The sequence below is a fragment of the Schistocerca serialis genome, chromosome 3, assembly GCF_023864345.2.
Source record: "Schistocerca serialis cubense isolate TAMUIC-IGC-003099 chromosome 3, iqSchSeri2.2, whole genome shotgun sequence".
In the NCBI taxonomy this organism is placed as follows: domain Eukaryota; kingdom Metazoa; phylum Arthropoda; class Insecta; order Orthoptera; family Acrididae; genus Schistocerca; species Schistocerca serialis.
In genome coordinates this window covers 450214118-450286206 of record NC_064640.1, presented here as the reverse complement: position 1 = coordinate 450286206, position 72089 = coordinate 450214118, and the positions used below count along the sequence as shown (strand labels likewise).

The 72089-nt window shown below is 41.6% G+C and overlaps 1 protein-coding gene across 1 annotated transcript; it reads right to left on the bottom strand.

Moving 5' to 3' along the window:
- Positions 1 to 42912: 42912 nt before the first annotated feature.
- On the bottom strand, positions 42913 to 66992 carry LOC126470346 (putative glutathione-specific gamma-glutamylcyclotransferase 2). The gene is made up of 3 exons (XM_050098135.1): positions 66590 to 66992; positions 66466 to 66507; positions 42913 to 44908 (listed from the first exon to the last, which is right to left on the bottom strand). Exons 1-3 carry the CDS (start codon positions 66752 to 66754, stop codon positions 44504 to 44506), a joined length of 612 nt encoding a protein of 203 aa, XP_049954092.1. The 5' UTR covers positions 66755 to 66992; the 3' UTR covers positions 42913 to 44503.
- Positions 66993 to 72089: the final 5097 nt, after the last annotated feature.

The window sequence follows — 72089 nt, the reverse complement described above, 5'->3', positions numbered from 1 at the left end:
CAAACGGTTTATGGAGATCTAGGACTATGGAATCTGCCTGTTGCCCTTCAACCATAGTACACAGCCATATCATGTGGGAAAAGTTTCATGCGAGCGGTGTTTTCTAAAACCATGCTGATTTGTAGACATAAGCTTTTCTCTTTTAAGGAAATTTGCTATATTCGAACTGAGGATATGTTCAGGTATTCCACAGCAAACCGATGTTACCGATATTTGTCTCTAATTTTGCGGGTCCTTCCTTTTACACTTATTATATACAGTAGTTACCTGCGCTTTCTTCTAGTCGTTTGGGACTTTGCCCTGGGCGAGACATTCGCGATAAATGCAGGCTAAGTAAGGGGCCAATGATGTAGAGTACTCTTTGTAAAACCGAACTGGGATTCCATCCGGACCTGGCGACATACAGTCGGACACTGAAGTCTACATACACCCTAAAAATAACACTTGAAGTCAAAATCAGCCAAGAAAATATTATGTATTCATTTTCTGTGACATAAACATACGTGTTAGGAACTGAAAAACAACATATACACTGCATAATTAATAATAATTCCATGTACTGACATCTTGAACATACAAATGAAACAGTGGTCAGGTACAAAAGTAAACATAAACTGTTATGTTCTTCACTTTCAGGCCCAATTTAATATTTTGTATTACCACCTTCTGCTTCGATCACAGCTTACTTCGAGTCATAGATTCAGGAGTAGTTATTCCACTCTTTCACTAAGGCTGTTTTTAAATCATCTTTGCTTTTGATGTTGTATTTTTTTATCCTGCGCTTTAGTTCTCCCCAATGGGTTAATGTCTCGTGACTGGGGAGGGGAATGCAACTATTTTGGTACATTGTAAAGTAGCAATTCTTTCACGACAATGACCATATGCTTGGGGTCATTGTCTTGCTGAAACACCCAGTCTGCTCTTAGTCCCAGTTTCTCGCAGATTGCTTCAGATTCTTCTTTAAGATGGTGAGATACTTCCATTTATCCATAACACCTTCAATAAATACTAAATTCCCAACTCCAGCTCCAGACATGCAACCACACACAAGAATACCACCATACTTCACTGATGGGACAAGTTTTCTCTTCTTCCAACTTTCATTACTTTTTCGCTGCACCTTTTGCTGCCCATCACACTGGAAGATGTTAAACTTACTCTCACCCATGAAAAGTACTGTATTCCAAAATGTGGAATCTTTATTTCGGTGAAGAGTTGCAAATTCTAGGCGCTTCTGTTCATTTACCCTGCTTATGAACGGTTTCTTCCTGTTCTACTTTCAAATCCATGATTATGCAGCAGTGTTCGTACTCTTATGGGATGAACATTATTTCCACTAGTATTTGCGACATGTAATGCAACTCCATAGCTGTAATTCTGGGATCCGCATTCACCTATCTAATGATGTATCGGCGCTCTCTGTTAAATAATTTTGGTGGTTGTCGACATCTAGCTTTGTTTTCTACACTTCCTCGATCCCTGTGATTTCTTATTACGGTTTGGCCACTTGAATGGCTCCTCCTAACAATTTCTCCAATTTTCCGCAGTGAAAAGCCCTTTTTACTGAGCTCAATAATATTTTTCCTCACCTCCACTGGTATTTCGGTTCTTCTTGAATCCATGTTACGCGATGCAATTATGAATTGCAATATTCATCTATTATATCAACAAACCACACCACTTGCACTGTGTTAACTGCAATGTCTCTCTTGCAACTAACGACAGACTCGAAGTGTATATTGACTTCTGTACCGCAGTAAACAAACACTGTTGCATCTATCACGCTTGCAGTGCACGATACCGGTCTTAAGACATTCGTTTATATTATTGTGGACGTGGACACAGTTACATGTCTATCTCTGTGCATCCAGACCGTACGCAACATGCTACAAAATGGGAGTGTCTGTATTTGCTTTCAACTCTTTAGTTTTCTCTACAGCAGGGATGCTTATTACTATGTCCTCTGTATGGGAGTCTGTGCGATGGTCAAACAACGACCATGTTTGTACGATTCTCCTGCATGAACGATTTCTTAAATGCGAAATTTAACTTCGACTTTAATGTTGCTGTCATGTACTGCCACACCGGACTGGTCAACGACTGACTGGATAGTGGATAGAACATAGAAACCTAATGTCCGCTTAGCGATTTTACGTAGGACCAGAATTTTCTCTGGTTCTCGGCAATATCTTTTGCTAAGTATGACGGTTGTAGTTGTTGTAAGCTTCGCGAATCGATCTTTTTACAGACGTATGAATTTCTGTTAACTTTTGCTTGTCGTCATTTGTGCGTTCTCTTTTGAACCGCGAGTGCAACAGTCTTTGCATCCTCAGCATTTTCCAAATTTTGTTGTTATAAATGGTGGGTCTTTTCCGTCCTTAATCCACTCACTTAGCACATACTTCTCCAGAGTATGATTTACAATCCGTTTAAACTTTGCCCGTAATTCCTCTACGTCCATCGTACTGGAAGCAAATGTTGTCAGTTCATTGTCTACGTGGGATGCTAACAACTATCTGCTCTTTCTAGCAGAAATACTTTGTTAGCTTTGTTGATTGATTTATGAACTTTAGTAATCAAAGTCACTGTGGTGACACCATGGTCACTAATCCCTGTCTCCATAATGACGTCGTCGATTAGACCAGGCCTGCGTATACCTACAAGGACTTAAATATTTCCGTTGCATATGGACTGTCAAACTAGTTGCTCAAGACAGTTTTCAGAAAACATGTTCAAAATTTCTTCGCAAGACTGTCTGTAACCCCTGCAAGGAATCCATAGACATTCCAGTCAATACTCTGTAGGTAAAAGCCATCTGCAACTAACATGGCACTACTGACCATAGACTTCAGTGACTCTAAAGCAATCGCAGCAGAATTGGATGCCCGATATAAATATCCAACTATTAACTTTATTTCTCCTGGACTGTTACACCCGGCCAGATAACTTTACTGTCACACTCAAATTCGACTCAATAGAGACAATATTTTTGTCAACTACAACGAACATATCCCATCCTATGGCATCTAATCTGTCTTTTCTATTTATGTTCCATGAATTGCTAAACGTATCAGAGCTATCTACTTTGGGTTTCAGCCAGCTCTCTGTCCCGAAAATAATTTGAGTGCAAGAAGTTTCCTGAAGGGCAGTAAATTCGGGAATTCAGTGAGCAATACTTCGACAATTTATTGATAAAATTTTGACAGTCGAAGCGTCTTTACTCCGAAAGCGGTCTGATTTCGCTATCAGCGAGTCATGTGGCAAGTGTCTATCAGAGAACCTTAGCCTATCACCTAGCCTAAAAAGCCCCCATATGCACTCCACAAGTACTTTGCTACCCAAGTAGTTACTTCCTGTGTGTAATGCACCCATGATCTATCAAGGGGAGTCCTACAATTACCCACCAGATAGCACAGGTCCAGAAATCTGCAGCCAAAACCATCACAGAGTCGAAAAAACCTTGACATCCTCCACTAGGCTTCAAAGCAAAGGATCCTGATCAACTGCAAATTGCGAACTCTGTTTGCAACCCACCTGTGAGGCCAGCAGCCTTCACCACCTCCACCAGCTGCCTCTATGAACTGATGGCCTCAGAACCCAAGGGACAGATGTCGTCAGTGCCGACTTGACCCACAACTTGCAGATGACTGCACCCAGCGCACTCCAATAGCTGCAGGCAAGTTGTCCTCCACACTCCGATGAGGCCCCCAGCAAACATACTGAGTGCACATTGGCTTTCTTTCTGGTCCTGACCGCTATCTGCCTAAGGATCTCCATAACGTGCCTAACGTTGGAGCTCGCCTGGAACAAGGCAAATGCGTTACCATCCGGCACTCATCTTGTGAAGGTGGATCCATCGTGTTGGGTATACTGGGAGGTGCCTCGGCAGCAGAGCATGTGGGCGAAACAAGCGACACCTGAGGTGTCTCATGCAACACACCAGTCTCTCGACCACTGTTATACTCTGAGGCAGCAGTCTGAAGACGACTGACCATAGTCAAAAGCACATTCCACTGTTAACGAACTGTGGCCAGCTCCTCCTGCGTCTTCACACAGCATGTACAAATTCTACCTATCCCAGTATTATTCACTCAAGAAGGAATTGACTATAAAAGCACAGACAAAACCTAAGATACGCAACTTGCTAACCTCCTGACGTGTCACCAACGGAGCTTGATACATTGTGAGCTGTGCAGCAATGCAAACTGTGCTACAGACTGCCTGAAAACAATTTACAGTTACAAAAATGCGAGATTAAACATACAACAGAGAAAAAATACGCAAGAAATATACTACTACAAAAACACAGAAGCTAAATACGTAACTTGCTGCTTTCCAGGTTTGTACCAGACGGCAGTTGGAGTGTGACTGCCTGATTGCTTACTAGGCTCAAGGCCCTTCATACTGATCTCACTGAGAATGGATGATACAAGCGATCAGATTTTTTCTGATCCTGAAAGTATGAGCAGCGATCTAGGACCTTCAGTTCCTGAATTTTGCGTATCTTGATTTGGGTATAACACTTCGAGGAGTAGGGAGTGTGGTTATTTCTGCAATTGGCAGAGTGTTGGTCACCTGGCGTGAAGGGCAGACCTGTTGCCTCGACCCTTCAGATGGTAGAGCGATCCACGTGTGGTCGGAGGGGGGGGGGGGGAGTACCATTGTATGGCTACCTGATACCCCCCTTCCGCTTCCCACATAGTCTGGTTACCATGCTGGGTAGTGGGATACCTTACCCGCACGGCCCTCACAAGCTGTTAAAAGACTGAAAGAAAGTGGATGGCAAACCCAGAGGTAGGGATCGATTATAAATCAATTGAAAGTGGGAGAAGCCAGAATCTATGTCCTACGAGCGAGCTAGATTGGCAGAATGGAATATGTCCTAGAGAATAAGCCGATTTCATAGCTTGTAGATTAAGAAGCTGCCAAAGTTGTGAAAATTTGTCGCTGTTATAGTTCTTTATAAACCGCATTACATGAATATCTCAAATTTCGTGGCGGGAACTTTTCAAATGATGTATTTCCCTGAATTTCAGTTTCTTTCGAGCTATGCCCTCATGATGTTCTAAGCACTGACAGGAACTATTATATCAAAACATTTAGTATACTTTATTATTACTACGATTCTTATTCTAGGCACCCTTTCCACATTAAAACTTGCAGTAATGGTAAGCTCTGTTTGTAAGGAAAGTGGAGTGGGACTGGAATTGTGGACATGGATAATTTATAGTGGAACAAGCCTGTACAGTGCGCTGCAGCCAAAATCTGGAGAGGTGTAGATGTCACTTTCATACCCCCTCCCCTAACACAGACCCCAGGGATGAAACAACTTGTAAGCCACACTAGGACAGAAGCCCGGATCCGCGCATGTAAGTTGTTTGAAGTTAACACTCTAAAACTTTCCATAATATGTAGCTTTCTACAAAAATGGTTCAAATAGCTCTGAGCACTATGGGACTTAACTTCTGAGGTCATCAGTCCCCTATAACTTAGAATTACTTAAACCTAACTAACCTAAGGACATCACACACACCCATGCTCGAGGCAGGATTCGAACCTGCGACCGTAGCGGTCGCATGGTTCCAGACTGTAGCGCCTAGAACCGCTCGTCCACCACGGCCGGCAGCTTTCTACGGATCCAGCTTTTGAATAACAGTTGATATACAGTACCCTAGTTGTTAAATCAAAGTTAAAAACTAAATAAAAATAAAAACACTATTCACCGAATTTACTGAGGTACTACGATGTGCAAAATTATTCGGACAACATGAATTGTGTTCGGCTCGTGTTTTCTATCCACTTGGCGGACGAGTCGCGTGAAAGTATTAGCACAAGAGGCCACCGAGGAATACGTTCTGTATGATCATCGAGTCATATGTAAATTAATACACAATATAGTGAATATCAGTAAACGTGTTATTAAAGATGAGTCAGTGCTTAAGGCTTGCAAACAAATTTCGTACAATAAGTGACATTTCAAACATGTTATCGCTCAGATTAGGATCTACAAGATTATCAAAGACAGCTAATACCTGCAATGCTATCACATAATTCGTTCTTTCTTCTTCTTCTTCTTCTTCTTCTTTCGTTTCACCCTCTTTGGGGTACGCTGGATCAATCATTTCTTTGTGCGTTGTCCTGTTCTTAGGGCCCAGTATTTCTTCATTCTTTCTGAGCTTTTCCTCTCTTCTTCCGAGATGAAGGGTTTGGACTTTTGTGTAGATTTGTCTTGGAACCTTATGTTTTCATCTTTAGTAATTAATTTAGCTGTTCAATCGATAAGCGTTATGCGGTTACGGAAAAAGTCACAGATTTGTTTGGTTAATCTGTTGGAATTCATTCTGAGAAGATGACCAAAAAATTTATCCTCCTTTTCCGCATACCAGGAGTATCTGAAAGTTTTTCAGTTTTCTTGTAGAGAGTTTCATTTTTGATGTATATAATCTCATTGTCTTGAAATTTTGGTCCTATGATTTTTCTTAAAATTTTTCTTTCCTTTAGCTCAAGTTTCTCCATGTGGCCTTTTAAATCCATGTTTAGTGTTTCTGCTGCATACAGTGCTTTTGGCTTAATCACTGTCTTGTAATGAGTAATTTTGGACCCTCATGAAAGGGATTTTTTGTTGTATGTATTTTTTGTTAGTTGGAAGGCCAATTCAAGTTTATTTTTTCTGGATGCCATTGTTTTGCTTTCCCCAGCATTCCAACTAATCCATTCTCCGCGATATTTGAATTCTTTTACTATTTCAATCTATTGTCCTTTAACTTTGAGGTATTTACATGAGGGCTTGATGTTTGTCAATATCTTAGTTTTTTCAAAGGCGGTGTGAAGACCTATTTTAGGCGCTTGTTTCTTTAGTTCAAGGATTTGTTCCCGTGCTTCTTCCATTGTTTCAGCAAACAGGGCCATATCATTTGCAAAAGCAATGCAATTTACTTTAAGGTTCTTCTTTTTGCAACCCAGTCTTATACCACTCTTAATATTTGTGTTCCATTCTCTGATTACTTTCTCAAGCGCACAATTGAACAGCAACGGTGAGAGCCCATCCCCCTGTCGCACTCTCGTTTTTATTTCAAAGGGTTCCGATAATTCGCCCATAAATTTTTACTTTCGAAAACGTATTTGTAAGGGTCGCTTTTATAATACTAGTTGTTTTCTCGTCGAAACTTATTTCTTCCAGGAATGATAATAGAGATTCACTGTCAGTCGAATCACATGCTTTTTTTGAAATCAATGAAGGAGATTACGTATGTCTTTGCCCTTGATTTTTTGTATGCCATGATGTTACTGAGGTTTAGTATTTGTTCCGAAAATTATCTACCCTTTCTAAAACCTCCCTGGTATTCCTCGATTTACAGATCCAATTGCGGCTCTGCCCTGCTCAAAAGGACTTTAGAAAGAATCTTGTGTTTTATATCCAGCTGTGATATTCCTCTGTAATTGTTGGGATCTATCTTCAAACCTTTCTTGTGGATAGGGTGGATGAGAGCTGTTCTCCATTCTGTGGGGATTTCTTCTTCTTTCCAGATTTTTATCGAAAACATACTGAAGGGATGTAATTGCATTTTTGTCAGCTTTTTTTCCGTAGTTCATTAAACGAAGTTAAAACTAATTTTTTTCGTGATTAAGAGATTTTACAAGAATATCGATACACGCAAAGTACTTGGATAATTTAAAAAATTCTTACTGTCTGAAAGATCCAACATCTTGCAGCACCATTTTGGTTACATTATTCTCTCTCTGGGGATAAGAAAAATCTTCAAATGAAAGACACACCTGCTGATTACAATTCGGAACTAATTTTATCACAAAAGGCACATAAGACGAGACAATGTAATGTGAATCTGCTGCTGCCTCAGAGCTCATTTTCAGCACTTAGTAGATGGTTATTTAAACAGCGTAATTTAAGCGGTGCTCTTACAACTAACTAACAAAATCATAAAAAATACGCAAAGTAAAGGGGTAACGTCATATTCATAAATACAAGAAAGATTTAATGAACAAGTTAAAAGTGACTGGTTGAGCTTATTCAGCTGTAACGTGTTCTTAAAGAACCTATGGACTCCTGGTAGTACATGAATCTTCTAACTGTGTAGCATCTTTAGTTTTGGATCATACTTTGCGTACTAACCATTCCAGAGCATAGGCGTCCACAAAGCTGGGGTGAGGGCAAGAGGGGCAGTTGCCACCGCCTCTCCCCCTCACCTGCAGAATCTGGAGTGGGAAGTTTTCATCCCTTTTAAAATTCTCATATGCATTGAGAAGAGACTTCCCGTGATTCCACTAAGTCTCTCGTTTACCCGATTGTAGCATTATGTGGCTGATTGCAGTAAAACAATAGCGATTATAGTTTTAACAATTACTGTAAAACTTTAACATTTATATCAAAAACGGCAGTTTCAGAATTTGCCCCCCCCCCCTTTCCGTGGATAAATTTTTGTGAACATCCGTGGTGGAGGGTTCACTGAGGTCTACATTCAGATAGGAGTTGAATCACATGATCACTTTTACAAAAAAAATGGTTTAAATGGCTCTGAGCACTATGGGACTCAACTGCAGTGATCATAAGTCCCCTAGAACTTAGAACTACTTAAACCTAACTAACCTAAGAACATCACACACATCCATGCCCGAGGCAGGATTCGAACCTGCGACCGTAGCGGTCGTGCGGTTCCAGACCGTAGCGCCTTTAACCGCTCGGCCACTTCGGCCGGCGATCACTTTTACACTACTTCATAATCACCGAAACATCACATCTTAATTTCCCGCCTCTGTATGTCTACCACAGTGAATACGGACCCTTAATATTACACTCCTGGAAATGGAAAAAAGAACACATTGACACCGGTGTGTCAGACTCACCATACTTGCTCCGGACACTGCGAGAGGGCTGTACAAGCAATGATCACACGCACGGCACAGCGGACACACCAGGAACCGCGGTGTTGGCCGTCGAATGGCGCTAGCTGCGCAGCATTTGTGCACCGCCGCCGACAGTGTCAGCCAGTTTGCCGTGGCATACGGAGCTCCATCGCAGTCTTTAACACTGGTAGCATGCCGCGACAGCGTGGACGTGAACCGTATGTGCAGTTGACGGACTTTGAGCGAGGGCGCATAGTGGGCATGCGGGAGGCCGGGTGAACGTACCGCCGAATTGCTCAACACGTGGGGCGTGAGGTCTCCACAGTACATCGATGTTGTCGCCAGTGGTCGGCAGAAGGTGCACGTGCCCGTCGACCTGGGACCGGACCGCAGCGACGCACGGATGCACGCCAAGACCGTAGGATCCTACGCAGTGCCGTAGGGGACCGCACCGCCACTTCCCAGCAAATTAGGGACACTGTTGCTCCTGGGGTATCGGCGAGGACCATTCGCAACCGTCTCCATGAAGCTGGGCTACGGTCCCGCACACCGTTAGGCCGTCTTCCGCTCACGCCCCAACATCGTGCAGCCCGCCTCCAGTGGTGTCGCGACAGGCGTGAATGGAGGGACGAATGGAGACGTGTTGTCTTCAGCGATGAGAGTCGCTTCTGCCTTGGTGCCAATGATGGTCGTATGCGTGTTTGGCGCCGTGCAGGTGAGCGGCACAATCAGGACTGCATACGACCGAGGCACACAGGGCCAACACCCGGCATCATGGTGTGGGGAGCGATCTCCTACACTGGCCGTATACCACTGGTGATCGTCGAGGGGACACTGAATAGTGCACGGTACATCCAAACCGTCATCGAACCCATCGTTCTACCATTCCTAGACCGGCAAGGGAACTTGCTGTTCCAACAGGACAATGCACGTCCGCATGTATCCCGTGCCACCCAACGTGCTCTAGAAGGTGTAAGTCAACTACCCTGGCCAGGAAGATCTCCGGATCTGTCCCCCATTGAGCATGTTTGGGACTGGATGAAGCGTCGTCTCACGCGGTCTGCACGTCCCACACGAACGCTGGTCCAACTGAGGCGCCAGGTGGAAATGGGATGGCAAGCCGTTCCACAGGACTACATCCAGCATCTCTACGATCGTCTCCATGGGAGAATAGCAGCCTGCATTGCTGCGAAAGGTGGATATACACTGTACTAGTGCCGACATTGTGCATGCTCTGTTGCCTGTGTCTATGTGCCTGTGGTTCTGTCAGTGTGATCATGTGATGTATCTGACCCCAGGAATGTGTCAATAAAGTTTCCCCTTCCTGGGACAATGAATTCACGGTGTTCTTATTTCAATTTCCAGGAGTGTAGTAAAATGGAAATTTGTGGTAAGGACTATGGGACCAAAATGCTGAGGTCATCGGTCTCTAGGCTAACGCACTACTTAATCTAACTTACGCTAAGGACAACACACACCCACGCTCGAGGGAGGACTCGAACCTCCGACGGGGAGAGCCGCGCGAACCGTGACGTGCGCCTTAAACCGCACTGCCACCCCGCGGGGCTAATATTAGTAACGGGAATTTCTTTCAATAAGAAAATTTCCAACATTATACTATTCTGATTAGGAATCGCTGAAGTATCTGAGTGAAATAGTACCCGCAAGTACCACATAATTCGTCTACCATGCTTAGTCTAACCTAAAATTATAGAGGAAAGATTTTGCAAGAATATCTGGACTGCCGAAGGTACACGATAGTTCAAAATTTTCGTTTTTATTAAAAGGTCCTAACTGCTACGATAGTTCTTGAAAATTAGTATTTACATACATTCTCCGAAAACCACAGCGGAGTGCGTGGGAGAGAGCACTTAGCCTTGTTAACACGTATTAGTTTTATTTCCTGTTCAAACTGTGTACGGCGATCTGCAGTAAAAACTGTTTAAATGCCTCTGCGCATGCTGTAATTAGCAATACGCAGGGGACTGAAGAATGTATCTTGATTCTTCACTTAATACTGGTTCTTTAGACGTTGTAAGCAAGCTTTCCCGGGATAATTTGCGTCTGTTGACGAACAGTGTATCACCTCAGATTTTTCAACAGTTTCATTAGAGGCTCAATCGGAGGTAATGTGGTGAAGGCGGGTCGTGAGTAATGCTTGGATAACTCAGTCGGTAAATGCCGGGAAAGCTTACACATTCGAGTCCCGGTACGGCACATAATTTTAGTACGTTAAGAAGTTTCAGATCAGCACACATTCCACTGCAGAGTGAAAATTCACTTTGAAAGCAATTCCCTAAGCTATGGCTAGGCCATTTCTCCGTAATATACTTTCTTTCAGGAGTATTGGTCCCGCTTAGTATACATTTGTAAGCAGGGAGCCGCGTAGCAGAAATATCAAAGGTACCTCAAGTACTACTCTGTCCTGTGGATCCTGCCTAGATCTACACGATCTATCACTACTCATCCACTTGACAGTGAGTGGCGTGTAGGTGGTAGGGCTGGGCACCCCTGTACAGGGCTGACAGGGACCACACAGAACTCAGGGTGTTATATCTATTAACAAATAACTTCAAGTGATGTCTATCACTGTATCAGAAACTGAGCCAGTAATACTCATTTCACGTGTTACGAAACCTGTTGTGTCCTGTGTCAAAAAAAGCGGCAAATGCAAAAAGAGTAGGGTCTATTAATCGTTAGCAGTTCAATCGTACGGCGTTGACACCGCAAAAACCTTCAGAGCATTTGTCATACACTACTGGCCATTAAAATTGCTACACCAAGAAGAAATGGAGATGATAAACGGGTATTCATTGGACAAATATATTATACTAGAACTGACATGTGATTACATTTTCGCCGGCCGGAGTGGCCGTGCGGTTCTAGGCGCTGCAGTCTGGAGCCGAGCGACCGCTACGGTCGCAGGTTCGAATCCTGCCTCGGGCATGGATGTGTGTGATGTCCTTAGGTTAGTTAGGTTTAATTACTTCTAAGTTCTAGGCGACTGATGACCTCAGAAGTTAAGTCGCATAGTTCTCAGAGCCATTTGAACCAATTTGATTACATTTTCACGCAATTTGGGTTCATAGATCCTGAGAAATCAGTACCCATAACAACCACCTCTGGCCGTAATAACGGCCTTGATACGCCTGGGCATTGAGTTAAACAGAGCTTGGATGGCGTGTACAGGTACAACTGTCCATGCAGCTTCAACACGATACCACAGTTCATCAAGAGTAGCGACTGGCGTATTGTGACCAGCCAGTTGCTCGGCCACCATTGACCAGACGTTTTCAATTGGTGAGAGATCTGGAGAATGTGCTGGCCAGTGCAGCAGTCAAACATTTCCTGTATCCAGAAAGGCCCGTACAGGACCTGCAACATGCGGTCGTGCATTATCCTGCGGAAATGTAGGGTTTCACAGGGATCGAATGAAGAGTTGAGCCACGGGTCGTAACACATCTGAAATGTAACGTCGACTGTTCAAAGTGCCGTCAATGCGAACAAGAGGTGACCGAGACGTGTAACCAATGGCACCCCATACCATCACGCCGGGTGATACGCCAGTTTGGCGATGACGAATACACGCTTCCAATGTGCGTTCACCGCGATGTCGCCAAACACGGATGCGACCATCATGATGCTGTAAACAGAACCTGGATTCATCCGAAAAAATGACGTTTTGCCATTCGTGCACCCAGGTTCGTCGTTGAGTACACCATCTGTGATGCAGCGTCAAGGGTAACCGCAGCCATGGTCTCCGAGCTGATTGTCCATGCTGCTGCAAATGTCGTCGAACTGTTCGTGCAGATGGTTCTTGTCTTGCATACGTCCCCATCTGTTGACTCAGGGATCGAGACGTGGTTGCACGATCCGTTACAGCCATGCGGGTCAGATACCTGTCATCTCGACTGCTAGTAATACGAGGCCGTTGGGATCCAGCACGGCGTTCCGTATTACCCTCCTGAACCCACCTGTTCCATATTCTGCTAACAGTCACTGGATCTCGACCAACGCGAGCAGCAATGTCGCGATACGATAAACCGCAATCGCGATAGGCGACAATCCGACAATTATCGAAGTCGAAAATGTGATGGTACGCATTTCTCCTCCTTACGCGAGGCATCACAACAACGTTTCACCAGGCAACGCCGGGCAACTTCTGTTTGTGTATGAGAAATCGGTTGGAAACTTTCCTCATGTCAGAACGTTGTAAGTGTCGCCACCGGCGCCAACGTTATGTGAATGCTCTGAAAAGCTAATCATTTGCATATCACAGCACCTTCTTCCCGTCGGTTAAATTTCGCGTCTGTACTACGTCATCTTCGTGGTGTAGCAGTTTTAATGGCCAGTAGTGTATATTAATCACCCGCAGACGTCTCTCACAGCTCAACGTCCAATACTTTCTTGCATCAGATTGGTTTACGCCTTCGCTGAGTGACTTTCCTGTAGCCATGTTATTCAAATAAGTAATGACAAATGATCCACAGCTGCAACTATCTCTTTGCCTTGAATGTTCCACCTCAACCAACTTAAAGTCTCTGCAGATCACTTTATCGAATATAGACAAATAATTACACAATTTACAAAAGTTTTTGAACACTGGCATGCAACCTTTATCTTTCCCATTTTGCTGTCGCACGGAATCCCAATACAGTGCTTCATTTAGCATCATGTTGACTGCAAACAGGCACCAGTGACTGCTATTTACATGTACTGGAATGAAAATCCTTTAAAAATCGTTGAAATTCTTGCGATATATGAGATCATTTCTACAACTTCTTTCTTTCCAAATGCTGTCTGAGAGCTAATGTAGAAATCTTTCTCATGTCCCTGAAAAATAATTCCTGCACAACAGTCTATAACTTTTTTCAGCCAGTTCTTATCGAAGAGAGATTTATAATCCTGACTTCGCAGAACTGTTCTTTTTGTGGCTCGACCGTGTCACGGAAAATAACACCAACAAAATCCACATCGCAGTTTCTTCCATAGTGGGCTGGATACTTGGGCAAGCCGTTCTTTAAACATACTGTTACAGATTCAGGAACGTTATTACTTCCTGTGCACTAAATTTGTTTGTAACCACGCACAGAATTCTGAATGGCTGCGACATAAAAATTCTGTGCGAAATAAGAAAATTTTGTCTTAGTTTTTCTTTGCCAGAATTCCTCTGCAGTTCGCTCATCATTGTTTTCTTATTGCTTCTGCCTTCTCTTCCCTTTTGACTCTCCTGCAACTTCTCCCGCTGAATGGGAAGCATTGATTTTCTGAAAATAGTTCGTACTTGGTCTCCATTATTTCCAAGAACCGCCCAACTTTCTGTTTCCTGAATTTAATGAGTTGTCCTATTTTGATCTTCCCGAACCAGTTGTCCTCTACTGCATTGCTGCACCCTTTAATGTCTTCTCCGCCGACCAGGAGATCTATGGCAATTCCAGACCACAAAGGCAGAAATGTCAAATCTCTCATTAAAATATGTGTAACAAAATCTTCGTCATGGAAAGGTTTCTGGGCAGTATCAGTTTTAAGCAATATCTGTTCTCTTATTTCTTCTACCTTCGTTTTCGTGTTGAAAAGCCAGTAAAATCTGTTCCATTCGAATAATGTAGACGCTCGCATATGGTCCTCAGATTCGCATTCAGAGCTACCTGTAGATTACAGCGAATGGTCGTTCGTGTGAAACTGATTTAGCACATTCAACGATTCCTGCATACGTGGTGTCATTGCGCTTTTCGTGAAAACAGCGACGAAATGTTGAAAAATGCTGAGTAGTTCTTGCAACTTCTTTGCGGAAACGATTGCAGCCGTATCCACCATAACAGACATCTTGCAGCGCTTTGGAAGCCTTCATTTCTTGAGATACACAGATAAAATCTTCATGAAACGAGCACAGCAAACGGAGTGTAGCTGAACACTTGACCTTAAAAGAGGAGGCACTGGACACAATGTCTGTTTACGGGTAGTCCAAGAATACCTCCAAGTTCACACAACAAAATTTTTCTGAAACGGTGTTAGCCCAACTCCAGTTGACTACGATCCTAGGCACGGTTGGCCATTTGACGCCTCCTTTAACCAATGTTGTTTAAAACAGCCATACAAAGATGCAACTGACCTGGCGTTATGCGTAGCTCTTATTACTTTGAGCACAAGCAGAATTATTTTGACACTATTTATTACTCCAGGGTAGCAATACACTCTGTTTCCCTTCACACTGTTTCCCGTGAACTGCGCATCCTGTTGCATATCCAGATAATCGTTCTCATCCAAATCACGATCACAAGAAGCTTCCGACGTGGCTTTCTGCAAAACAAATAATTTCCCTACATCTTGCGTATTTGCACTGCAAAATTTTTGTTGCAAAGGTAATTTAATTTAATATATAGTGAATTGCCAAAGAAACTAGTACGGGCATGCATATTCAAATGCAGAGATATGCAAACAGGCAGAATACGGCGCTGCGGTCGGCAATGCGTATACGAGGTGTGACAATAAAGTAATGAGACTGATTTTCTTTGCAATATGCTGCAACCCTGCAGGCTTGCTTAGGCACAGTATCTTTGACCTTGGTCTATAAGCTGCTTCTAGTCCAAGCAGCACATCGATGCAACTGCTCAGTCGTGAGTTGTGCTGTAATAAGTTAACACGTGTTTGTGTCTCTCGTCACGGAAATGGAACTGCATAATATTGCGCAACGGTATGCCATTTCTTTTTGCGTTAAGTTTGGTGAAAACGCGACGGCAACTAACGGTAAGCTTCAGAAGTCTTTTGGAGAGGAGGTTATGTCAAGAGCTCAAGTTTTTGGTTGGCATAAAATGTTTAGTGAAGGCAGAGCGCATGTCAAAGTCAAAAGTGAAATGCATGCTTGTGTGCTTCTTTGATTCCAAGGGAATTGTTCATAAAGAGTGGGTGCCTCCGGGACAAACAGTTAACCAATATTATGCTGATAATTGGATTCTGCATCACGATAATGCGCGATCGCATACTGTTCTGTCAGTACAGCAATTTTTAACCTCAAAACAAATTTCAGTACTACCACAGCCACCATATTCACCAGATATCGCTCCCTGCGACTTTTTTCTATTTCCAATAATCAAACCGGCGGTCAAAGGACACCATTTTCAAACAACACAAGATGTCCAAAAAGCTGTGACGAGGGTCTTGGAGGACATTACAGAAGATGGGTTCCAGAAATGTTACCACCAATGGCAGAAGCGCTGGAAAAAGTGCGTGCAATCAGAAGGGAACTACTTTGAAGGAGACAAGACTAAACTTGACTAAAACGGTAAGCAACATTTTTTTTTCACATCAGTCTCATTACTTTATTGTCACACCTTGTATAAGTGGTTACTAGGGATCTTCCCATATGACCATTTCACTAGTGTACTGCATCCAGTAAAACATGAAGCATCTGACATTGCTGCAGCCAGAGAAAGATCCCCCAAGAACGGGACCAACGACGAAAGACAATCGTTCAACGTCACAGAAGTCCAACCCTTCCGCAAATTGCTTCAGATTTCAATACTGGGCCATCAGCAAGTGTAAGCGTGGAACCATTCAACGAAACATCATCAACACGGGCTTTCAGAGCCGAAGGCCCACTTGTGTATTCTTGATGACTGCCTGACACAAAACTTTACACCTCGCCTGGGCCCATCAACACTGACATCGTACTGTTGATGACTGGAACATGTTGCCTGGTCGGATGAGTCTCGTTTCAAATTGTATCGAGTGGATGGACGTGTACGGGTATGGAAACAACGTCATGAATCCACGGACCCTGCATGTCAGCAGGGGACTGTTCAAGCTGGTGGAGGCTCTTAATGGTGTGGGGCGTGTGCAGTTGTAGTGATATGGGACCACTGATTGGTCTAGGTACGACTTTGGCAGGTGACTCTTACGTAAGCATCCAGTCTGATCACCTGCATCCGTTCATGTACATGGTGCATTCCGACGCACTTAAACAAATAGCAGGACAATGCGAAACCTCACATGTCCAAAATTGCTAGAGAGTGGCTCCAGGAACACACTTCTGAGTTTAACCACTTCCGCTGGCCACCTAACTCCCCAGACATGAACATTATTGAGCATATCTGGGATGCCTTGCAACATGCTGTTCAGAACAGTCTCCTCCCCCTCTATTCTCACGGATTTATACACAGCTCTGCAGGATTCATGGCGTCAGTTCCCTCCAGCACTACTTCAGACATTAGCCAAGTCATGGCACGTCGTGTTGCGGCACTTCTGTGTGCTCGCGGGGGCTCTACACGATATTAGGCATATGTACCAGTTTATGTGGCTGTTCAGTGCAGAACTATCTTGGAGCAACGTCTCTAAGAATACTTTTTACCCTCTCTCTCTCGGCACCTCTAAGGGCATAGAATTTTTTACCCTGATTTGTATGATTTCCGATTACATCAGTTGGCTGGCCGGAGTGGCCGAGCGGTTAAAGGCGCTACAGTCTGGAACCGCACGACTGCTACGGTCGCAGGTTCGAATCCTGCCTCGGGCATGGATGTGTGTGATGTCCTTAGGTTAGTTAGGTTTAAGTAGTTCTGAGTTCTAGGGGACTTATGACCACAGCAGTTGAGTCCCATAGTGCTCAGAGCCATTTGAAGCATTTGATTACATCAGTTGTGGCCACAAAAACATGGACAATTCAGTTTTTGAGAACACAGTCGAACTTGAAAGTCATACAGTTGCTATATTTGCACTTTCCATAGCAAACATAATTGAAATAAGATTTGTATTGTGTCTTCCGTTTGTGTAGTCCTTTTAAAAATATGATACAAGGTAACTTCATCTCAGTAAGCTTGAGTCTAAGGGCCATTAAGAACTTCTCTTTATCTATGTTTTGCATACTTTGAAGACCGTAGGTAACAAATTCTAAGTCAACTACCTCTAATTCATTATTAAATGACGCTGACTGATTATTCCGATTAGTCACATTGCGTTTTCTCCTTGTAGGTTAGCTTTTGTTGTACTCCACCTTTACCTTTCTGCCACCATTTATGAAGTCGACGCACATTTACATTTCTAGCAGAATGCCTCACAATGCTGGTGACTTCCTCGAAGGCAGAGAGGGCTTCAGGATCATCAAAGTCAAAGTCTTCATAGCTCATGTCTCGTCTTTCAACCACCTTCGCGATATGAAATGCGGCATAGCCAACGTCCGAAAATCTTTTGAAGACATTACTTTGTAGTAGCACAGTTTAACACCATTAAACTATCCTGGAAAAACGTCAAAGCGGAAGCAAGAAAACAGCGCAGGCAGCAGCGGAGCACAAACAAATATCCTAGGTGGATGGTGAGCCCTCTGTTCTGTTTCAGGTATGGCGATTTCCGCTCTGGGGATTGGCGCACTCCACTACGACACCCTCGACCTGGTTGAGTGCACTGCCGAGGATGTGGTAAGGATAGCAGTCCTAGTCAGAATTCGAGAAATCATTGAAAACAATCTGCAAAAGTGTGTGATTTAAAAGGGATTTGGTATGAAATTAAGACAAGCTTTAGGAATAAAAACTGTCTATTTACACAGTCGAACTAGAACATTATCAAAGTCAAAATAGTCTACCTCTTTCTTATACAGCAGAAAATGAGGTGGAATACAACGACGAACTATTATTCTAATTTAAATTGTTAATAATTATAATTCCTAGTTATTTAGTCGAATTGATAGCCTTTAATTTTGTGTGATTTATCGTGTAACCGAAATTTAAAGGGTTTCTTCTGTATTCATGTGGATGACCTCACACTTTTCCTTACTGAGAGACAATTGGCACTTTTCGCACCATACAGATATCATGTCTAAGTTGTTTTGCAACTCATTTTCGTCTTATGAAGACTACTACTCGGTAAATAACAGCATCTTTTGCAAACAATCTATGGGCCTCTAAAATGCTCTTGGGGGAGCCGGGTGTCACTTCTGATTTACTCGCTGATTTGCCATCGATTACTACGTACTGTGACATTTCTGACAGGAAATCACGAATTAAGTCTCGCAACTGAGACAATACTCCATAGGCACGGAATTTTATTACAAGTCTCTTGTGAGGAATGGGTTCAAAAGCCTTCCGGAAATCTGGAAATTTGGAATCAGTTTGAGATCCCTTGTCGATAGTACTCATTACTACTTGCAAATAAAGAGCTAGTTGTGTTTCACAAGAACGACATTGAGTATTGATGTGACCTGTGCAACTTTCCAGGCTTTTAGTAAGGAGCTTTCGTCGAGCAAACTGTTGTATATTAAAGCCAAGTATGGAGGCTATTGTATCAGTATACTCTGAAAGAAACCTTGTTGGTATGCCATCTAGACCGCAAGACTTACCTTTACTAAGTGCTTTAAGTAGCTTCGCCACACCGAAGACATCTATTCATAAGTAGCTTCGCCACACCGAAGACATCTATTCATATGTTGGCAGTTCTCCATAAAATTCTGGAATATTTACTTCATTCTCTTTGTCTCGCATCGAAGTCCATGCTAAGTGTCGTGCTTCAGTAATATATCGCCAATCCTAGGACCGAGCGAGGTGCACAGTGGTTAGCACACTGGACTCGCATTCGGGAGGACAACGGTTCAAATCTCTGTCCGGCCATCCAGTTCTGGGTTGTCCGTGATTTCCCTAAATCGCTCAAGACAAATGCGGGGATGGTTCCTTTGAAGGGGCACGGCCGATTTCCTTCTCTGTCCTTGACTCGATGCAGGCTTGTGGTCTGTCTCTAATGACCTCGATGCTGACGGGACATTAAATCCTATCTTCCTTCCTTCATATCTTGGGGAGTTTGTGTTCTTTCAAATTAGGCGTGTAAATCTCTCAATTGCCTCAGATACTGTTTCTTTGAATCTAAGCCACATATGGTCTACACTTACATAGTTCATTGGGAAGGAGTGGAGACTGTCTCTCTTTATAAGACAACAGGTGTCCGGAGCAGTTGTTAGATCAGTTACTGCTGCTACAATGGCAGGTTTACTTTTGGTGGATTTGGATGTTGCAGTGGTCAGTCTTGATACAAGGACCTTGTGGTCACTGATCCCTGTATCAGATATTATGCTCCCTATCTGCTCAATATTATTTGTTGCGAAGAGATCAAGTGAGTTTTCACAACCATTTACACTTCGAGTGGGCTCCTGGAGTAACTGTTCATAATAATTTTTGTACAATTTCTGACGATGTTTTATATCTACCATCGGTTTTCACAACATCACAACATATCGAGGATAGATTGAAGTCGCCACCAACTACAACTGTATAAGGGGAGTACGTATTTGTGATGAGACTTAAGTTTTCTTTGAACTGTTCAGCAGATAAATTATCGGAGTGGGGGGTGGGGAGAGGGGGGCAGAAGAAATAGATAAAAATTTCGTTTCATATCGAATAAAGGCGGAGATCTAAAGAAATTAGCAAAAACTGGTTGAACAATAAGGCACGATGTGATATGCTAACGGCTAAATACTTTCAGTGAGGCCATACCTTATATCAGCCTTCAGAATGAGCGGTCCAAACCGTCACTGCAGTGAGAAAGGATTGAATAATATTTAATAAAGCAAGACGAGCAAAACTGTAAACTTAACTGTTTGTGTTTGTTTTGCTACCAAACTAGTGTAACATAATTTAATCCCTGGACATTACTTAGCATTTGTAACAATTCTGTAATTATTTTTGTATTTATGCCTTCTACTATTCTTACATTACCCTTAACTACTGTCATGTCTTAATTTTGGTAACTATCAACACATCCAACGATTTTTATTTTGATGTATTACTAGTTGTTGTAGTCGAATACGTTACAAAAACTACTACTTGATTATCTCTGTTCTTAATAACATACTCAAAACCTACAGACGGTGTCATTGTAATAATTTCAAAATGAGTCGCAGCTTCGTGTGGAAACATTATTAATAGACACTGCAAATAATCCCTCTCCTTGTTTGCACTCTGAACTGTACGTTCTACTGGTAGCATTTAGTACATTACATTTCGTTGCTGTCGCTGTTACAGAAAGAGTTGAATGATTCATACATGTTACTAATGCGTCCATAATTACCTCCTAATATCCAATATTCATTTTAGATCCCCGTATCTCTGCAATCTCTTCTTCAGCGACGGTGGGACGCTTCACATTCTGGTCTTGCCTGAGTTACACCGATTCCCGGAAATGTGGATCAGTGTCATCTCCCACAAGTAGGTTCAACGTTGCCAAGTACCATCTGCAGACGGCTCGGTAGTAAACTACTACGAAGGTATTGTACATTGAAGCACCAAAGAAACTCGTATAGGCATGCATATTCAAATACAGAGATATGTAAACAGGTGCATTACGGCGCTGTGGTCGGTAACGGCTATACAAGACAATAAATGTATGGCGCAGTTGTTAGATCTGTTACTGCTGCTACAGTGGCAGGTTATCAAGATTTAAGTGATTTTGAACGTGGAGTCATAGTTGACGTACGTGTGATGGGACGCAGCGTGTCCGAGGTAGCGATGAAGTGGGGATTTTCCCGTACGACCATTTCATATGTGCACTGTGAATATCAGGAATCTGGTAAAACATCAAATCTGCGACATCGCTGCGACCGCAGAAAGAGCCTGCAAGACCGGGACCAACAACGATGGAACAGAATTGTTCAACGTGACAAAAGTGCAACGTTTCCGCAAATTGCTGCAGAATTCAATACTGGGCTATCAACAAGTATTTGCGTGGAACCATTCAACGAAACATCACCGATATGGGCTTTTGGAGTCTAAGGCCCACTCGTGTATGCTTGATGACTGCACGACACAATGCTTTACGCTTCGCTTGGGCCCGTCAACACTGACATTGGACTGTTCATGACTGGAAACATGTTGCCTGGTCGGACGAGTCTCGTTTCAAATTGTATTGAATGTATTGAGCGGATGGATATGTACGGGTATGGAGACAACCTCATGGATCCATGGACCCTTCATGTCAGCAGGGGACTGTTCAAGCTGGTCGAGGCTCTCTAATGGCGTGGGGCGTGTGTAGTTGGAGTGATGTGGGACCCCTGATACGTCTAGATACGACTCTGACAGGTGACACATATGTAAGCATTCTGCCTGATCACCTGCATCCATTCATGTCCATTGTGCGCTCCGACGGACTTGGGAAATTCCAGCAGGACAATGAGACACGCTACACGACCAGAATTGCCACAGAGTGGCTCCAGGAACACTCTTCTGAGTCGAAACACTTCCGCTGGCCACCTAACTGCCCAGACATGAACATTATTGAGCATATCTGGGATGTCTTGCAACGTGCTGTTCAGAAGAGATCTCCACCCTCCGTACTCTTATGGATTTATGGGCAGCCTGCAGGATTCATGATGTCAGTTCCTTCCAGCACTACTTCAGACATTAGTCAAGTCCATGCCACGTCGTTTTGTGGCACTTCTGCGTGCTCGCGGGGGTTCTCCACGATATTAGGCAGGTGTACCAGTTTCTTCGGCTCTTCAGTGTAATACCAATACTTGTCGAACATTAGGAAAAACTTGCCCATCTTCTCTAAATAAGGAGTTTACTGTATATGCAGAAAATGACATATTACAATGGCGGATATTTATTTATTTACTCACCTCCGAAATTAGCGACCAAAAGCACCCATCATGTATTTCCTGCGATATTCAGTTGCATTATCTAGTACCAGTTGCATTATCTAGTACCGGACAGTTCATCTGGCTTCATATTTTGTTATTAAACTAAAGAATAATGTACTATGCATACTGCAAGTTGCATATTGTAACGGTGGATATTTATTTAAACATAGGTTTCCAAAATAGGAGGCCGAAGCCGTGCTACTGGGGAAGGAGTCGAAAACAATCGGCGAGTAGCCTCTAGTCGCGTAAGTTAGAACCCCTGCCACCAGACAGCGGAAACAGATATGAAAAAGAAGCTTCCTTCAGGCCTTTTCTAAGGACCTTGGGTCGCAGTCACTATTACGACGGCGCGAGTAATGTCTGTGGACATTTAAAACGATTACAAAGTAGGGTTGCTCAGCTGGAGCCGAGAACTATATTTGTTCATTGTGTGGCATATAATTAGGGTTTGGTAATACAAGATGCGGTGCAAGGTATTAGTTGTGTTCAAGACTTTCTGGTGATTCTTTTTGAATTAATATCATTTCTAATACTCTGAAGACCCACCTAGTACACCTGCCTAATATCATGTAGGGTCCCGGTGAGCACACAGAAGTGCTGCAACACGACATGGCATGGTGTCGACTAATGTCTGAAGTAGTGCTGGAGGGAACTGACACCATGAATCCTGCAGGACTGTAGATAAATCCGTAAGACTAATGAGTGGGTGATTTCTTCTGAACAGCACATTGCAAGACATCCCAGATATGCTCAATAATGTTCACGTCTGGGCAGTTAGGTGGCCAGCAGAAGGGTTTAAACTCAGAAGAGTGTTCCTGGAGCCACTCTGTAGGAGTTCTGGTCGTGTAGGGTGTCCATTGTCCTGCTGGAACTTCTTAAGTCTATCGGAATGCACAATGGACATGAATGGATGCAGGTGATCAGACAGGATGCTTACGTATGTGTCACATGTCAGAGTCGTGTCTAGATGTATCATGGGTCCCCTGTCACTCCAACTGCACATGCTCCACACCATTAGAGAGCCTCCACCAGCTTGAACAGTCCACTGCTGACATACATGGTCCACGGATTCCTGAGGTTGTCTCCACACTTGTACATGTCCATCCACTCAATACAATTTGAAACGAGACTCGTCCGGCCAGGCAACATGTTTCCAGTCATCAACAGTCCAATGTCAGTGTTCATGGGCCCAGTTGAGGCGTAAAGTTTTGTGTCATGCAGTCATCAAGGTTAAACTAGTGTGCCTTCAGCTCCATGTTGATGATGTTTCGTTGAATGGTTCCACGCTGACACTTGCTGATGGCCCAGCATTGAAATCTGCAGCAATTTGCAGACGGGTCATGTTGAACGAGTATCTTCCGTAGTCGTTGGTCCCGTTCTTGCAGAATCTTTCTCCGGCTGCAGCGATGTCAGATGCGTCATGTTTTACTGGATTTCTGATATTCACGGTACATTCGTGAAATGGTCGTACGGAAAAATCACTACTTCATCGTTACGTCGGAGATACTGTGACCCATCGCTCGTACCCCAACTATAACATCACGTTCAGACTCACTTAAATCCTGATAACCTGCCATTGTAGCAGCAGTAACTGATCCAACAACTGCTCTAGACACTTGTTGTCTTATATAAGCGTTGCCGACCGCAGCGCCATATTCTGCCTGTTTACATATCTCTGTATTTGAATATTCATGTCTATAGCAGTTTCTTTGGCGCTTCGGTCTATACTTACCAAAGAGGCTAGCAGTGTTTGAGCCAATACAAGAAGACAATAAAGACAGTGGTGTTAAAAGCTTGCCAGACTGATTTTGCGAGCATTCTGTCCTACAACATGATGTGTGATGGTACAACCACAGAAATCGTTGGAAAGTAATTATGACGTTGTCCTGAAATTTTTGGGAGATATGTCAGGAGAAAAAAGTGAAGTCTGTTTTAAGGCTAGAGGATATTTTTCAAACCTACGTCACTTCAGATTTCTTATGTTTCTGAAAATGTTAACTTCACCATTCAGCGTTATTGAACCACTTCATTCTTCTTTTCCAAAGAAATCGTTGTCATACCAAGGAATAAAAACTTTTCTGGCAACTATGTCTGCAAGTTTACCTTTACAAACGAGTATGTGAGGGGTGTTTGACAAATAATTACTTTTTCTGGAAACGGGTTGGATTCATTCAGGACTCCAGTATATCATATCGCAACCCACGCTTTTGGCTACAAAATCCTCACGCCACTTTATGATGAGGGCCTGTATGACCACACAATACCACTCTACTGGTCGATGTAGGAGCCAATCATGGGCGCCGACTTGTAAAGAATTTTGGGGGTCCACACTGGCAGTCTTTCCCCTGGAAATTTTCTAAATTTTAGATAAAAAAAAGTGATTTTTAAAGTTTTCTAAGCATTTTAGGGTCATATGATCAACATTAGAACCCCGAAAACTGGGCTCTCGTTAAGTCGACACTCTAGGAAACTCGACAAATTTTTTGGCTTTGAAAAGAGAAACAAAACATAAACACGCACGGTATTTTCGTAAAAAGCTAATTTAATTTACAGTAATAATCATGCAAATAGACTATTACATCTGAAAGACTGAAATTACATTTAAATAAATCCTAAACAATCATTAAAAGAATAAAACATAAAATATTGCTGTCGCACAGTAATAGCACTTTGATTAATAAGTGAAATAGCTAATTTAAGCTTACTTTGAATCAGGTTCAGAGGTCATTAAATAAAAACAATATCTCAAAGTCAATGCTTTAATACAGTTAATAAAGTTATACAGTATGCCTAATACTTTCAGTAAAAAATATGTAAAAAGCGGGTTTTAATTGGGTCTTAAACCCTAAAAATATTTAAGTATTTGAAAATATCTAATACAGTACCATAGTAATACAGTACTAAACTAGTACTAATATTTCAAAACTGAAAATTTAACAATATTTATGTATTTAATTCCCTGTTTTATAAAGATTTTTTAACATTGCTCTAAATGACATTATTAGGGCTAGAGTGTCTTTAGAAAGGTGCAAATGTCGATCATCTGATATGACCTGAGACATCTAAGGGCGCTAAATGACCATTCTGCTGTTGCTATCGTGACTGGAATTACTTGGAGAAGCTTACTGCACTTCACTACTTCACATAACATTTCTCCAACTGCAGGCTCTTGTGTAATATACTTTCTTACATCACGAATGTTTTCTAAGACCAGTTGTTTTTTATTAGCAATATTGGTTAACACATTCAAGTGTAAGCGCAGTCTCTCAATGTCCAGGTCATTTTTGAAAAACTCAGTTGATTTTTCCAAATGTGTTTCACCTCTGTTTACTAAAAGCAAGCAGTCTTTTTCAACTGCAATGACCTGTGCGAGTCCAGTTGAAGCAAACCGCTCAGTAATGCAACATTGCACTGTTTTACAAACTTCAATGTATATAGCTTTGTAGTATTCTTTTGGGGTTTTAAAAGTGTGTGGTGAGTTGGCTTCATTGTTTTCATACTTCTTTAGTATACTTCAATTCCGAGGAAGGGAAGGATCAATAATTTGTGAAGGTTTTTCTTTTAAACACAATTCCCAAAAGTAAGTGTTCAAAACTATGACGCTTTTCATTCAACATACAAATCAAGTCCTCGCATATTTTTTTCCGGATCGGCAACACTTAGATGAGGGCATTGAATTTTTTCATTGACATCTTCTACTGGGTTCATTGCATATCAATAAAAACGTAAAAAGAAATAAGTCTTGAATTGTGACATTGACTCAAGGTAGTCTGCACATTTGTAACCTGCCTCTGTTTTGTCCTCTGCAGAAAATGTTTCAAAAACCTCTAGAAGTTTTTCAATTGTTTACAATATTCTCAAGATACTAGAAGCTCGCATAGTCCATCGAGTCAGGCAAAGGGGTTGTAGACCAGCTTGGTCGTTGGCGCTCTCACAGCGTATGCTTCTGAAAAGTCCCATCCTTTTGTTGGATTCCCTTACGGTGTTTATTAAGTCCTTGGCTAAAGCCATTATATCCCTCATAGGCGTAAGATGGCGGAGACTGTCTACAACTGCCAAGTCTAAACTGTCATATTTGAGGGACCATCATAGCGCTGTCCTCTTAAGTTATCCATTGACAAATCAGTACTAGCAAAAATGTCTTTTAAAATACTAAACAGAGTTTGTCATTCAGAGTTGGAGGGGGGTCTCATATAAGCCTATAAGTCTTCGTTGATGGTTAAGAAATTATCGACAGTACGAGTACAAAATGACACTTGTTCGTGAATTGAAGAATCACTTGTTTTGTCAACCATAATAGAAAAATGTTCAGTCTTCTTGATTGAAGCCAATACCTTTTGTCAACACAGACTTTCCTAGTAGATCGGTGATCTCGTTTTGAATACCGTGAGACATCCACTTATACCCCGACCGCCCTAACCAATCTTTAAACTCATGTACGTCATTCTTTCGGAATTCCAAAAACTGAAAAAAAATTGAATTTACATCTTCGTGCCCTCTAATTGCTAGTCCTTGTCGGCGTATAAATTGCACAGTAGTAAAAATTGTCTCAAGAGCTGAAGGGCCTTTCTTCATATCACTATCTAACTGTTTGTTCATTCAATTGGGAGGCCACACTTCGGCTAGTGATAGAATTTAATTGTAAGAGACTTTTAGCATCTGCCTCTTTGCAGATTTTGCAAGAAACTTTTTCGGTAAATCCTTCATATTCTAGCCATGTTTATTTGATCAACCAAGACTTCTGAAATGATCTTCCCTTACTGGATGGTCCAGGTTTCGGCTGTGAACGGTTTTTACCTGAAGACGACAAAGCAATTGACGACTCGATAACTGTTGGAGGTTGAATTGCAGTGTCATCAGCTTCCAAGCGTGCCTGTTTGGCAACAAATTTATCCATTGCAAACTTAATTCACAATACACTAAGAGACTAAAGTAAATGAATAAAGTATAGTCATATAAAATAGTCGACTAGACACTAGAAGCCGCAGCACTGACCCGCCGGCGCCAGACTTTACCCGATGGTTTGCGCACCGAGACAAATTCTAAGTGTGCCTGCAGCACCGTAACACTATCATGATTCACACCACTCGTTTGCAGTTAACCTTCTTAATACCGTAATAATTATTTGTTTTAAGTCATTACTGAATGTATTGTGAAAGGTAATTATCGTCAAACAAGGAGAATAAAAATTCCAACATAATTTTGTGATTTTACAAAGCATAATATAATTAATAATTTTCTTTTCGAATTTTTAAGGGGGCTCGGGCCCCCTCAGGCCCCATGGAGTCGGCGTCTGTGGAGCCAATTACGTGCTTCTTCCCACCATCCACGTACTGCTTCCTGCAGAGAGCATCTGTCATTGGACCAAACTGCATGAAGTTGGAATGTGCGAGATCTGGGCTGTAGAGTGGTTGAGGAAGAATAGTCAAATAGAGTTTTGTGAGTTCCTCTTGGATGTGCGGACTTGTGTGAGGCGTTGCATTGTCATGGAGATGGAGAAGTTCATTTGCATTTTTGTGGCGATGAACTCGCTGAATTAATTCCTTTAATTTTCTGACGGTAGCACAGTACACTTCAGAGTTGATCGTTGCCCACGAGGTAAGACATCAAGCAGGATAACCCCTTCAGAGTCCCTGAAGACCGTTGTTGACTTTATAAGCTGAGGGTGTGTCTTTGAACCTTTTCTTCAGAAGAGAGGTGGTGTGGTGTCAGCCCATGGATTGCCACTTTGTTTCCATCTTTTATCGCCTGTGACGATATTCGACAAAAAATTGTAATGAGCAGCCTCGTACCGCACAGGCAGGTCACACAGGTGGTTCTTCGGTTGCTCTTTATGGTCTTCTGCAAGGTGATGCGGAACCCAGTGGGCACATTTGTTTGAGTACCCCAACTGGTGGATGCTTGTGTCAGCACTACTAACAAAGATGTCCAGTTGGGCAGTGAGGTGTCTGATGGTGATCCATTGATCGCCTCAAATGAGTGTGTCCATATGTTCCAACACTGCAAGAGTCACAGATGCGGGCAGCCAGTAGGCATGCAGAAGATTGGACAGGTGTGTGTCACCTTGTTGTGATGATAACATACACTGCGCCCATGACTCACCACGCTTTTGTCCACTAACAATTCTCCATAGGCATTCTACCAGCACCTATTAATATTTTCAATGCTCTGGTTTCCCATCAAAATAAACTCAATGATGGCTCTCTGCTTGGAAGGCACCTCCGTTAAGGGCACCGTTTTGAAAGCTATGTATGTCGCCACCACCAATCAAGACTTGAAGAAACTGGGCTTAAGCGGGAATATCCACGATGCCCCGTAACAAATTCATCTTTTCAAGAGAAACTGTCTGAGAAAAGAACTGTATTGCATTACTTATTGAACACCCCTTATAAAAGATGGGATGCAATGATTGAAAGTGTTCGGATTGAGAGATCTGAGCTTAATAAAACAAGGCTTACATTAGCAGAGTTACAGAACATTCGCCAAAAAAGACCGTATTTGTTTCAGTGAAGCATGTAGTATCACAGGTGCCAATATTCCAAAATTTCTGTGGGTGCATACCAATGGCAGAAGGTAGTATATTTTTTCAGGGGAGTCTTCATATTTTTTAAAATGATTACCTTTTACTTATAATCTTTTATGAACACTATCTGTCATAAAGGGCTGCGCTATGTTAAAGTAAAATATACTTGTAAAGATCAGTTGGGGCTGCCCTAGCTCATTCAGTAACAGAGCTGACTTAAACGCAAGAGAAGTGGATCAGAACTTGGTTCCAAGTGTACTTGGATGCAGCCACAGGCCACACATTTCTGAGTTTGACTCATTATCTCAGTCTGAAAGGGGCAGGGTCAATTGTGGGACCAGAGTGACGGACTGACTGACCGACCAGGTGTTCGCCCACAAAAAAGACCTTTGTGACAATGACTGGCTGGAAAGGGCTGTCATGCTAGTGTATTTGGGTTATAAGGATAAATTACTGTTATTAGTATTGTTAACATATATCATCCTAACATAAATAGAGTCTTCCTGAATTAAATTATTAGTCTGATTTTCAACTTTTAATTCACCAATAAAATGCCAGTTAGATCTGTAATTTAATTATCAAGTATTGTATACTTTAATCAACTTACATGCACAGTGAATGCGAGCGGAAGATATTATCAACAGAGCCACGTCTACATGATCCTTGAGTGCTTCCTAGCGCTTCACAGGGAACTAGAAAATAATGTGAACCATCTTTGAACTATACCCAAAAAATATAGCACAATTGCAGATGATTGACTGCATCACTAACAACCAAGTTCAAGCCGTGAGCACAGTAAAGGATATAATGAGCTATTAGATTTTTTTCGATGATACAAGCTTGAGTACCACTCTTCTTTCTCTCCATGTTAATTCCATTGTCATACGATTGTCCTTGACAGTCTGCATGTGGTTATGTAGTATTGAAGCAACAGTTCTGTAGGACCTTTCCCAGTAGTGTAACTCACCTCTCCATGTTAATTCCATTGTCATACGATTGTCCTTGACAGTCTGCATGTGGTTATGTAGTATTGAAGCAACAGTTCTGTAGGACCTTTCCCAGTAGTGTAACTCACTTATATAAAAAAAAAATCTTCAGTTGCATCTAGCTTGGAAAATGTATCCACCACTCTAAAAGCCCTGTTTAACTGCTCCTCGTGACTTAAATCTGAGGTAAATCCAATATTATTTAATGATATTTATTTTTGAGTATGGCATTATTCAGGATAGATACAATCTCGTCAGTAATTATAGTAATGATTTCATTCTGTATTTTCTTATGTAAGTAACCAATCTTTCAGGTTTAACCACACAATTAATATTATCATTTTATATGGGATCAAATTTGGCCATTAACTTATTCTCCTTGCACTAAAAAGTTTCCCGTTTAATGGTTATCTCTTAATGGAAGATTTCCTTCGGCATGGAAACATAGGCCTACTGTGGAAAATAACCTTAACAGAAACAATCTCCACCTGTTTTAATCCTGATCATTTTGATCTTGCGTTGCCTTATTCACTAATTTTGAATTTTAATTCTCTGCAAGAACTATTTTCACTTGCTCATTTCAGTAATATGGTTGTGGGACAATTTGCGATTAGAGAGTAATTTTGACAAGCTTTGCCAGCCTCTTAAATCATTTCTTGTGAGAGAGTCAGCACTAGAATTTAAAAAACTTGCAGGAAAAAGCAATACACTGCACCTTTGTTCGATAATACACTATCATGTTCGCTTAGCTTTTTCATCATTTGAAAGATGATGGAAGCAATTGAAAACAGTAAAACACCTTCTTGTCTAGCTATCCACAGGAAACTTTACATTTCTTCACTAATGTCCTCTGAACTTTCCCTACGTGCTCTTATCCTAAAATTATCATTCGTAATATCTGCTCAGGTTCCCAAAGCTATTTCCGCTGGTGGAACTGTTTCACCAGCCACTAGTTCTTGCTTGCACAAAACATATGATTCTTTAGCATTGTCAACTGATGAAGCTTCGGTATCAGAGTCATCATTGCATTAAATGACACTGCTGCTCAGTAGAGGGAAGATTCAGAATTGCAGAAAACCATTGAAGCCTTAAAGAATAAAGAACTGGCCATAGGAAGATTCCAATTAATAAATGGAACATTTTATAAGAGGAGCTATGCTGTGATGGAGTGGAAATAGTTGCTCATTATCCTAGGTCATCACAGCTATCCTCTAGTTTTCCACGATGCTACGTCTGGTCACTTGGGATTTGTGAAGACTCTACACCAAATCAGAAGCAGGTATCATGGGCCACATCTTCACTGATCTGTTAGACACTGTGTGAGCCACTGTAAGGAATACTAACAACAGAAGCACATACTGTAGTTACCCACGAGGCATCTGGTACCAGTTCTGCCTGTAGGAACACCATTCCACCAAATTGGAGTCAACCTCTTGGAGAGGTTCCTGAAGTCGGCAACCAGAAACTGATGGATCATATTCTTCACTGGCTATCTCACCCGATTTTATGTCACCAAAGTTGTGCTGACTGCCGAATCTCTAGAGATTGCAACATTTCTTATAGCAGATATCATTTTGAAGAACAGAGTAGCCCATATGATGATTTCAGATTGTGGAAAAGTTTTCCCATCAAGACTAGTATCAGGGGTAATTTCTGGTTGCAGCATCACCCACAGGATTAGCTTTCAGAACATTTTATTTCAAAAACATTAATGTATGGTTATTTTAATTATATCTTAGTCAGAAGAAACACTATAAAAAAAAAAAAAAAAAAAAAAAAAAAAAAAAAAAAAAAAAATGAAGAAGAAGAATCTTTCGCGCCATTTGGTTTCCAAGGGAGTACGAGGGCGGGGGGGGGGGGGGGGGGGGGGGGGGGGGCGTAGGACATACAGAATTATTTGTAAGTACCTTCAGGGTTTCAAAAGATGACTGTACAACAACTATGACATACTGAAAACAGATGACATAACTGAAAACAGACACATATCAGTAGATAGAGCACCTCTCCAAGTTTGTAACTTACACTGTAGGTGCTCAATATGGGCTTCATTTGTGATGTGCCAAGGGTCAGTTCATAGGTGCAAGTCACTGACATCATATGTCCGGAAAAGGCAGCCCGCTTTGCGAATCTGGTCATTGGGTTGCCTAGATGCAGATATGAACTAATTTGATGTGATAATATGGAGACGAGGGTTAACAACGAAACTTATAGACAGCACAGCCTACAGGTACTATCTGTAAATATAACAATTCTGCTAACCACTAGTAGGCTCCCCTTTACCAGTGGAACATTGATACATAGCACTAACATGCGACTAATTCCAATTGGATATTCCAATTGGATTGCTGATAACCTATCGTGAGACACACACATCCCAGTGGTGGTCCATGGGTTAATGACGTTGGCAGATATGCTCTTGATGAAAGTTGATGTCAAAGAGAAAGTCTGGCGTACCAAACCATCCATTCGCATAAAGCAAGGCACTACAAGCTTCACACCATTCTTCCTGCTCCATGGTCTCGAGGTAAAAATGACAGTGTATATACTGTTCCCATTTCAAGTGTCTGACACTCAAGATAACTCTCATCACTAGATTCAAAGAAACAAAACGGCTCACACTGAGATGCTAGATGCCATGGAGAAAGGTCAAGAGTGCCATAATGCCAAGCATCGGCCAGTGAGGTATAGCCCGGAATACTGGGTGTGGATTTTCACACCTGTGTAGGATGAGGGACTACTGGTAAAGTTAATAAAGTGATTCTTGGATCATATCATTACCTATTATTCATCTCTTGTCAGATGTTTAAATGATCCATTACACATCTATGTGGAAAACACAGTACATAGCTGCAACTGATTAACAACTTCAACAAGTTGGAGACTTTTTGCCCCCTCACTTTAATTCATCACTGTTACTCCTTGGTAATATTATGTTTAGTAAATACTTCATAATAGTGGCTCCAGGCCAACTGATGCCAGAACAGTGCATGTGCACTAGAGTCAATTAGGATTAAGTTTCCCTAGTGTGTAGCTTTGATGAAATTAATGCAAGTTGCATCTCACTTTCACAACATTGTATGGTATTATGTCCACAGTATTGACATTCGAATAACCTCACTGGGCTGTCAATCTACCCTAAGGTGGATTAATTCAATATTTTACCAATATTTCTTTAATTCCTGATTATTTGTGTTAATCAAATTGGAGCATTAAACTGACTCATCCTCCAATCTTGCTAAAAGTCAATGTATTCTGAAGCTTCATCATGATGAGAGAGAGAGAGAGAGAGAGAGAGAGAGAGAGAGAAGGGTGGGATTCTGAAATTGTATTGTTTGATGGAATGTAGATGCTCCTGTTGAAACTATCTCATTTCTTGATCATTTAACTGACTAGTGATGCAGTGCCAGTACTCTAAAGCCCTTCAGTTTGTCTTCCATGTCCTCTTTAGACAGTTCGGTGGGTGCAGGGAGGGAGGGAATCGTACACAAAAAATTATTGTCCTATTAATGGTTACTGCTTCTTCTTTACTTGTAGCTGTATTTGGACTATTCCTCAAAGCCATTTTTGTCATATAAATTTTATTATTCCATGATACAGACATTCAAATGTGAGTTTCTTGTTAGAAAAATGGAAACACTATAATTGCTAGCAAAAATTAACACATTTAGAACTTGATGGGTTACAACATGAGAACATTAAACTACTTTTTCGGCAGTGACTAAATCTAGAACTGTGGCAAAGAGAAACAAGAGACGACAGAGGAGGAATGGAAGAAGAGCAGTGAGGATTTTGTAAACAAAGCAGCCACAGAAGTTTTAGGGGAAAACAAGAAAATTTAGGAGAAAGAAAGGCATGATGATCTGGACTGAAGAAATACAAGAGGTTGTAGAGGAAAAGCATAGAACATACAAAATACTTTTATGCAGCCCTACAGCAAATAAACAGGAATTCTATAGGATAAGGACAAATATAGCACAGAATCTAGAAAAGAAGTGCATCCATGATTCATGTGATAAATTCATTTAAAACATTGAAAATGATGTACATAGTTGACAGTCTCTCTCTTCCAAGGCACTGAAAGTTTTATACAAACAACAGAAAGATACTGTGAAACCAAACGTGATTGAACAAGGAATCCTGGCACTTATAGAATGGAAATCTTTGGTAAGAAGATAAGAATTCCAAGCAACAGGCATATACACATGGACATCGTGGATTAGAAATCATCTCTTTCCAGGATGTTAAAAATCACACAGGTAGCAAGAATGAATGGCACTGATGCTGAATGCTGGAAATATGGTGGAAGCTCCTTAAAGAAATGCAAATTAACTGACAAAGGCTTTACAAACAGGGCTACAGACAGAGAAAATTCATGGTTCACTAAACAATTATGAAATATGAAAAACCAAGTTATGGTGTTGCACAATATATGTAGCAATCAGAAAACAGAACATGCCAGATTAGCCTATATAAAATGCAGGAATACGTATAAAAAAGCCATTGTGGAAACCAAAAAAGCACATAATTTCAGTACCATTGATAATTCCACAAATAAGTGCAAAGCTGCATGGAAATTAATAAATGTTGTTGCTAAAGATGTAAGACGCAAAAAAATTCAATGATTTCTTTATTAAATCTGTTGAAGATGTAGGAAATACTATAATTAAACCTGATATCAGTTCATCAGAGTTACTTTCCAAAAATGTTTGCAGAACACCAACAGACACAGGTATGTTTATGTTCTCCGAGGTCTCCCCTAGTCATGTCCTAAGCATTGTAAAACGGATTAAATCTTCAGACAGTGTAGATATATATGACATATCCTGTAATTTACTAAAGAAAGTAATAGACTATATTGTGTACCCCTTAACATTCTGTATAAATAAATGCATATCTGATGGATATTTTCCCGAAGAACTCAAAGTGGCTAGGGTAGTTCCAATATATAAAAAGGGAGATATAGACTCACCTTCCAGTTACAGATCAACCTCCATAGTCCCAGCTTTTTCTAAAATACTGGAATGTGTAATTTACATGCTAGTGATGAGTTGTGTCAAATTTTTGGGGGTATACATTGATGATAAATTATCTTGGGGTCAACATGTACAATATATTAGTGGTAAATTGTCAAGAGTTATTTACCTGTTAAGGCGACTTATGGATTGTGTTCCTGAAAAATATGTTAGAACATCCTATTTTTCATTCTTTCAAAGTATAACAACATATGGAATTATTTTGTGGGGAAACTCTAGCTGTGTGCATGACATATTAATACTGCAAAAAAAGCTATTAGAACAATTACTGGTTCTGCATATAAGGCACACTGTAAATCATTGTTCTGTGAACAGAAAATCATGACTGTTATAAACTTGTACATATACTATGTTCTAATTTATACGAAAAAGAAAATTACCAGAAACAAAAACCAGAGAAAATGTACATAGCCACAATACAAGAAGGAATAGGTGCCTCTATATTCCTTACCACAGATTGTCAAAGTCACTCAACAGCTATGAAATCATGGGGTACAAATTATTTAATAATCTTCCTCAATCTGTTCAAGAATTACCTGAACAATTATTCAAACAAACAATTCATTACTGGCTAGTCCTCCACCCATTCTATGATATAAGAACTGTAATATAATACTATAATGTTAAGAACAAACCTGTTGTTTCTTCCAAACTATTAATTGTATTTTAGTATGTATATGACGTTGTCTATTGCTGTAATGGCCAAATGACAATAAAATTATTATTATTATTATTATTACATGTTAGATTCGTGTATCTGCTGAATGTGTACTGAGACAAGGAAGAATACTTCAGGATTAGCTAAAAGTGAAGATTATACTTATTTACAAGAAAGGTGATGGGAGTGTATGTGGAAATTATAGGGGCATCAGTTTACTGGACAGTGCTCATAAAGTATACTTCAAAATGATCAGTAGTATAGTTAATGGCATAGCAGACACTATCATTAGCAAAGAACAAGTGGGGTTTAGGCAGGGACACTGTACATGGTATACTATTTTCATAGCGATTTAGATCAGATTAAAATTTAACGTCCTATCAACGGCAAGGTCATTAGATATGGAGCAGAAGCTCAGATTACAGAGGGATGGGGAAGGAAATCTGCCATGCCCTTCAAAATAATCATCCTGGCATTTGCCTAGAGTAATTTAGGAAAACTGTTGAAAACCAATGGCTGGATGGGGATTTGGACTATTGCCCTCCTAAATGCAAGTACAGTGTGATAATCGCTGCACAACCTCACTCAGTTTTCATAGTGAAACAAATGACTGAGACAAGTAGGGAATTCCATTTTGAAACTTACATCACCTCTACTGACTTTCCAAAGGGATTTTAGGTCTGATATAATGCTCTCGCCGCAGAAAAGATTAGGCAGTATTTTATATGCAGACAATGTTATTGTGCAATGGACAGAAGATAATTTACTTAGGGGCCTATGTATCTTAAGAAATATAGCAGAAGAAAATTGACTCATACCTCCAGATCAATCAAAAGTAATGGCATTTCTGGAGCAAACCATGGCAAAATTCAAAAGCAGGATAAAACTGGGCAAATATTTTTTTCTCATTTGGTCAGTATCCATCTCATATCTTCAATGTGAAATATCCTCAACAACAGATCATGACATAGAGAGAAAACTTCACAAATTTAAACATATATATGTGGAAAAATTCATACAACTCTTAAATATAAAAACAGAAGGGAAACTTAATTTAAGGTTTAGAAAACAATGGCAGCACAAGAAATATTATATGGAAGTGAGAGGTGGGTACTTTCGAAGAAAGACAAAAGTAAAATTATGTCAGCTGACATGAAACTTTTCTAGACAGTCAAAGGCTGCGCACAAAATATGAAACACAGAAATAAGAAAACTGCTACAGAATTTCAATCTGGAAATCAAAATTTAAAAATTTAAACTCAAATGGTGTAACCATTTACAAAGAATGCAACAAGATCATCTGCCTAGAATCACCATGAACTACAAGTGAGGTGTGGGATGTCCAAGGACAAGGTGATTTTCATAACAGGCTGTGCAGCCTACTTCATGCAGTAGTAATAATAATAATAATAATAATAATAATAATAATAGTAGTAGTAGTAGTAGTAGTAGTAGCAGCAATGATGATTATGATTATGATGATGAATTACTGTCACTATGGAGCATTCCCAGCATTTCTTTTAAATGGTTTACCACCATCTTTATGATCTGAAGCAGCAATGTTAAAACTCCCATTCACTGCAATGTGTGGAGTTCTGCTGTCATGTCTGCTGGTCAACAATAAACCACACAGAGAATTTAAGGTAACAGAGGATTGCCAGGAGTTGTATTCACCAAACTTTAAATTAGGCAATGTTAATTTGCTTCTTTCACATACAAGGCAGTAGGAACAATCCACGGGGCATGTGTAGCATAATGAGCTCTACAAGCATGGTGAGGTCATTCCGCGTAAGTAATAGTTGCACTTGCAAATTATTATGTTTCACTTTATTGTAACCTAGTAGAAACATTATTGTTTCATTCAGTCACCAATAATTGTATTAAGAAATAATCATCATGACAAATCGAGATAACATTGAATATGTTCATTAAGTATTACAGACCTAGTTGTCTCAATGTCGACTCCTTCTGGGGGACTGCAACGGGCCAGTTGCTAAGTGACAATATGCCATGAACCGCACTGACATGCTTGGTAAACACATGAGCAAGTGGTGGAATGGTATAGCTTTATAAACAAAATATTTACTGGGGGTTTAAGTTGGCCTTGAGGATGACATAATTCATAGTACCTGAGGTTGTTAGTGATAATCACAATCAAATCTGCAAAACAGTCAATACAATACTCAATGATACATATCTGAATACGTATTTAATACTGATACTTCAGGCAATGTAATCACATCTACAGAAAATAGCATGTGGATTTCCAGATTATTTCCAAAGCATTGTTCCATGTTATAATATGAACTACTGTCAACATTTCAGTTGCAGCAGACATTGCTGAAATTATTACTGGTATTTTGTGCCTGTATGCACTTAGAATCAATAAAGTGAACAAACAAAATGGTAAGAGAAATGTTATCATCATGGATTGTCTGTCAACTGTACCGCTGAACACTACTTTGCTGTCTTGATTAAACACCTAATCATAAGACAAATATGACCTTAAAGTCTTTGTAGCACCACAACTAGAGCTGCTTTCCTCATTTGCACATTTTTCATTGTCACAAACTCAACAGGTACAGGATACAGTCATTCAGCACTTATCTATTCAACAGTCTTAATTAATTAACCTGGATGGAAGCATTTGGATAAGTAATTCACCCATTATGCACAACATCTAGTAAACAATAGCTGGAGACGAACAGATAGATTCTTTCTCTCTAGTTTTCCATAAGGCGTTCGGCATTGCCCCACATCATCAACATCTAAGACACAATCATACACTGCATCTTACCAAATATTTGATGGCTTGAGGAATATTTAACTGATAGAACACAGCACATTACACAGAACAGCAGTCACAAGTGCATTATTTACCTGCATATGTACACTCTTTTACTATGTCAGACTTCATTGAAGTTGCTTATATACATATAGATATAATCACACTGGAAAGTGGAGGAAAAATAACACTAGAACAAAAATAAGTAAATTCTGTATAGATCAAGATAGAGAAACATGTGCTTCTGAGTTACTGAAGGAAAATGTATTATTTGTTGTTTTTATAGCATACAGGTCTCCACCGGGTAACTGAGAAACTTTCATGACAAATCTTGATGGATTATTGTCCTCTGTATCAGACACAAGGATGGGATTATTAATCTGTGGCAACTTTCATGTAAATTTCTTAAAGGAATCTGCGGAAAAAGTGATCTAGAGGTGCTTTTAACCAATTATCATTAGGTATCAGTCATAAAATTCCCTACCCGAGTTTCTCACAAGAGTAATATCCTTATACATAATGTACTCATTCAACAAGCACAAGTTATAGTCACACATGCCTGGCTGGTGGTAAACGGATCAGAAACACCCCCAGAAAACAGCGAGGCAAGTAGCTAATGGAACTACCACTCACTCTCAGCAAAGAAGCTGACCATATAACAGAAAAATAGGTGTCATTCACTCACAAAAAAGCAAAAGACTTTCCCATTGACTGAAGCAAGGGCAAACAGCAACCTTTATGCATAAAATGCACATGTAAATGTCAGATTTTCACCTATTTGACAATAAAAATCTTTTATGAGTAAACATTTACGAGATTAATTTTCTTCACAATATTTGAAAAGAGCCACAAAGAGATGTTGAAGAAATGAACCTTTTTAAATACCAGTTTCAGTCAATCGATCATCTCAAGATACCACAAAATTATTTACATGTCTGTATGGCAGTTGCTCAAATCTCATAATCCATATATTTTCCATAATACTACCTATACTCTTTTCATGTTTGTTTCAGCATTAGAGTATGGGACATCAGAAATGGTTAGATCAACAATAACTTTTAATCGACGACTAAAGCAGCAACTACACCATATCAGACAAATAAATCCACTCAATCACACAGTTTAGTGTGGTACACCACCTTGAGAGATGAATATAATTCTGGATTGTGAATAACATCATCTCATGCTCAATTCCTTCCAAAGGCCATTTTAAAGAAGCAACATATACCACAGTGTTCTGCTTTCCATTAGCCTTGCCATATGAAGCAAAAAATTAATGGTTGGGTTACAAAATATTCTGTGATGCAGTGTACAGTTTAAAGATCTATTTCCTTAAAGACTGCCACAGGAATTATCTACGTACATTGTTTAGCTCAAATAAATACTCAAATATCTCACTGCTAACAAATTACAATAACATGTAACTAATGAGGAAGTATTGAATAGGATTGGGGAGAAGAGGAGTTTGTGACACAACTGGACAAGAAGAAGGGATCGGTTGGTAGGACATGTTCTGAGGCATCAAGGGATCACCAATTTAGTATTGGAGGGCAGCGTGGAGGGTAAAATTCGTAGAGGGAGACCAAGAAATGAATACACTAAACAGATTCAGAAGGCTGTAGACTGCAGTACGAATTGGGAGGTGAAGAAGCTTGCACAGGATAGAGTAGCATGGAGAGCTGCATCAAACCAGTCTCAGGACTGACGACCACAACAACAACAACAATTACTACAGAATTTGCTCACAAACTACTGCCCAATTTAACATGTTGATAGACAAAGAGACTGGCTGGTTAACAGAAGCATGTTATACAGCCAATGAAATTCAAGTGGCACTGCAGAATATATATGTATTAATTTTTAGAAGGACACTTAAATTTGGAAAATGCATTGTTTTATCTTCATTCACTCCCAGTGAAAATACTTCAGAAATGTGAGAGTCCTTGTTCATCGCAGTTTTGTGGCAATTTGACTTCTCGATTAGTATATACAAGTTTACAGTGATTAAATTATGGAAATGCTGGTTTCATCCACTAGGGTGAATGCAGAATACAGCATATCAGTTTCTTAGTACAAAACTATGGCAGTTGCACTGCATAATAAAACAATGTCTAATGAAATTATCTGGATGGACAGCGTACTCCAGACACAACTAGGAGGGTCATTTTGAAAGTCCTGCACACTGCGCATGTGCGACTGTTATGGTTGCATGATTGTGTTGGAATTCATATCACTTGTGAGCAAGACTTTCGGCATGACAGTCATATGTGTTTACTAGTTTGCCTGATTTTGTCAAGAGTAACTTAGTTTTAAAATGGAAGCTGAAATCAAGTAAGGCTGGATTACACGTAGTGACCAGCATTCCTACATCAAAATCTAATCCCTGCATGGAAAGAACCTAATGAGAATTTACAACACTGAGAGAGGTATGTGGAAATAGTATGGTGGATTGTAGGACAGTATCAGTATCATGGTGGTCTGCTCATTTCTGTGAAGGTTGAGTAAGCAGCGGAGACAAACCAAGAAGTGGAAGGTTACTGGTAATGACATTTTGAGACAGGATCACCGAAACCCATGTGAGGAAATTGCATATGTAGCCCGAATACTTGTCGCTTCAGTTTACACAACCATTACTGAAAAGTTAAAGAGGAGAAAAGTTGCTGCCATGTGGGGTCCCTGTACGACCTAAATGAATATCAGATAGCAGGTCCCAAAAGAACCACAGAATAATCCCTTCAATGATATTTAACAGAAGAACAGTTTCTGAAAAGGATTTTTGCACTTGATGAGACCTGAATACGAGATTTTGAGAAAGAACTGAAGTCCCAGTAATGTAAACATACCAACTCTTCACACTTGAAAAAAATTCTGTCACCAACAATCAAAGGTGAAATTGATTATGATCTTTGCACGTGGCATGAATGGCATCATTGCTACAAATACAGTGCCCCAAGGGACTTCTAACAGGCCCATACTACAAGCTGTTTCTGCAAAATATTTTATGCTCAAAAATTTGCCAAAGAAGGTCTGACATGCTTGTAGCTGGTGTCCTCATTTGGTATGATAATACAAGACCACATACTGCCCAAACAGTGAGAGAAATGCTCGACAAATACACTTCCCCAATCACCACACAATCCTTACATGGGCCCAACACACTTTGATTTGTTTCCAAAATTGAAGGCACACCTTCATGGAAAACCTTTTTATATATTTCAATAAGCTTTCAGTGAGGTGGTATGAGTAATCAGACAGCTCAACAATGAAGGTACTTTGTCCTGAATACAGAAGTTGTCAAAACGCTGGGAAGCTGTCATAAGCAAAAATGAAGATTATATTGAAGGCCTGTAAAGGTATTTTGTAAAATAAATTATCTTCTTCAATTTTATCTTACAGTGTGCAGAACTTGTGAAATGAGCTCAATTCCCAATCCAGCACATTGTTTAAACCTGTCATAAAGTTTCAAGTGGAGTCTCCAACAGTTTCTTTAACACCAATTTACTAACACTGACATTTCATTTTATTTTATTTCATTTCAGCTGTAAGATATCTTCAAATTTTGAGTTTCAAGCAGTTTTAACAATGGTTTCACCAATATAATTGGCATTTTGGTAGGAATATCACCTGGCAAAACTCAAATCTCACACAGCAATACGAGGTGTGCAAGGGAGATGAGGACTAGAATAAACTAATAAACTGTGTGGAAGTCAGGAACTAATAAGTAAAAATAAAGGTGATACTGGGTGCACACTATGGAAAGTTTTGCTATTACCAAATATTACAGTCTACACATATAAACAATTACTGAGTACAGTACCATTTTATTCACAAATGGATGAAACTCTAGATTGCTGCGCTGCTATCTGTTATTGCGATTACTGAGTTGTGTTTGTTTCACTTTTTACACAGACGTCTATATACATTATTATTTAGTCTTACTACGCTTATTAGACAACAGAACACACATTAGTAACAGTTGCTTATTCCATTACCTCTATCAAAGGAAATATAGCAACATTACTAAACCAAAAATTAAATCTCACTCCTTAGTTAGTATTACCTTGTAGTCATTGACTTTATTATACAATGAAACTTTTTTCCTCAAATCTATGTTCCTTTGTGCTTTACTGAACATTTCTGTTTGTTGCTTCAGGTATTGAATAGCTGAAGTAACAGTGGTAGTACTACTGGCTCCAACAACCAATAAACACTGTCACTTGACCAACTTTGACAGTTTACTAGGCGAGTACTTAGAGTCATATCTGGTGAACTGTCAAGCACAAATGCTTCAGAATTTATTTATGAGACACATAATGCTACAAACACCATTTATTTACACTCAGTCATCTCACACTTTGCTGAGAGATAAGAAATAATGCGATAGCATTATCTGCCACCAAAACTACTATTGTATACAAAAAAGGACAATTTCTAGCCAGACAATAATGGTGTCAGCTGGTAGATAAACATTTTTATTGATGCAGTGGTTGGTACAATACATAAATATAATGAACAAGTCCATTTAATACACACATAATTTTGGATTAAAGGAGACCACTCACTGAAAATCAGAAGTGATGAGTTGTTGATAGGCACACAGAAAAGAAAGGGAACTTGCTAGCTTTTAGAGTTATTCTTTGATTTGCTAGAGTAAAATATTACTCTAGCTCAAAGTATGGCTCCAAAAGATAGTTTCCTTTCTTTTCTGTGTGCCTACTGACAATTCAACTTTAATTCCGAAGTACTTACATCCTACACGAACTTTCGTACAACATTAATGCATACACATATACATACAATACATAAAGAAAATTTAGTTCACATCAATTACAGTACTCTTATATATTACATTTGGTAGTTTAATTACATTCAATATCACAGGAGGAAACCTAATAAAAATAGGGGAGAGAAAGATGGTCAATTAAATGTAAGCTGAGTAAGTTAAGTTATAAAGTACAAACAGATCTATGTGGAAGGATACTGAAGTACCTCTTGAGTTTTGTGTGTATTATTATTTTCAAGCAGTAACAATAATAATATGCTACTTGGCTGCCACAAATACTTTATTTTATTTGGTACCATTTCAGATTCTTACTAACTGGGTTTGACCGCTGATCTTCAGAATTTATGTGAACTTGCAATCCTACAGCCTTCTCAGAAAAGAAGTACGAGAGAATAAAATTGTGCTAGAGTACACTGCAGAGACTTTTGTATAATTCCTCTGAAAACGAAAAGCCATCTAAAGAATCCTTACTAAGACCTACAAGCAAAGAAGAAATGTTGTCTTCAAGATGTTCATGTGATACGAAAGAATCGCTTATCTTTTCTTGCATTCTGCAGATGTATAAGGACAGTAAAATATTTGGCACAAAAATAATGAGCCAGCTGTGTTCTCTCTCCACCTTTTTATACATAGTTTATAAAGATTCAACTTAGACCGACTGGAAACATTTTTAAAAAATGAACTGTTGAAGATTGAAAACCATGAACAAAACAAAGTGTGGAACAAGTACACAGTTTTCTGAGGCTACAACAGTTAATTTCATGTAAGCCATGTTCAGATCAATTTCTCACCACTGGAAACCAGTACAAATTGTCATGACTGGATACATAATGAGCAGAGAAACATCTGTTTAAATTTTAAAATTACTCTCATTCATTTTGGAATGTTATTTTTGAGTATTTTTTTCTACCTCTATCATACACATATTACACAGATACAACAATTATCCTTGAAAGAATGGCACTCTCTGGGATGTCACCTCTCCTGAATTAAAACAAAGCTAATGAGGAGATTTACAATTGATAAGAGTATTGAAGCACTGAACCAAAGTTCAGTTCCGAGTAGTCTTATGGTTGCTAACATAGGAATATACTGCAATGAAACATCGTATGCTGTGGGTCAGACTTGAACTCAAACGTTCACCTTTTGCAGGCAATGCAATTACCGACTGAGCTATTCGAGCACAACACATGACATGACTCAAAGCCTCATTCGAGTTCTGATCTGACTCACAGCTCTGACGATCAAGATGACAGTTTGTAGTTCAGAGATCTACAGATGCTTCCCTTTCAGCTATGATTTTTTTCACGGCACTTTCAAGAGGATATAGATGATGGTCCTTATAATTTGGTGCTATCAGCCTCATTTCTGCAACAAGATTATACAGATATTCAGCATTGCTGCCATTGGGACCATGAGCATTTGCTATGCATGAAGCAGTCTCATTAAGCGGCTCATTCCTCTTGAAACACGAATTGTTATCTGTTGCCACATACAGTGTTATGTCGAAAGGTTTGACATGAGAAGTGAACTGTGCTCTTTTTGTGAGCACAGGATAGAATGTTGCAGTCTGTTTAACAAAGCCAGCCCTTCCAAAAAATTCTGGCTCTGAGGCAACACTTGCTTCATTTTTTTTGTCAATTTCATATGTTGCACCCCACACCATATCCTGAAACAATAACACTGCATAAGTGATCAGCATTATTTTTTGCTTATAATTACAAATCCATATTTTAATTTATCTAACTGGTTCCAAATTGTTGTGACATCTCTTTCAAACTGAAGGTCTTCAGACATATTTCTGTATGTAATTATAGCAAGAAATGTTCACCATGGTTGGTCAGTTGGTTTAAAGGCAGGAGAAGGGACCAAACTACGAGGTCATCGGTCCTGTATTCCTAATAAAACAATGCCACAAGTGTGAGAATAAAATGGACAAAATATATAACACAAAACGGAAAGAAAGCAAAAGCAACAAGAATGAAGGGAAGGCAACGAACACTAAAAGGAACAAAGGAGGACAAAAAAACAACAGAGAGACACTAGAAATAGAAGAGAGTAAAACATGAAAGCAGATTACAGTGGCTGGCCAACCATGAGAATAAAAAGGGAAAGCCAGCCACTCTGCAACACATTAAAACCTCCACCCTAAAGGCACTAGGGTGGAGGACACAGAGGGACAAAGGACGTGCACTAAAACCTACATGGAAGTATAAAACCCACTCTCACAGATAAAACGTTAAACTAAAGCTGCTGTGAAAGCATTGTCGCCCAACACCGAAGGCAGGGTGCTAGGAAAGTTAAAAGTCTGCCGCAGAGCGGCTAAAAGTGGGCAGTCCATCAAGAGGTGGACGACTGTCATTTGGGAGCCACAGCGACACTGAGGTGGGTCCTCGCGATGGAGTAGGTAATCATGCATTAGCCACATATGGCCAATGCGGAGCCGGCAGAGGACAACTAATTCCCTGCGAGAGGCCTGCATGGAAGACTTCCACACATTCATAGTCTCGTTAATGACACACAGTTTGTTGTGCGTGCTGTTATGCCATTCTGTCTCCCAAAGCCAGAAAACCCTGCGGTGTGAGACAGACCGCAGGTCAGCTTTGGAGATGCCTATCTCCAGAAGCGGTTTCTGTGTCGCCTGTTTGGCCAGCCTGTCGGCAAGTTCGTTGCCGGGGATTCCGACGTGTCCTGGGGTCCACACAAACACCACGGAATGGCAGGACTGTTCCACGGCATAGATGGACTCCCGAATGGATGCTACCAGAGGGTGGTGACGGTAGAACTGGTCAATAGCTTGTAGGCTGCTCAATGAGTCAGTACACAGGAGAAACGACTCACCAGGGCATGAGTGGATGTACTCATGAGCACGAGATATGGCCACCAGCTCTGCAGTGGAAACACTGCAGCCAACTGGCAAGGAGTGCTGCTCAATATGTCCTCCATGAACATATGGGAAGCCTACAGGACCATCAGCCATTGAGCCGTTGGTGTAAACCACTTCAGAGCCCCGGAACATGTCAAGTATCTAGAGGAAGTGACAGCAGACAGCGGCGTGGTTAACGGAGTCCTTAGGGCCATGCAAAAGGTCCAGATGAAGCTGTGGCCGAGGCGTACACCATGGAGGCGTTCATGAACGGACCGCAAGTACAGGTGGTAAAGGGAAGGACTCCAGTTCGGAGAGAAGGGACCGCACGCGAACCGCAATTGTTAGCCCCTATCTGGGCCGCCGATGCGGGAGATAGACTGCAGCAGGAGAGAAAAGGAGACTGTAATTCAGATGCTCAGGGGAACTATGAATGTGTGCTGCGTAACTGGCAAGCAGTTGCGCATGTCTGATCTGCAGTGGAGGGACACCAGCCTCCACCAGTACGCTGGTCACCAGACTCGTCCTAAAACCTCTTGTCACTAATCGGACTCTACAATGGTGCACATGGTCGAGTAAATGCAATGCTGAAGGCGCTGCTGAACCATAAACCACACTCCCATAGTCAACTCAGGATTGGACAAGGGCTCTGTAGAGCTGCAGCAGCGTACAGCGATCTGCACCCCAATTGGTGTTGCTCAGGCAACGGAGGGCATTGAGGTACTGCCAGCATTTCTGCTTAAGCTGACAAAGATGAGGGAGCCAAGTCAATCAAGTGTCAAAAACCAGTCCTAGGAATTGATGAGTCTCCACTACAGTGAGTGGATCATCATTAAGGTAAAGTGTGGGTTCTGGATGAATGGTACGACACCGACAGAAGTGCATGACACATGACTTTGCGGCTGAAAACTGGAAGCCGTGGGCTACAGCCCATGACTGTGCCTTGTGGATGGCTCCCCGGAGGCGCCGCTCAGCAACAACAGTACTGGAGCAGCAGTACGAAACGCAGAAGTTGTCTGCAGTCAGAGAAGGTGAGACGGAGGGCCCGATAGCTGCTGCTAGATCATTAATGGCCACTAAAAATAGAGAGAGACTCAATACAGAGCCCTGTGGGACTCCATTCTCCTAGATATGGATGGAACTATGGGAGTCACCAACTTGGACACGGAAAGTACGGAGTGACAGGAAGTTTTGGATGAAAATCGGGAGTGGTTCCCAGAGACCCCACTCATACAATGTGGCAAGGATATGATGTCGCCAAGTCATGTTGTATGCTTTACATAGGTCAAAAAAGACTGAAATCAGGTGTTGCTCTCTGGTTGCTCTCTGGAAAAGGCTATTCGGATGGCAGATTCGATGGACACAGGATTATCAATGGTAGAACGACCCTGGCGGAAGCTACCCTGACATGGAGCCAGCAAGCCACACGACTCCAGGACCCAACCCAACCGCTGACATACCATATGTTCCAGCAGCTTACAAAGAATGTTGGTGAGGCTGATGAGCTGATAGCTATCCACATCAAGCAGGTTTTTACCAGGTTTTAGCACTGGAATGGTGGTACTCTCCCGCCATTGCGATGGAAAGATGGCCTCACACCAGAGCCGGTTGAAGATGATCAGAAGATGTCACTTGTAGTCAGATGAGAGATGTTTAATCATCTGGCTGTGGATGCGATCAGGCCCAGGAGCTATGTCGGGGCAATGTGCAAGGGCACTGAGGAGCTCCCACTCTGTAAATGGGGAGTCATAGGATTCAGTGCATCGTGTAGTGAATGAGAGGACATTCCCTTCCAGCTGCTGTTTGAGTGTGTGAAAGGCTGGGGGGTAATTCTCTGATGCAGAGGGTCTAGCAAAGTGCTCAGCAAAGTGCTCGGCAATTGCGTTTGCATCAGTACATAACTTGCCATTTATGGTAACACTGGGGACAGCTGTTGGGGCCTGGTACTCGAAAAGACGTTTGATCTTGGCCCAGACTTGGGAAGGGCACGTGTGGCACCCAATGGTGGAGACATATCTCTCCCAACACGCCTTCTTCCGTTGTTTGATACGGTAGTGAACACGGGCACACAGATGTTTAAAGGCTATGAGGTGCTCCAGGGAAGGGTGCGGCTTATGCCACTGTAGAGCTCGCCAACGCTCCTTAATTGCTTCAGTAACTTCTGGCGACCACCAAGGGACTGCCTTATGCCTCAGGCACCATAAAGACCGAGTGATCGCGTTTTCTGCCACAGAAACAATTGTGCTAGTCACCTGCTCAACCATCACACTGATGTTACCGTGTGGGGGACATTCAGCGGTGACAGCAGAGGTGAAAGTTCCCCAGTCTGCCTTGTTCAAAGCCCATCTGGGCAGGCATCCATGTGGCTGATTCTGGGGCAGTGACAGGAAGATGAGGAAGTGGTCACTACCACATAGGTCGTCAAGTGCTCTCCAGTGGATAGATGGGAGAAGTCCTGGGCTGAAAATTGATAAATCAATGGCTGAGTAACTACCATGAGCCACCATGAAATGTGTGGCAGCCCCAGTATTTAAGAGGCAGAGGTCGAATTGCCACAGAATAGTTTCAACATCTCTGCCTCAGCCAGTAAGCATGGTACCACGCCACAAGGGGTTATGAGCATTAAAATCTCCCAGAAGTAGGAAAGGTTTGGGGAGTTGATCAATCAGTGCAGCCAATGCGTTCAGGGGTACTGCACCATCTGGAGGAAGATATACATTGCAGACAGTTATTTCCTGTGTTGTCGTTATTCTGACAACCACAGCTTCAAGAGGGGTCTGAAGGGGCATATGTTCACTACAGACCGAGTTTAGGACAAACACAAACTCCACCTGACACTCAATTATAGTCGCTACGGTTCCTGTAATATCCCTTATGGCCACAGAGGGCAGGGGTCCGCATTGCTAAGAACCAGGTTTCCTGGAGGGCAATGCAGATAGCAGGTGAAAAGCTTAAAAGTTGCCGTAGCTCAGCCAGGCAGTGGAAAAAACCACCGCAATTCCACTGGAGGATGACATCGTGAGACTGGGAAGGCATGGAACATTCAATGAGGCAGTTTATGCCTCAGAGTCACCTACTGCCACCGATTTATTGCCTGAGCAGTCTATACCCATTCTGTCTGAGGATATGGTGAGATCTAGGTCCTCAGCAGACGTCAAAATCTCCACCCCATCCTCAGATGCAGAGCTTATAGATAGCAGTGGTGTGAGTGCCACTGCAATTTCCTTGGTCTTAGGGGTTTTATTTTTGATTTCTCTCGCTGCTCCTTGGGTTTCCCTGGCTGGGAGGACTTCACTGGCTCAGTCTCCGGGACTGAGGATGAGCCTGAAGCCCTACGACTAGCTGCTTTTGGGCTCTTCAGCCACTGGCGGATGTCGTCTTTCCCACTAGAAGTGGGTGCATTATCTGAAAACTACCTTGAGCAGTTAAACAGAGAACCAACTCGAGGCAATAACATATTAGACCTTCTGGTGACAAATAGACCCGAACTGTTTGAAACAGTTAACGCAGAACAGGGAATCTGTGATCATGAAGTGGTTACAGCATTGATTTCAGCCATAAATAGAAATATTAAAAAAGGTAGGAAGATTTTTCTGTTTAGCAAAGTGACAAAAAGCAGATTTCAGAGTACTTGACAGCTCAACACAAAAGTTTTACCTCAAGTACAGACAGTGTTGAGGATCAGTGGACAAAGCTCAAAACTATCGTACAATCTGCATTAGATGAGTATGTGCCAAGCAAGATCATAAGAGATGGAAAAGAGCCACTGTTGTACAACAACTGAGTTAGAAAACTGCTACAGAAGCAAAGGGAACTTCACAGCAAAGATAAACATAGCCAAAGCCTTGCAGACAAACAAAAATTACACGAAGCAATATGTAGTGTGAGGAGGGCTATGCAAGAGGCGTTCATTGAATTCGAAAGTAAAGTTCTATGTACTGACTTGACAGAAAATCCTAAGAACTTTTGGTCTTATGTCAAAGCAGTAGGTGGATCAAAACAAAATGTCCAGACACTCGGTGACTGAAATGGTACTGAAACAGAGGATGACAGACTGAAGGCTGAAATATTAAATGTCTTTTTCCATAGCTGTTTCACAGAGGAAGACTGCACTGTAGTTCCTTCTCTAGATTTTCGCACAGGTGACAAAATGGCAGCTATAGAAACAGATGCCAAAGGTATAGAAAAACAATTAAAATCGCTCAAAAGAGGAAAGGCCGCTGGACCTGATGGGATACCAGTTCGATTTTACACAGAGTACGCAAAGGAACTTGCCCCCCCTTCTTGCAGTGGTGTGCCGTAGGTCTCTAGAAGAGCATAGCGTTCCAAAAGATCGGAAAAGGGCACAGGTCATCCCCATTTTCAAGAAGGGACGTTGATCAGATGTGCAGAACTGTAGACCTATATCTCTAATGTTGATCAGTTGTAGAATTTTGGAACACGTGTTCGAGTACAATGACTTCTCTGGAGACAAGAAATCTACTCTGTAGGAATCAGCATGGGTTTCGAAAAAGATGATCGTGTGAAACCCAGCTTGCACTATTCGTGCACAATACTCAGAGGGCCATAGACATGTGTTCCGTGGATGTGTTTCCTGACTTCCGCAAGGCATTTGATGCAGTTCCCCACAGACATTTAATGAACAAAGTAAGAGCATATGGACTATCAGACCAATAGTGTGATTGGATTGAAGAGTTCCTAGGTAACAGAATGCAGCATGTCATTCACAATGGAGAGAAGTCTTCCAAAGTAAGTGATTTCAGGTGTGCCACAGGAGAGTGTCGTGGGACCATTGCTGTTCACAATATGTATAAATGACTATGTAGATAGCATCAGAAGTTCATGCCATAGTATATCAAGAGGCTGCAACAATGGAAAATTGTAGTGAAATGCAGGAGGATCTGCAACGAATTGACGAATGTTGCAGGGAATGGTTATTGAATCTCAATGTAGACAAGTGTAATGTGCTGCGAATACATATAAAGGAAGATCCTTTATCATTTAGCTATAATATAGCAGGTCAGCATCTGGAAGCAGTTAATTCTATAAATTATCTGGGAGTAGGCATTAGGGATGATCTAAAATGGAATGACCATATAAAATTAATCGTCGGTAAAGCAGATGCCTGACAGATTCATTGGAAGAACCCTAAGGAAAAGTAGGTTACAGTACACTTGTTCGCCCACTGTTTGAATACTGCTCACCGGTGTGGGATCCGTACCAGGTAGGGTTGATAGAAGAGAGAAAGAAGATCCAAAAGAGAGCAGCACACTTTGTTACAGGATCATTTAGTAATCGCGAAAGCATTACAGAGCTGATAGACAAACTTCAGTGGAAGACTCTGCAAGAGAGATGCTCAGTAGCTCAGTACGGGCTTTTGCTCCCTCCTATGTATATTTTGTGAAGAGGCCATGAGGATAAAATTAGAGCCCACACAGAGGCATACTGACAATCTTTCTTTCCATGAACAATACGAGACTGGAACAGAAGGGAGAACTGATAGAGGTACTCAAGGTACACTCCGCCACACACCATCAGGTGGCTTGCGGAGTATAGATGTAGATGTAGAAGAAACCTGGGAAGGGAGTGACACAAGGCACAAGGGACCCTTCCTAGCGAAAGAAGCCAAAGAAGACTTATGCTTCTCCGGCTTAGAAGTGGGGACGCACGATGGTTGCGGGTGGGGGGGGGGGGGGGGGTGTTGCTCCTGAAGTAGGTGGTGCAGGAGCAACAGGGAGGGAAATGCCCCCCACCATCAAGGGGGCAGATGTAGTTTTCCGCAGCACGTTACACTTGTCTACATTGAGATTCAATAACCATCCGGTTCTGAGAGGTGACCTGGGTTGGCGGAGCTCATCGTCAGACTGCAAAAGAAGATCTCTGTAAAATATTGTACTCTGGACCATATTTAAGTTCTTATGGGGCATGATGGTTACAGAAACATCCCCCGGCTCATACAAGCGAGTAAGTCCCGTGACTGGGCTGTTTCGATCAAGACTGACCCATATCTCATGTTGGACAAGCCCCCCACCTCCCCAAACTTGTCCTCTAAATGCTCAACAAAAAACTGAGACTTCATCATCATGAAAGATTCCCCATCAGCTCTCGAACATACAAGGTACCAGGGCGAATAAGACCCGCTGGCATTCTTAGCCTGACGTTCCTCCCATGGTGTGCCCAGGGAGGGGAACGATTGCAATCTTACTTCTGTGCGTTGAATTGAGCTCATGATCGCTTAGAGACTGCTGGTGTTTCACTACCAGCAAGAGATGATGAACATGAGAGATGATGTGATGCTTCATCGCGTGTCGTCCGCCCTGTTGCCACTCACTCCGACCAGGGGCCCTCCCCACGGGCGCCACCCAGCCGCAGCAAAGGCCACCTGGCAGGATGGTCATTTCTGGGAGTCCCGATGCCCCAGGGGGTTGGGCATCTACCCATTGGCATATGTGGGGAGTTAACGGTGCAAGTATCAGCAGAGTGAGCCCTGTGTGGTCAGGGGGCTGCAACCAACAGGGTACATGGCGGTCCCACCACAATGGACTGGCTACCATGCTGGATATCAGGTGCAAAGAAGTCCATGGTCATCATCAATGCAGAAATCCACACTGCATAGTGCATGGTGGAAAAAGCACCCAGGAAGGTGTTCTCACCCAAGAGATGGGGAATGAGCAGGACGACTGCAATGCGACGACGAGAAAGTGGGCTAAAGATCTCAATGCACGATGGACACAATGCACCTTGTAAGGTGCCCTTCCCCAATTGGCTCGCTCTTCAGGAAAATTTTGAAGAATGGAGGTCAAACCCTACAGGGGACCATCGCATAGAGGCCGAAGCATGTGAAACTCCTTCTAGTCGCCTCGTACGACAGGCAGAAGTACCTCGGGCCTATTCTAATCCCCGGACCTGCAGGGGGGAAATGTTCACAATGCACAGTTTAATCTTAACAATGTCTTCCTAATTATCTGGGACTAATAGTAAAGAAAACTAAATTAAACTATATTTTTTAATGAAAAGCAAAATTTTTTTTACTAAAAATTCTAAAAACTAGCATAACTCAATGATAGAGCTTTACACAAAATACTGATGGCTTTTAGTGACTACAATGAGATTTAATCATTATGGATGCAACTGTAATGACTCAGTGCAAATAATTAATTTCTCACGCTTGTCTTAGGGCATCTATGCCAATACCTACCCCTGTAGTCAAGGTTGTACTGTGGCATTTGAGCTAATCAGGTTAAATTCTATGACTGACAGAAATTTTCATTGCCAGTAATTATTGGGAAGAGGAAGTTGTATTTTGGAATGAGTGCATATGGTACAATTGATAGTAACTGTACACTGGATGGAGGCATTAAGCTACAAAATCTTTTGTCAGTTACGAAGTGGAGTTAGCTATGTACTGCCTTTGCCCTCTCCACCACCACTATCAAAACCACCATCACCATCAGATATATGACAGCCACAGTCCACACATGATGAGCATGTGAGCTGAAGAAAAGGTATCTAGATGAAAGGCTTGCCCTTGGCAAATTGAGCTTCACAAGAAAGTAAAGTAATATTGCTACAAACAAAGTATAAATACTGTTTCACATCTAACAAAAAGGTATGTGATACAATGTCAAAACAAAAGACTGTATTTCTTCAACAATTACTAATGTTCATTTACTCAATCTGATTGAAAGTCCTAATGATACGGTATCTTTAAATTTGTCTCAATTCTGGTCCCATAGCCTTTCACGTGCCAAATAAAGAAATTTACTACTCTTTTGCTATTTATGCATCAGATGGCATTCAGTAATGAACTTTTATACAATATTAACAAGATAAATGTGATTCTCTCTCTCTCTCTCTCTCTCTCTCTCTCTCTCTTTCTCTCTGTGTGTGTGTGTGTGTGTGTGTGTGTGTGTGTGTGTGTGGGGGGGGGGGGGGGGGCGCTGTTTGAAGCTTTGTTTGATAGTCTTTTTGTTGTGCCTATCTGCAACTCAGTATCTCCATTATACGGTGAGTAGCAACTATACCTTTTAGCCTTTGTCACATTCTTTATTATTGCTGCATGACCTAGGTGTGAGGTTAGAAGTCCATTTTATAGTACATAACTGATCCCGAAGATGAGAACCAAGGAAATATAAACATGCACTTATCAAATGACGATGGCTAAAAAGGCAGTGCCCAACAAGCAGCCTAGTTAAAATGACCTAGTCCCGGCGGGAGGACCGAGAGGAGGTTGTCCAAGCCGCTGGGACAGGCTTAATAATCCTGAACTTATTCCCGTGAAGGGAGGACCATTGGTGATGCCTAAGGGACACCAACTCCTGACAGATGGCAGTACAGAGATCATCAGAGGGAACATAGGAACTCGTGGGCTGGGGTACAAGGACTGCAGCCTTGGCAGCATCGTCAGCAGCCTTGTTTCCTGGCAGACCGACATGACCAGGAACCCATACAAGCATCACACACTGGCTTCACCAAGAGTGAGCAAGTGACAGTTTTCCTAGACCAGCTGCACTAATGGATGGGCGGTGTAAGTGCACATAGACTTTGAAGGGGGCTGAGTGAGGAGTGAGTCTTAGCAGAGGACAGAATTGAGAAGGCTGTGTTGCCAGATGTACTCCGTGGCCTGGACACAGGGCCAAGAGCTCAGCTGTAAATACTGAGCAGTTTTCCAGAAGCCAATATCAAAAGATGGGTGCCAATGACGATGGCACACCCAACCCCAGGGTCAGTCCGAGAGCCATCAGTGTATACAAAGGTACTATCACGAAGTTCCATGTGAAGGTTGTGAAACTGAAAGCGATAGACCAGGGCTGGAGTAGTGTCCTTAGGAAGCGAATGAAGGCCAAAGTTAACACAGACTGCTTAATGAAGCCAAGGTGGTGAAGGGTTCACACCCAGCGAGAAAGTTGCAGGTAGTGTAAAGTTAAGCTGCTATAGCAAGTGGCAAAAACGGATTCCAGAAGGTAACAGAGAAGAGGGATGCACCCCATACTGGCGATCAAAGAAATGTTCGAAGGAGGTGGCATAGGATGGGAAGCCATGCATGGCAGACAAATGGCATGCATACCTGCTGAGGAGAAAGTCACGGTGGTAGGACAGTGGTAGTTCAGCAGCTTCAGCATACAGACTCTCAACCAGGCTAGTGTAAAAGGCACCTGGGGCCAAACGGATGCCACAATGGTGGACAGTGTTGAGACGACATGAGAGGGATGGACATGCAGACACATAAACAAAGCACCCGTAGTCGAGTTTTGAATGGACAAGGGACCAGTACAAATGGAGGAGGGTGGTTCGATCAGCACCCCAGGAAGTACCATTGAGGACATGTAGGACACTGAGGAACTGAGTGCAGTGGATTGCCAGGTAAGACACGTGGGAGGACCAAGAGAGTTTCCCATTAACCAGGAGCTCCAGGAATTTCGTAGTTTCAATGAACGGAAGGGCAACAGGCCCAAGATGTAAAGATGGTGGGAGAAATCATTTGCGTCACCAGAAATTCATACAGACCGTTTTATCAGTGCAAGAACGAAAGCCATTGTCGATGCTTCAGTAGTAGAGATGATCAAGACATTGCTGAAGGTGCTGCTCAGTGAGACAGGTCCGTGGAGAACTGCAGTAGATGGCAAAATTGTCAACAAAAAGGGAGCTGGAGAGGCCCGGTGGGAGACGGGCCATTATAGGGTTAATGGCGATAGCAAAGAGGACACCGCTCATGACACAACCCTGAGGCATACCATTTTCCTGGATAAAGGTGTCCAACAAGGCACAACCCACATGCACCTTGAAAACTTGGTCTTTTAAAAAAGCTTGAAGGGAACAGGGCAGGTGCCCACAGAAGCCCCACATATAAAGAGTATGGATGATACCAGTTCTCTAGCAGGTGTTGTAAGTCTTCTCCAAATCAAAAAACATGGCCACTGTCTGGGATTTCCACAGAAAACCATTCATGACATGGGTGGACAAAGTAACGAGATGGTCAACTGCAGAACACTGTGTTTGAAATCCACACTGTGCATTCATCAGTAAATTGCGAGACTTGAGCCACCATACCAGCTGGGCAAGAATCGTATGTTCCATCACCTTGCAAACATAGCTGGTAAGAGAGACGGGACAGTAGCTAGAAGGAAAGCTTTTGTCCTTACTGGGCTTAGGTATGGGTATGACAGTGGCTTCACACAAAAGTCTGGGAAATGTGCCATCTGCTCACATGCGGCTGTATGTGTTAAGCAGAAAGTGCTTGCCCGCAAGAGAAAGGTGCTGCAACATCTGAATGTGGACGGCATGTGGCCCCGGGGTGGGGGATCGCGGTGAACTGAGAGAATGATCTAGCTCCCTCATAGTAAAGGCAGCATTGTAGCACTCGAGATTCGGAGAAGAGAAGGGCATTGCCCGAGCCTCCTCCGCTGATTTCCAATGAGGAAGGCAGGGTGATAGTCGAAAGAGCTCGAAACTTGAGCAAAATGGCGGCCCAACATGTTGGAGATAGCAATAGGGTCCACGATGTCATCGTCAGCTACTGTCAGGCTCGAAATTGGGGAATGGACCTTGGTCCCAGAGAGGTGTTCGAGGTTGGTCCACATGACAGAGGAAGGGATGGAACTGTTAAAAGAACTAGTGAATGGGATCCAGCTAGCTCTTTTGCTATCTAGAAGAATGTGATGACACTTTGCACACATCTACTTATAATGAATGTAGTTTGCCATCGTACGATGGCAGTTAAAAATGCGGAGAGCACGTCTCCATGCGCAAACTGCATCACGGCATGCCTCAGTCCACCAAGGGACTGGGACACAGTGTGGTATAGAGGAAGTGTGGGGAATGGAGCATTCTGCAGCAGTAAGGATAACGTTCATGAGATATTCCACCTGGTCATCACAAATGGGGAAATCTTGTTCTTCAGAGGTCGCCAAGGAGGAGTAAAATTGCCAGTTAACCTACGGAAGCTGCCAATTGGGCATGCATGCTGATGCACATTCCATTGGAGGAGAGTCATGATGAAGAAGAGATGTAGGGCTGTCATCTCGGTGGCTGCCAAGTGACAGCCGGGGAAGAGTTGCTACTATGGGGCACAGAAGCAGGAGGATACTGCTACATGGGGTCCACAGAGGCATCAGCTTGCCCATGCCACTGGTCTGTGGAGTCCAATGCTGAAAAATGGTTGCTGGTGCGCACCAGTGACACAGAGGCTGGCGGGGCTAAGGTGTCACGTGACGACACCACTGTAGAGGATCTTCGAGTTGGCAAAGGATAAGACCGTTTGCCTTTGGTGGATTTCCTTGAGCCTTTCCGGTTAGAGGAAGACTTGGGTGTTGTTTGGCTGGAGGGACAGAGGAAATCTTCATGGGAATACCCCTTCTGTCCTTTCCCGCCTACCGGTTTTGTAGCTGGTGGCTTCACCTCTTGAGGCACGACAGCTGGTTGCACAGCTGGATGGGGGGATGGTGATGCTACTTTGACACTGGGCAATTTCACAACCTCAGAGCTGAATTGGAGGTCGCATGCCTGCGTGGCCATGTCCTTCATGGAGGAAGGGGTAACAAGGACAGAAATATAGGTACCAGACGGGAGAATGCAGGGGTTGCAACTAGCCAGTAACTTGTGAGTGTGTGGGTGAGGCACTTTTTCCTTTACCCAGATCTCTTGGACAGCCCGCTCATCAAGAGACACGGGATAATGCCGAGAGGTGGCAGCATGGCTACCATTGCAGTTTATACAGCAAGGAGAAGGAGGTGGACAATTGCCCTCGTGTGCATCCCTACCACAGGAGATACATTCGGCTGGGTGTCGACAAGATGTTCTAGAGTGGTTGGAATGATGATGCTGGTAGCAGAGCATCAGGTTCAGAATGTACAGCCGGACTGTGATAATTTCATAGCCTGCTTTGATCTTGGAGGGAAGCATCACTCTATCAGAGGTGAGAAAGAAAGTGCGGGTGGGCACTAAGGAGGAATCTATCTTTCTCATTACACAATGGATGGCAATGACATCCTGATCAGAGAGGTAAGATTGGATTTCGACCTCAGACTGTCGAGCAGTCTGGTGTAAATTACACCATGAGAAGAATTCAAAGATCTATGGGCCTCGACATGAACAGGGTAACCATGGAGAAGCAAGGCAGCAAACAGTTGTGCTTGAGAAAATCAGAAGTGGTTTCCCAAAGCAAAGTGCCATTCCGTAAATGAGAGCAGGATTTCACAGGGCCAACAATTGCAGCAACACCTCCCTGAATAATAAATGGTTTTACTGTGGTGAAGGACTGACCGTCTTCAGTATGTAAGACCACAAGGAACTGTATTGCAGTGGGTAGGGTCTTAGAATCAGTAGCCTCATTACGTTTTGTAGATGTTGAGTGGGAAGATGATGGACCAATCGCGAGGAAGTCCCCAATGATTGCCAGCATCTCCGATGGTGCACTCCTTCTACCTGGGGGCCCCCTTCACAAGAGGGCGGACCCACCTTAGGTGATTGTTCACACCTATCCAACACCTGACAGAGGGACCAATTGACAATTTGGAAAGGTAGCAGCACAGAAAATCACCCGTCCCCGGGTCTGGCCTGTACCAGGGGGTACGTGTGAACCCTACTTGTTGACCCAGGGCTGGGAATTGTGTGTTACCCAGTCACCTGTTACACATCACATGTGTGGGCTGGCCCTTCAGGAGTGCACATGGAGGAAGAAGAAGAAAAAGAGGAACCTCAAACACTGAAGTGGAGGAACGAGAGGAGATGGGAAACAAAGAAAGAAAAAGGGAGCAAAAAACAAAGGTGAGACCTTTCTTACATAAGCAACAGAATGAAGAACATTGCCAATAACACCCCAGACATGTTCCCCAAGGGAGAGGTAAAAGAATAATAAGAGCATAGACATGCAGCACAGAAGTGAAAAAATGCTGCAAAGGCTGGGGCCCTATGGTAGCCAAGCATGAACCCGCCAAAGATTGGCGAGCCCCCTGGGGTGGGGGGTTTCCATGATGTCTGATTGTTTACCTTTTAAATTGAAGAGACATCTACTTGCTGTCTGTGGGACATCGAACAGCACAGAGAAACCTTTGGCTTTTAAAATACTGTTATCCTATTTGAAGTTTTACCTATAAAATTTAAACTGCACCACTTGCTTTTCAATCTGCCTATGTTTTCAGTGGCTACTGTTTTTATTGTATTGAGTTCCTTGTACTACTCTTTCTGGGACACAGAATGGGGGCACAAACAGTGAATTTGATTCCAACATTACTGAAAATATTGTCAATAAAAAACTGAATAAAACAAGCCAGGTCCCTGCTGTACCCAGTGATCAGCAGAGATAGGCCAGATTCATCTTTTGCCAAACATTGCATACATGAAAACCATAAATACGCAATAGGAACCGAAGACCTACACATAGAAGAAAAGTGTAAAGACATTAGTCATTAACAAATTTTAGATATTAAGACACACATATGTAACCCCACATATATTATTGAATGAACAAACTCAATTCAATCATTCACCCCTCTTAGACAATATTGTAATTTCTCCATAGAAGAAAAACCTTGGTGTCTTCATTTAAATAACAAAAAATTCTATTTCTGTGCATAGCTCTACTCCAATGTATGTTTAGTAATAGTTACTGCAAATGCTGCACTAATGAATTTTGTGAATGCTGTGCTAATGAATTTTTTAAATCCCTAGGTAATTTGTCAAAGTGGTCAACAGAGATAACATTTATGGTTTAAGTCAAGAATCGATAGATTTAAAAATTTACATGTTTATCTTTGCATTTTTGCTTAGTTCTCACCTTTGGGATCAGTTACGTTCTACAAAAGGGGCTTACCTAACAGTCATAGTAAAGTTTGTGAAACTGGGCTAAAAAATGTTTCATTTAGTTAATACAATATACACTGTTTGACCAAGAACCCACAGTTGAAACAATTACATTTAACTATTTGTTGCCTCAACACCTGCTCTGTTAGATTGTCCCTTCTTTTAGTCAAGCTGCACAATAAAGATCTTTTCTCAATTCAGTAGTCCTCATTGGTCACCCAAACTACCTATCTGATCTTCAGCATTCTTCTGTAGCAGGACATTTCATGAGCTACTATTCTTCCATTGCCTGTACTGTTTTCCTTCAATGTTTCACTTCCATATGAGGCAACACTATACACACACACACTTCCAGAAGAGACTTTCTCCATTGGCATTGCCTTTTTGTCTAGTTATACTTCTACTACCTTCACTGCCAACTGAAGAGGTATTTGAATGAGAATTAGTGGCTAAAAGGTTTGGAAAATTGGCAAAACAGCTTGAAGAGTGATGTGCTGACCACATGCCCCTCCAAACTGCATCCGCATGATGCAAAATGTAAGACAATGACATGGCAGCTGGTCAACATCTCTTGGAGCCTTCAGGGCCTAGAACAGCAGCTTTTGTCAATTATCTCCTAGACAGGTCTCTAAATGAAGCATACAGAAAAAGGTTTCTTTTGATAACTGATATCCCTACGCAGCTTTAAGATGTACATTTGCAGATTCAAAATGAAAGTTAATAATTTTGGAACATTGTGTATTTACATAGCTTTTTTTAGTAATCAATTAGGAATTATTTCGGAACAAAGGAGACAAGTCACCTAAAGACAGAAGCGCTGCGTTTTCGACAGATACACACACAAAAGGTACAGAGTTTTACTTTGCTAGCTTTCAGTATGGAATTCCTTTCCCAAGCTGGGTAGACAATTTTTAATATACTATTGTGTAAGTAATGTAGGAATGAATGATCCATTTCTATTGGCAAATGGAGCAAGTAAGGACAGCAGGCAGAGGGGGGTGGGGGAGGGAAGAGGAGGCTAACTCGCTACCCTAGGGAACACTTACTTCAACTTTCTTTGCATCAGATACTAATCTGATTTTGTGGTTAGTACAAGCTCACATCAGCTCATCCTAATCACAAAATCAGATTAATATCTGATGCAAGGAAAGTCAAAAAATTTATAGTCCACGGTAGTGCGTTAGGTCCCTACAGTTCCTTATTTATACAGATGACATACACACCTCAGAAACTGCAGCCACGATCATGTTTGCAGATGAAACTAGTGTCATAGTAAGTGACGCTAAGGAGCATCTGTCCACAACAACCAGTCAAGTCCTGAAGTCTTTGCATTCATGGTTCAGTGCCAGTAGGCTGACCCTTAATGTGAAGAGTACAAATTATATACAGTTTGGAAAGATGAGTCAAAACCAATTGACTTAGAAAGGGTACACTGTAAAAAACTTTTAGGAATGCGTGTTGATCAAGCCAAACTGGAAAGATCCTGCACCTAAAATCTCCCCAAGACTCAGCTCTGCATCTTTTGCTCTGAGAATTATTTCTAAAGCTTGCCCCTAAGATGGTGCTAAAATGACTCATTTTGCTTATTTCCAATCCCTTGTACTTTATGGAATAGTTTTCTGGGGCAAAATTAATAGTCAATCAAATGAAATTTTTACATTACAGAACAGGGCAACTCAAATCTTGTCATACAGCTCTGTTAGGGCTTACTGCAAGCCCCTATCTAAAAAGTTGATGTTAACTACTGTACTCTCCTTGTAAATATACACACGTGTGTTGATGCCAAGAACTTGACTTTATGACCTGTAAACCAACTGATTACTCACAACTATGGGTCCACCCCAAAGAGAACATGTTAGAACAACTCAAAGACATGCAAGCCATTTTGGTCATTGTACTTTTCAGCAGTATAATGTAATATGTTCATGTGTTTCCACTTTTTCAGTAGTGTTTTTATTGTCAAGATTTCATTTTCTTGTTCTGTCACTGATTTGCTTTTTGTGCATGTTACAGTGTAGTTTATGTAATTGTGATTCCTTTCCCAAATACATACTAAGCAAGATGGCCATGCCAATCTTAATGCACCAGACTCTCATTCAAGAGAAGGGTGGTTAATTCCCCATCCGGCCATTCTGACTTGGGTGTTCCATGAGTTCCCTAATTTACTAAGGTGAATGCTGGTATGGTTTCTTTGTTGATGTCATGGCTGACTTCCTGTCCTATCTTCACCTAATCAGGGTGGTTACTTGAGAATTCAGGTATAGGAGCAAGATTATGTCCTGTGTTTTTAAGCAGTGATAATTTATAATGGATAATATTCATATAGGCCACCCACATTTCGAAATATTAAGTATTTTAAAAGTGTGATTTATAAAACTCCATAACATTAAATTCCAATGCTAAGTTGAAACACAGAATTCCCTTGGGTTTTATGAAATTTCTGAATTTTCTTGGTTTTTCCAGGTAAAATTTAATTCTTTGAGAATTTCAAGTTTTCCAGGTATTCTGAAAGAATCACCACCCTGCTAATGCCATCCTACAAATAAATAATACTACGTCTGTACTAGTGTCCTGCACCAGTGAAGTGTGTTACAGTTCTGAGTGTCTGTGCACACTGTGTCCACAGCCAAAAATTACATCTATTTTTCTGTGTACTGCACTTCTTAGGAAAACAATGTCATTAGAAATGATGTACAAACTGAACTGGGTACATATGGAAAGCAAAACAGTTATACACTCTGAAGGAACCATTCTGTCATTCACCCTAAGTGTTTCAGGAAAACTGTCAACACACAAATCAGGCAAGGCAATTACTGTTACTCAGAAACAAATGCTCTCTGTGATAAAAATGCACAGTTAGGATAAATAACAGTGTCTTAGAGCATGGCTACTCCTCAGTGGAAATCAGAACATTTAATAACTCCATGACAATTTTGCTTAAGCATGTTTTACAAGGGGTGACCTGCATTGAAATTTATAATGAACCAAATGCTAACGTAAAATTTAATTTATCCCAGAATAAATTCATATTATTTGGAAATAGATTTCCTCAAACTATTCTCTGAGGACATTAAACAGCCATGTAACAAACCATGTATCACTACAGGGATTAAGGTATCTTGGTACACGAAAAGAGAAATGTACCTGTTGGCAAGAATAAGTAGGGATCCTGCAGTACTTGCACACTACAAAAATTACTCAAAATTACTACAAAAAGTTAGTCAAAAATCAAGGAACATGCACATAATGCCAGAAATCAGTTATTCTGACAACACTTAAGGCGAAATGGAAAGCAAAATGAGAGAGAGGTCAACCAACCACAGAATAGTACAGCATCACTACTGAACTGAATGGAAGGGCTACAAATGATGAGTCACATGTAGCAAATATATTCAATAATCATTTCTTAAACATAGTAGAAAGTATAAGGACTAACAGCTCAAGAGAAAAGTCAGAGCAGTATGATGAAAAAGCATAAAAGTCAATCATATGAATGTATCACCAATTTCCCCTTCTGAAATTAAGAAAATTATATATTCTCTCAAAAATAAAAGCTCATTTGGTTTTGATGCTGTTTCCAATAGAGCAATAAGGATTTGTTCCCATATAACAATCCTTATCTTATCTTAAATATAAACTGCATCACTAACTCCGGGCATCGTTCCAGAGAGATTTAAATATGCTGTTGTCAAGGGCCTCTCTAAGAGAGGTGGCAGGAGAGATGTCAATAACTACCGACCCATTTCACTGTTGAAATCATTTACAAAATATCTGAGAATGTGATGTATTATAGAACAGTATCTTACCTGAGCAACAATAATACCCTCTGCAAATGACAGTTTTGATTTCAAAAGAGCTGACATATGGAGAATGCCATTTATACGTTCACTCACCAAAGTTTACAAGCATTAAATAACAAAATAGCACCACAGTTGGTATTTTCTGCAAAAATTTTATGAGGTTGATGGTATAGCCAACCAATGGATAATCTTATTCCTAACCAAAAGAATGCAGAAAGCTGTACATAATAATTCAACCAATGCAGTCCAGGGACATTATTCTGATTGGGTTCCCAAGGCTCAATCTATTGTCCCTCATATATGAAAATGATCTTCCCTTGGTAAAAGTTACATATTGGAGCCCCCTTGCAGTTTTCAATATGGCACTGACATAAACATTGGGCTTCACTACTGGACAATTTGTTACCACAACCAGACATTCTGCTTTCACATTCATTTGCTTCAATTCTCAACCAAATTGTCACTGCCCAACCTCCGGCTGTGCCGCAAATCAGTCTGTCACCACAACCAAGATTTCTTGTGTGTGTATGTGGGAGGGGGGGTCGATATGTAACGTAGCCTTTCTGCCTAATATACAACAGTCAGAATTAGTTCTTTTTGCAAATTACACTAGTACTGTACTCAATCCTAGCATATATACAGCAACAGCAGATTAGTGAACAATGTTCTTAAAAGTATCATTGACTGGTTATCTGTAAATGGTCTCACATTTAGTTTTGAAGAGACATTTATTTCTGGACATCTATGGGTACTACACCAGTGGTAAGTGTAAAACATTGTGAGGAAATAATAAATAGGATGGAAGCTTCAAAATTCTTAGGTGTCCATACTGATGAGAATTTAAGCTGGAAAAAGCACATTTTGGAACTCTTAAAACAACTTAGTTCAGCCACATCTGCTTTCCAAATCACTGCATATCTTTGGGAGAGATAAACTGGTAGTTGACAAATTTTGCATATTTTCATTTAACAATGTCATATGGAATAATGTTCTGGGGTAACTCATCTTTAAGAAAGAAAGTCTTCATTACTCAAAAATTTGCTGAAAGAATAATATGTGGTGCTCACCCGCAGTCGTCTTGCAAACATCTGTTTAATGAGTTAGGCGTTCTGACTATTGCTTCACAGTGTATTTATTCCCCGATGAGGTTTTTAAAAAAATAATACACTGCAGTGCAAAAGGAACAACACTGTACATAATTACAATACCAGAAGGAAAAATAACATTCATTACTCCATATCAATGTAGTCTTTAGCACAGAAAGAGATGCACAACAGTGGAACTAAAATTTGTGATAATTTACCAGAGCCCAGTGATATAAAATGTCTGACAGACAGCAAAGCAAAATTTGAAAACAAACTGAGGAAGTTCCTCCTTGACAACTACTCCTATTCTGTTGCAGAATTTTTTTAAAAAATGTAAATTTTCAGCATGTGGCTACACTTACAAATTAACTTGCAATGTGAATGTAAAACGAACTCTTCCACAGCATTACAATTTATCGTGCAGATGATCCATGTAAAAGTAAACAAACTAACTAACAGCATTGACAGACCAGAATTAGCAACTGATTCCTCCTAAACAAAGTTTCCCTGTTTTAACTGGGAGAGAACTTTTTCGGTATCTGACTAGTACATAAGTCCTTGTACCATATAAGTGATTTTTCTTCCAACACAATATTTAATAGTGAACAGGCCAACAAAAATGCTTCATGCATAAGACCATACTTCTCTGTCATTATCGAATACGTAGCTAAGTTTGTCACTCACAAGGTGAGCACTGAGCATTCAAATGAGAAACATAGCAGCACCACTGTGTGCACAATACTGTTGTCATAGCTTTACTTCATCTGGTGATGAACCACTACTGCTCAGGGGACAAAGATGGTGTGATTTAAAGTTTTCCCATACCCATTTCATATACAACACATGGTCAATGTATGGTCATACTGGATAAGTATGTCCACTCAAACCAGTACTGCTTAATAAAGCATCAAATATATTCTACTATTTTTTAATTGTAACAGTAATACATAAAGGTGAAAGTCAAGCCATAGACAGATTTCAAGCCACCCAAATTAACATACTGACACACACTCAATGTCAGTGTATCTATAATAAAAGAAATGAAAGCAGTTGTAAATAGGCTGTTTACTCAGAAAAAAATACTTCCTCAAGTATGCCTACTGCTGGTCAATTTTTGAAATGATAATAACGTGAGACATAAAGAATAACACCAAAGTTTCAGTTGATTTCCAGGGAACTGTAAAATATGGGCAATACTCATCACAATTTAGAGGAAAATCCAAGTCATACTTGGAAAAATGAATTTTCGTCACAGAATTAGTTTCCCACAACTCCTACACACATGCACACGTTCAAAGTATGCTTTTTTCATGATTTGGGTTTTGTGTAAATGTCATATATGTAAAGGTAAGCCAAAGGGTTCAAGTAAATATAGCCATTCGAAGAAATCTGGGGAATAAAAGGGGGCATTTCTGTATTTATGGAACCTTGGCATTATCAGTTTCTTCCTTGACACATTGGCATACCACTTTAAGCAAAATTCTTCGTGTTGCTAGGCGTGCGTCTGTATTGAAACAAAACTATCAACAAGTCCCAGGCAATGCCAGCTGCTCGAGCAAACAAAGTAGTAAATGATGGAATGAGCTCTCATTGCTAGAAGTTCTTTCATTTTGTTTCAACACAATGCGCTTTATTTGGCTACTGTTTATTGTTACCACTATTAGAGTACACTTACCCTGGGGCACCCCGTCCGAACTAATGCAACCACACGACCACGCTGAAACATTTTTGAATAAATTTATCACTCCCATACATCAAGAAAATTGTGAATTTATTTTGTACAACGATCCGTATCATACCTTGTTGGGGAAGCACTGATAATCGTCAGTTGCCACCCAAAAACGCCTTACATACCCGGTTATACAGCCGGTAATTTTTTGCAGGAAAGGCAAATCTTCCTTCCAAAGCATAGCTCCATATGCAAAGACCCACATGGTTGGAGTTTCACTTTCAGGCGAACTCATACAATCAACAATAATTCGACGCCTCAGTAGCAACAACACCTCTCGCTTCCCGAGTCCTGACGCCACACACTATTCACACCTGGCAGTAACTTAGTACTGACAGTGACAACGAGCATGCGCCCTGCCAGGGCTCTGGTTGCTGTGGCAACTACCAATCGCAAAGTGTGGCGAAATCCTGTGTTGCCACAACGTGCAAGAGCAAGCGAATACGTTGATTTATTGATCCACCTTCCGGCATTTTTGATGCAATTGACGTCTATCGTTGCTGTAGCAACTACCATTCGCAAAGTGAGGAGAAATGCTGTGTTGCCACGATGTACACGAAGAAACGAATAGGTTGATTTATTGATCCATCTTTAAGCATTTTAGATGCAATTCATGTCGTCATTTTACATACATTGTATAGATGTAAAGGAATGTATATGGTTTATACTAAAGATATGTACGGTACAAATCATTAAATATAAATGTGTCATGCAGAATGAAAAAAGGAGAAACGGTGCGTGACACAATACACACGCTGAGAAAAACATTTTAACAAATATAAATGAGATATGCTTGATAAGTGTTAATCATTAAGTATAAATGCCTTATGAAAATAACGCAAAACAGTCTGACACAATAAACACTTTTTAAAAAAGCCTCAAATAATATAGTGCATTAGTCAGATCATGCAACAATTTTAGTACAGTAAATTAGATCATTTTTATTGCATATTTTAAATTCTTACACAGTATAGAAGGCTTTTTTTGTTGAAGCCACTTTTTTGCAATATTTCTGAGGACATGTAGATACATATATACTCTGCGAACCACTGTGAAGAGTGTGGCAGAAGGTACAGGCATGCTCAAAAGTATCCGAACGATCTGAATTGCAATTCGCCTGATATGCATGCAACTCTCATAACGCAGCTGTCTAGCAGGTCTTCTAATCGCTCCTTGGTACAGTCGTTTGACTATTGAAAGTGGTTCCAACAAGTCATCACTAGAAAACACTGCTCTGTATCGCAATAACTCGTGATGTAAACTAATACCACGATACTACAAATATCAGGGAACACCTTATCACAGATAAGACTGTCCTTAAGGCTTGTAAGCTCAAATTTATTACAATAAATGACATACATGAATACTCTCAGTTGCCGGTCGGGAAGGCCGAGCGGTTCTAGGCGCTTCAGTCTGGAACCGGGCAAGCGCTACGGTCGCAGGAAGCATGGATGTGTGTGATGTCCTTAGGTTAGTTAGGTTTAAGTAGCTCTAAGTTCTACGGGACTGATGACCTAAGATGTTAAGTCCCATAGTGCTCAGAGCCAATACTCTCATTATTACGTCAGATAGGTAATAAACGTAGTAGGTTCGTCGTATTCAAGATTTCCTTTTCAAAGTAACATACCGTACTTATTATTTAACACAAAATGACATTAAAAATTTGAGTTATTCACGAGCAGCTAGTTGAGAATATGTATGAACTTCAAATGACACGACGAACAGTCTTGGTCTGGATGTGGATTCAAACCTAGGTCACGCAGACTAAGCAAAGATTTAGTCACTGACCGAAACTAACAGTCATTCCTGACTAGGCATACAGAGAGTGATATACCTCGATTTTAGACAGTATCAGTTAGCAAATATAAACTTTCAAATACATAACGTAAACATTTTTAACGGACGCGAATTCCTACCCAGCATTTATTGTCCCTGTTAACGAACTATGAGAGATGTTAAATACTGCTTCTTCACAAGTAACTTACTTGAAATGCCGTGAGGTAAAGCTTTGTATTGGACAGGGACTCGAACCCAGAAGCTAATCGGATTGTTTTCGAAGCAAAATCAACTGTGACATATCGGATTTTCTCGGCGGTAGCTAGATGTTTTAACTGAAATGACGAGACGAAACATTATTTTTTTCGTTCCCAGGACTCCAACCCGGAGGTAGGGTGTCAGCACAGCCCTGGGGCAAAGAAATGCCCTCAAAAATTCTAAATTCCCACAAAAATTCGAATTTTCCGCCAATAGGGTAGGTTGGTGGAGGGGTGGGGGAGGGGAGGAGGAGGTGCTGGGGCACACGTGCAGCTGAGAAAAACACGTGACATCGTTCGCGGGTGGGTGTGGGCGTGGTCGGGGGCGGATTGGATGGGGGAGGCCGGGGGTGGGGGTGATGAATTGATCAGTTTAATTAATTTGCATATCAATTTGATATCAAAAGTGTCCTCGTAACACCATCTCCCTATTACTGTTATGGTACGTGGGTTGCTTGCAACTTGGAAGCAGACTCCTACTTTTTTTTATATTCAAATGACAGCAGCACGGTTGACCAAAATAGTTGTTTCCTTGGCCAGTATTTGCTTGTCACGGCTGCAGTAGCATACATGGTTGCAAAGAACACTTCTGTCTGGAAAGATCTTGGCGGTACTCACAAAAACACTTGCTTTCCACATCCAAATCATCCTCAGAACGTGTGTGGGTGCTCGTTGATGTCCCACATTTGCTAAAACTTGTCAGGAACCATTTACTCTATGAACGCATAAGCTGGAAAAACAAGGCTGTTACAAAAGGCGTGTTCGAGAAACTATTAATTTTGGTCAGTAACGCATGAAAATATGCGCTAAGATATCTCAGCAACACATTACAATGAAGGGCATAGAAGGAGAGCAAGTGCACCCAGCAGTTCAATTACTATCTCACGCAACTGCGAAGGCGATTCGCGATTTATGTCTGAAAAAGTGCACGCCAGTGATTTCATATGGATGGTGGGATACCTTCCATGTCCTCAATTCAAAGACTTGTTAAAGTAATAAACCATTAACCTGTGCATTCGGTATTCATTTCCAAGCCCAAGAGCAATGCCTACGTAAATTTTGTAAATGCTGCAAGAACATGAGCATTGGCTCCTTAAGGCATCTTCTGCCATTTCAAAAAGGATTTTTGAAATCTATTCAGTCACTTTTCAGCCTGTTCAGTGACTTAGCAGCTTCTAATATTGAATACATTCTCAGTGTAAAGCTAAATCAAGGCAGTCTGGAGAACTTTTTTTCTCTTGCAAGAGGTCTTGTACATTTTTCTGATCATCCATTCCCAGTTGAGGTAAAGATCTGTATAAGGCTCTTGTTAAGAGCAAACGTCCCCAAATATTCCTCTTTAAAATGCTTCGGTTATTGAGCCAGATATATAAAGAAGATTTGTAACAGCAAGATTGTTTGGCAGCATAAGTCTGAGCCGTTGGCAATGGTCGAAGAAGAGGAGAAGATCGAAGACTTAGATCTCACAATATCACATTCCGATATTTCATCAGTGTCATTGGCTACTGACTGCAGCGTTGAAAAATTCAAATATCTTGCTGGATATGTAGCATACCGGTGCAGACAGTCTGTAAGATCACTGACCACAACCACTGGTGATTTACTGACAGTGTCAGAAGATAGGGAGGCTGGGGTTAACATTAATTAACAATTCAAGAAGGAAAATTATTTTTTCGTACCATGAAGTAGTTGTTGTAAGTACCATTTGAAGTTATATGGCTGCTGTATATTTCCTAATTTCGCAGATATACACTGACCACCCAGAACATTATGTCCACCTGCATGATAAACAGTATGTCCACCTCTGGCACGGCTAACAGCAGAGACGCATCATGGCCTGGAAGCAATGAGGCCTTGATAGGTCGCTGGAGCGAGTCGGCACCACATCTGCACACCCAAGTTACCTAATCCCCAGAAATTCCGGGGAGATGGGTGATGAAGTCCGACGCCACATTCAGTCACATCCGAGATTTGTTCAGTCGGATATAGATCTGGCGAGTTGGAGGGCCAGCACATCAATTGGAACTCGCCAGTGTGTTCCTCGAACCACTCCATCACACTCCTGGCCTTGTGATATGGCGCATTATCTTGCTGATAAATGCCAGTGCCATCAGGAAATATGATCGTCATGAAGGAGTGTATGTGGTGTGCAAGCAGTGTACGATACTCCTTCGCCGTCATAGTGCCCTGCATGAGCTGCACTTGGCCCATGGAAGCCCACTTGAATGTTCACCAGAACGTAATGGAGCCACCACCAGCGTGTCTCCATCCCACAGTAGAAAGTGTCAAGGAGCAGTTGCCCTGGAGGAAGACAGGTTCGCGCCCACCCATCGGCATGATCGGCATGAAGGTATCGGAATTCATTAGACCACGCAATGTTCTGCCACTGCTCCTACATGCAGTGCCCATGGTCACACGCTCATTTCAGTCTTAGTTGCCAATGTCGTGGTGTTAACATTGGCTTATGCATGGGTCGGCAGCTGCAGAGGGTTCATGCGGAGTGTTCAGTGCTCTGTGTGTTCAGGCACATTTACACTCTGTCCAGCATTACAGTCTGTTGTTAGTTCCGCTACAGCTCGCCGCCTGTCTTGTTTTACCAGTCTGCCCAGCCTACGACGTCCGTCATCTGTAATGAGGGGTGGCCGCCCAACCCCACAACGTGTGCATGTGGTTTCATCTTGGTTTCGCCAGATGTTGAAGACACTCACCATAGCACTCCTCGAACTCCGACTAGTCTTGCAGTTTCCGAAACGCTCGTGCCGAGACTGGGTCATCGCAATCTGCCCTCGGTCAGTCTCAGACAGATCGTGCGTCTTCGCCATTCTACACAGGGACAGCACACTCACTAATACTACATGCACTGTGCGTGTGTCTGACTAGCAGTCATTCCTCGCCCGGTGACACTGCTATATCCTGGACGGGTTTATATCAGTATTACGTCGGTGGTCACAATGCTCTAGCTGATCAGTGTTTAATGTGAAATCGAGCGGTAAGAGTAATTTTTTCGTGCATCTAACAAATGCTCCGAAAATTTTAGTTACCAATTGCACACAATTTTGTTTCTTTGAGTTAAATTCTATGTTTATTGCTTTATGACATTCCATGAAATATAAGCTGCGCATGGAGCCATTTTTCCACAACTTTGAAGATTTTTGATAAAGGTAAGGTGCGATTAGCTGGATCATTAAAGTTTGAAGTTAGTTGGACCGGTTCATTTAACCACAGAAAGTTTCCTATGGATGGGTTCAAAAATGGTTCAAATGGCTCTGAGCACTATGGGACTTAACTTCTGAGGTCATCAGTCCCCTAGAACTGAGAACTATTTAAACCTAACTAACCTAAGGACATCACACACATCCATGCCCGAGGCAGGATTCGAACCTGCGACCGTAGCGGTCGCTCGGTTCCAGACTGTAACGCCTAGAACCGCACAGCCACTCCGGCCGGCTATGGATGAAAATAATGAGTAACTTCACAGGAACACCTGCTGGTGGCCCCAGAATTACCAGTGGTACTGAACCTTTAAATTCAAACATA

Coding starts and splice junctions, on each gene's coding strand:
- LOC126470346 (XM_050098135.1), bottom strand. CDS start 66,754: ATGAGTTCGCCTGAAAGTGAAACTCCAACCATGTGGGTCTTTGCATAT. Junction 66,508..66,589: donor ATCAGTGCTTCCCCAACAAG/GTATGATACGGA, acceptor AAAATGTTTCAG/CGTGGTCGTGTGGTTGCATT. Junction 44,909..66,465: donor TTCGGACGGGGTGCCCCAGG/GTAAGTGTACTC, acceptor TTATTGTTTCAG/GATATGGTGTGGGGTGCAAC.